Genomic DNA, 72,089 nt, shown 5'->3' with positions numbered 1-72,089 from the left:
AAAACTTTTTCTTCTTCACTCTGTGTTGATGGAATATAATGGGTTATTTTCTTCACTCTCTGTTGATAGTATATATATAAAGGGTTATTTCTTCACTGCGTGTGGATAGTGTATAATGGTTTTCTTCTTCTTCCCTCTGTGGTGTGCGTGTGTGTGTGTGTGTGTGTGTGTGTGTGTGTGTGTGTGTGTGTGTTCGCGTACGTTGTGTAGATCGCATATTTGGTTGTTTTTCTTCTTCTTCCTCCCGAGAGTGGATAGTATATTTGCGGTTTGTATGCGTTAGCGACGTTGTGTGGATAGTATATTTGGGGTTTGTATGCGTTCGCGTACGTTTGTGTGGATAGTTTATTTGGGGTTTGTATTATCTCCCTTCTGTGTTGATAGTGTATTTGGGGTTTGTATGCGTTCGCGTACGTTTGTGTGGATAGTTTATTTGGGGTTTGTATTATCTCCCTTCTGTGTTGATAGTGTATTTGGGGTTTGTATGCGTTCGCGTACGTTTGTGTGGATAGTTTATTTGGGGTTTGTATTATCTCCCTTCTGTGTTGATAGTATATTTGGGGTTTGTTTTTTCCTCTTCCCTCTGTGTGTGTGTGTGTGTGTGTGTGTGTGTGTGTGTGTTCGTGTACGTTGTGTAGATCGTATATTTGGTTGTTTTTTTCTTCCTCCCGAGTGTGGATAGTATATTTGGGGTTTGTTTTTTCCTCTTCCCTCTGTGTGTGTGTGTGTGTGTGTGTGTGTGTGTGTGTGTGTGTGTTTGTTCGCGTACGTTGTGTAGATCGTATATTTGGTTGTTTTTTTTTCTTCCTCCCGAGTGTGGATAGTATACTTTGGGGTTTGTTTTTTCCTCTTCCCTCTCTGTGTGTGTGTGTGTGTGTGTGTGTGAGTCTGCGCGCGTATGTTGTGTGTGTGTGTGTGTGTGTGTGTGTGTGTGTGTATGTGTGTGTGTGTGTGTATATAGGTCTCTGTTTGTCCCTATAAAACTCACTTTATCCCTATCAGATACACTCTACCTACCTACCTACAGTAGCGCGTATTCAGGTCAGCCACTTGCAACACTGTTGCCATTTATCCCCTAGTGTTCCGTACAGTGACGTCACTGACGCTGGAAATTTTGAGACTATAAATATCGACTTGGGGATTTCCACATTTTGTAGCTATACATATATACTAGAATTCATAAACAGGAACGTCACTCAAGCTGAGGCTATAAAAAGATAGTGGGATTTTCCAAAGGAAAAACCCACAAGTTGGAGCTATAAATAGATAGTGGGATTTCATAGGAATTTCAGCTGATTATAGATACATAGGTATTTATCCACGATCGTCACAGAAGTTGATATTGTAAGTAGTTACTAATTTTATCCATTTTAGTCTAAACCATTGTAACTTAATTTTCGGGGATGTTTATTTTCCTTTAAATTCTGGGACAATTTCGTCATTTTAACGTTACTTTTAGTCACATCCATTTTGTCGTTGAGCATTTCCTTGATTATAGCTATTTATAGCATCATTACAATTATGCAAATTTTTGAACACCCCAGCAAGATTTCAGGTCTTCGTAATGCTTTATATATAAATCCCACGCTTGTACTAGTGTATGTATGTTTCTGTCTCTGTTGTGTTTGACCCTCTACCATCATTGTCCCTAGACAGTCCCACCATGTTCAATTCCCCTTGACGCTATACAGATCCACCATGTTCAATATCCATATGTTAAATTCCCTTGAGGCTATATCCCCCAGGGGTTTCCGTAATGTTAAACTTCCCATTGTCCCTAGACAGTCCCACGATCTATTCCCCATGTTAAATTCCCATTGTCCCTAGACAGACCCAAACTCTATTCCCCATGTTCAATTCCCATTGTCCCTAGACAAGCCCAAACTCTATTCCCCATGTTCAATTCCCCTTGTCCCTAGACAGACCCAAACTCTATTCCTCATGTTAATTTCCCTTGTCGCTAGACAGACCCACACTATAGTTCCATGTTAAATTCCCCTTGTCGCTAGAGTGACCCAACAATTTTCCCCATGTTAATTTCCCTTGTCGCTAGACAGACCCATGATTTATTCCCATGTTAATTTCCCTTGTCGCTAGAGTGACCCACGATTTTTCCCCATGTTAAATTTCCATTGTCGCTAGAGTGACCCAGGGGTCTCTGTAATGCTAATTCCCATTGTCGCTAGGGTGACCCCATTTACTACTTATAGAGTTGCTGCTATATTATGTACATGTACTTCGTGTAATAATACATGTATCTGTCTACATATTGGTAATAAGTACTGAGAAAGTGGGAATTTATGACCAAGTTAACTTGCATTACAAATCATGTATGTGTGGATTTGTCTGCATAAGACCGAACGTTTTGCAAGAAAAAGATTTAATCTAAATTAGAAAAATGAGACAAATGAACGGTAAATGAAAGAGAGAAAAAAAAAACATCAGTCAAGCGTACGGTTAAAATAGCTTGCCAATAAAGGAGGTCTTGGGGGGCAGTCACGTAAAAGTATAACAAATTAAGAAATTTTCTTTGGCACACAAACAGATACTGTACCGAAATAAATATGCACGATATAAACCACCTAGGTAACACCACTTGAAACCTAAACGACCACCACGCTTCCGTTACTATTTGAAATGCTGTCTTTAAAATGTCATGAGTTACCCCAACAAGAATGCAATTATAACAATTGTTTAGAAAAGTAATAAAACAAAGTTTGTATGAGTACTGTTTAGTATCACACTCCTTGTGTGTGCCCAGAAAGAATTTCGAAGTAAGTATGTTTTGAGACGCAAGAACTCGATTTCCACGCACACCTACTTGATCTTAATGGTAAGAGTTATAGACAAAAGGTATTTCATTGATGCTAACATCCTTTTAAAGAAGATCATTCTTCAATGTTTTATTCTAGGGTGCAGTAACAAATGCAAAGCCAAAAAAATCACAGATTCCAGTATATAATACGTATAACAGTATTTGATTACTTCGAGTCAATTTCGTGTTATACAAGTCAGTGGTGAGAGCGCCATGTATTTCATGCAACCCTCATGCATTTCTATGATTGACTTGGTCTCGCATGAATTCAGTCAAAACAGATTGTTACATATCTATTAAGGTAGACAATTACTGTCCAGTCCATAAACAAATATACTTTGTTTTATTCACAATATTTATCACTTTAAATTCTTAGTAAAGCCAATTGCCGAAATCAATTTAGTACAATAACATCAGCTTCTCCGTACTCTGTCCTGGGACAACCATTGGGATACATTGAAACCTCTGCTTACTGAATCAAGTGAGCAAACACAGCAGTGCAGCTCCGCACTATTTGAATGTGTCCAATTAAAACTCAAATATTGATTATCGAAATGTGACAGCTGTTTAATAAGATATTTCATTCTAATAGTATGATATCAATGCAGACCTGAATATAAATGCTGCATAAAATTGATTTACCCTGCAATCACTGCATTTCAGTTCGATACTACATTTAAGGCATCAATCATCTAAAATAACGTTACAGTACCCATACCTGCATGTTATCCGAATCTAGTTGTTTTAGCTTCGCCAGACACCTTATTGAAAATATTTAAATTTGAAATGCCACAGACTGTCTAGTCTTCATTTAGTCACGTTAAACTGTCGTGTCTTTTGGTCACCAGGTCACTCCATATCAGAGTAGTTTTAAACAATAAAGATATAGAATTTAATTTAATAACTTTATTGCCGTTCATAAATCCAAGACCATGCGACGATATTCACTTTTATTTATAAACCGACCTTAGCCCGTAAATATCTCCGTCCAGTGAGGAAACCAAATTGAGAGCACCGAACTAATGTTTTATTCATTAAACATTCGACTGACATTTATAGCAAATTGTTCACTGTTCTCTTCATATCGATCTACGTCCTGACAATGCACGTCAAGTTGCTTTTGCTCATCTTGCTGTTGTTGTTTTATTCTTCTTCGATATTTTGAAATAAGTAATCAAATTAGAACCAGTATTTAAAAGCTTATTAAATCTCCCGTTTGCTTGCTTTGACTCACGTCGTGATAAGTTAACTTTGTCGGACAAGATGATGTCCATGTGGGCTACGATGTGACGGTAATTGCATTCTTCTAATTGGCAATTATTTTTAATAATGTGCATCATGGGAATGATGTAGTTAACAGTACGTCTAAAAAAACAATCTAAGAAATCGTTCGACATAACTAGTTGAGTAAAGACTCATAAATAATACATGATTGTACATAAAGTCTTTAATGTCCGTGGGCGTTAAGGAACACCCAAAAGCGGCCTTAATGCCTGTAAACGACTAAACGTCCGCATGCCAAAATGGGATCGTCTCAGAAGATTTAAAATACTGACTAATAGGTGTGTAATAATTTAAAAACACCGAGAAGTACTTCAAAGAACAATTAACGTTTTAAAGCTAGCTCAATATATATTGTTTAAAAACAATAACAATAAGTAATTTTTTTATTTAATCAAAATCCCAATAATATGTTCCTTTTGATATTATTCTATTATGAAATTTCGCTTTAATCAATTTCGCAATGTTAACCCGCTAGGAATCGTTACTACAAGAGCAGATAAACGTGTAACACCTTCTTAATCTGTCTTAAAAAAGTCACCAAGGTTATTTCCAATAATTAATTTTTATCAATAATTTACTAAACATCTTATGCCCTAATTCCCTTAATTGTATATCATTAATTTCCTTAAAAAGCAAATAAATTATTTTCATTTATTCTAATTTCAAAATTAAAACCAACTAAATGTCTTGAAGGGACATTATGTAAGCCATGTTGATTTTTTAACCGATGTACAAAAATAAACATAAAAATAATTATGTCTGCAGACTTGGTGAATTTGTGAGCAATAGCACCTCTATCTAAGGGAAATAAATAAATAAATAAATAAATAAATATAAGCATATAACGTTTCATTTCTGAAGTTATTTTTGTATTATTTGTTGGCTTGCTGGTCGAGCCATTGTTAGCACACATGGATTTTCACAAATAAGATTCTGAAGAACTATTACATCGCTAGAAATGACAGTAAGAATGGATGGATGGATGGACAAATATATGAAATAATGAACAAATGAAAATATGTCAACTACTTATGGTATTTACCTGTAATTCTCTCTGTCCATTCACTAAAAGGAGTTCCAGTTTGCTATAGTATCATATCTTTACTCTTCTGAAACAACGACCTTATTTGCTCAGCGGACATTTAAATATTAGCTAACACTGAGTTCTCTTTCGACTGTTCGTTCATGCCTCGTGCATGCCATCAAAATATGTACTCTTGCATGATGTGCTTCATTTTCTACAAGTGATTAGCGATTCATGTGCTTCCGAAATGATAGAAATGGGACCAAAGATTATTTATATACTTTATGCACTTCAAGTTTTAACCTACAATTAAAAATGAATGTGCTGTTTTAAACTTTTGTCTCCCATTAAGTGACGTCATACATTTTCAAATTTAAGATCACGTAAATTACATCTTTATTTTTCTATAGCTGATTTAATTGAATTTTGATGTTGATGACTAATAACCGGGATCATGCTAGTTGATGACTAATAATCAGAATCGTGCTAGTTGATGATTAATAACCAGAATCATGCTAGTTGATGACTAATAACGAGAATCGTGCTAGTTGATGATTAATAACAAGGATCATGCTAGTTGATGACTAATAATCAGAATCGTGCTAGTTGATGATTAATAACAAGGATCGTACTAGGTGATGACTAGTAACCAGAATCGTACTAGGTGATGACTAGTAACCAGGATCATATTAGTTATTTGGGACTAGGAGAGTAACTCTCAAATCTTGACAGAAAAGATTACCATAGCACTCGAAACGTTTTAGCATAGAAAGGCAACACCTGTAGCGTGTCTGAAGCATTTCGAAGATTGATGAGATTTAAAACAAGAAAAGAGAGCACCTGCAATTTAAACAGCCCACTTCACAGCGCTTCAAAACATGTATTCTAGCCAGTATAATTGGAAACAAAACTACTGTTTCATTTCCGCACCTAAAGATGCCTGCTACGTGCCGAATCCCTTTGAGTAAACATGGCCATAAAGCTATTAGAGAGTAAATCAAACTTCTAAATGGGTAATGTTTATAAATGTGAAAGGATTCAGATAACGTGACACAGGAAGCTTCTACAAAGCATTCAAATGCTTATGTTATCATCCTGGTGTCTTTTTTAGCAGTACGGCGTAACACTACTCATCATAAAATGTTAAGAAAGAAAACTAATCCCATGTGTGTGTGTGTGTGTGTGTGTGTGCGTGTGCGTGTGTGTGTAGGGGTGTGGAGAACACTTAACCTACTTCTCTCGCTATTCAAAACATCACACGTGTAGAGGCATAACTGGAGTATTGGCTATGATTGTAATGTGCACATTGACGTCCTTCCTCCGTGTTGATTCAATTGCAAATTAAACGACAATAACATAAAAGAAGACTGCAGCAATTCTGTGTAAAAAAAGTGCGTACTCTTTCATACCCACATCAGTTAATGTAAGTTCAATTTATACGCTCAGTTGTGAACAATTTGAATTTTGGTTAGTACGGTGTGCAGTATTGCTTACAAAAATCCCAAAAATCTTGCACACACACACACACACACACACACACAAACACACATACATCTGACTCACAAACGGAAAAGAAACAATAAGAAAAAACTTACAAAACGTGTCTCATATACGATGTGTGACATCTTGTGTATAGTGTTCTGACACACATTGTCCAATGTCATTAAGCTGGTTGCAAACCGGCACGTGGACGTTCAACTGAAATATTTTCTTTTCTCTATAAGTGACTTGTTTCTCTAGGATAAACAGATTTCAATAACCATAGTTGTAACAACTTTGTCGTTTTACTTGTTGAAGTATAGTAATATTTTGGAAATGACCGCTTCGGTTCATTACGTTTGGAGAGCATTGCGACCTCTTTTCGCTCATTTTGTTTCAAGTCATTGCTGGAAATCGTATATTCATACTTTGACCATCTTTCAAATCACTCTGCGCTGGTTTGTATATACCAAACAAGGTAGAGAATTTCATTGACCACTGCGACAATTTACCTCCGTGAGGGTCGCGGGCAGGATTTGTGTGCTTTAGGAAAAATTATCCAGTAGTCCCTTTGCAAATTCTGACGGCGATGAGTCCCCTGACCGTTGTGAGCCCCCGAAATTTCGTCCTAGTTGTCCTAACCTCCGGACCAATTGCTAAGCGGGGTTTAGAAAATCACAATTGTCGAGTAGATAAAATCGTGTTTTCCCGAAGTAAACGCACGGAATGTCTTGACATGAAACATGACGATTGATAAAAATGGTTTACGTCACAGTTCCCTCAGAACTCGTCGGCTCTGGTGTGTATCCGTCTGGAAACAAACGTGGACTATCTCTCCCACTGCAAAGCTCACCAGTGTCAACGCCTACTGGTAATATTTTCCCAGGGGCCTTGCATAGCGTCAACGCCGTCTGTTAATATTATCTTACGGGCCTTGAACAACGTCAATGCCTCCTGTTAATATTATCTTACGGGCCTTGAACAACGTCAGTGCCTCCTGTTAACATTGTCTTACGGGCCTTGAACAACGTCAATGCCTCCTGTTCATATTATCTTACGGGCCTTGAACAACGTCAATGCCTCCTGTTAATATTATCTTACGGGCCTTGAACAACGTCAATGCCTCCTGTTAACATTGTCTTACGGGCCTTGAACAACGTCAGTGCCTCCTGTTCATATTATCTTACGGGCCTTGAACAACGTCAATGCCTCCTGTTAATATTATCTCTTGAACAACCTTTACCATATTGTGCAGGTGCTTCAAGTGGTATCTTAATATGGTAAAACGATGCTCGAAGAACAGTGTCATTGATCTCCAACAAACACTATATTCATTACACCTATCTCATATTACAAATACTCACACCCTGACTACACTTAATAATAAAAAATCAGCTAAAAGATGTAACCTCCATCAGAGACAAAGTTCAATTAAAAGTTAACATAACACGAATATATTATATCAAATATTAATTGGAAACCACATTTTATAGCGAAGGGAGGTACAACTGTCTTTTTTCTCTCGGGAAACTAACAGACATTTCATAAATATTCCCAAATTTTTATTCGCAAAGACGTAATATGTACAACGTATCATGGAATCCTCTTTAACGTAATGAAAAAGTCAGCTACAGGGAAAAACATTCTCATATGATCGTATGAAGCGTTTTTAATCATCCACACGTATCGCGTATCATCCGATCTACATTAGGTCGCGCGGTGCCAGTCAGTGTACAGATGACGTCAAACAATGCAAGTCCGTTGTGTCTCTGTTATTTGTTTTCTTTTAAATGAGACAAATGAGGCATTCGTGTGAGGGAAGCTCTTTATGAAATTTGTAAACAAATCAGCACACGATACCAACCAAAGACAAAATCGAATAATTTCAATATTCCTTATGAAAGAGTAAAATCTTTTTCACAGAGCGTTTTACAGTTTTCTACTTTGGGTTGAAACAGGGAGCTGAAAATCATGGCATAGATTTGGCATATTGGATATGTTATTTCCGCATTGATCCAAACAATACATGGGAAAGTCTTTCTAGTACAAAACGTAAGCATACATGAATAGCACGTGAAATTTATACATATCACTATAACGCTTTCCTCCCAGCCCCCCCCCCCATCTCTCTCTCTCTCTCTTATGTAGCAAAATATGTCAAATTTTGTCTGCACCTCCTACGTGTCAAGTGTATTCATTATCCGTGTGCGAGACGGTGTGAAGTAGTTCTTGTTGTGGGATTGTACAGGATAGGCTATACATGGCGGCCAGTATTATTAGTGAAAGAAAAACCTAGAAAAAGCCCGGTACCAACCACCGACCCACGTGAAGAAAGGTTTAGGCTAAAGCTCGCTTCTTGAGCTGGAGTCATATTTTCCTTGATAAATATGTACTTACAAACAGCTCTAGAGCATTGATATTACAGGACTGCATTTACTGATATTTTATCAGGGAGAAAATAGCCAAAATGTATGTAACCAGCATTTACAAGAACCATTTATGACAAGGGAGGTAACACATAAGATTGATTCAAGGAGGACCTGCAGCATTTATGTCCCTTCTAATCTGGCTGTAAATATAATGTTTAAATATCTTTTTCTCGCCAATTTATACTACTTCAGATCTCTTTATGAAATCCTAAATTGCAAATCATATGTGGTTCAATGCTATGGTGTAATAATAATAATAATAATAATACATATGGTTTATATAAGCCTGCTTACTTTTGATGATTTTTGCTTTAATTGTTTATGGGGGCGGGGGGGTGGGGGTGGAGTAGTCTAACAAGCATACGTTTTACTGCACTTCCACTACTCAGTTAGAGCTAAGTCATTCACATAAGCGGAAAGCACGCACTGTAAGTTTTACGAAACAAAAACAAAAGCATTTTCGCGTACTGCCAGATTAGAAAGGCACTAAAATGCAAAGTCATATGTTACGGAAGAAAGTCAGAAAAAATGACGGGTTGGCATTTAACATTCTAATGAGAAGAAACAAATCACGAAACTCAAGGAAAGGAAATGGCTGTTTCAAATGAAGAATAAAAAGGACGACGTAGTAAAAAAAAAACTGCAGCAGCCAATCTCTAGAGTTGTACATGACAATGTATCAATATCCGAGGGTTTAAAAGCCAATGATTTTAATGAAAATGAATTTTAATGCCAATGATGGCTATGAATTGTAATGCCAATTAAATGTAATGCCTATGATGTCCATGATTTTAATGAAAATGAATTTTAATGCTAGTGATGCCTATGAATTGTAATGAAAATGATGCCTATGAATATTAATGCCAATGACGCCATTGGATTTTAGTGCCAATTAAATGTAATGCTATGAAGTCCATGCTTTTAATGACAATGAATTTTAATCCCTATAAAGCCCATGCTTTTAATGACAACGAATTTTAATGCCTATGATGCCCATGAATTTTAATGACAATGAAATTAACGCCTATGATTTTAATATCTATGATATGAATTAATTTTACAGTAAATGATGCACATGAATTTTAATGCTTATAATGCCAGTGGATCTTAATGCCTATGACAGCAATGAAACGAATGCCAATGATGACTACAATTGTTGCTTCAATATCAGAACGTTTGGCCTTGCTGGAGGCGCTTCATATGTCACTTCTAGAGGGGTTAAAAACATCCAACTTTAATACGTGTATCAATTCTAATACGCTTATTTTGTAAATTTCAAATTATGTGCGGTAAAAATTGAGAAAAAGGAAGCCTAATGCTACAGGTGCTTATAATAGCGAATCTGGTTCATAGTTACCTAACAAGGCAATACTAAAGTTTCATCTTTACTCTCTTCGAAAATTACACATGACTTTTATTTTAATAAGTTTATTTAAAAGATCAATTACGTAACTGTACTTGTATGACGTATCAGTAGATGAATTGCCTTGAATCGACATCAAGCTAACCTTATGCCATAACTTATGGTAGACACGATGTTTGTTGTCTGATGTGAGAAGAGCCGCGTTGCCATAACTTATGGTAGACACGATGTTTGTTGTCTGATGAGAGAGGGGCCGTGTTGCCATAACTTATGGTAGACACGATGTCTGTTGTCTGATGAGAGAGGGGCCGCGTTGCCATAACTTATGGTAGACACGATGTCTGTTGTCTGGTGAGAGAGGGGCCGCGTTGCCATAACTTATGGTAGACACGATGTCTGTTGTCTGATGAGAGAGGGGCCGCGTTGCCATAACTTATGGTAGACACGATGTTTGTTGTCTGATGAGAGAGGGGCCGCGTTGCCATAATTTATGGTAGACACGATGTTTGTTGTCTGATGAGAGAGGGGCCGGTTGCCATAACTTATGGTAGACACTGTGTTTGTTGTCTGATGAGAGAGGGGCCGCGTTGCCATAACTTATGGTAGACACTATGCTTGTTGTCTGATAAGAGGAGGCCGCGTTGCCATAACTTATGGTAGACACGATGTTTGTTGTCTGATAAGATAGGGGCCGCGTTGCCATAACTTATGGTAGACACGATGTTTGTTGTCTGATGAGAGGGGGCCGCGTTGCCATAACTTATGGTAGACACTATGCTTGTTGTCTGATGAGAGAGGGCCGCGTTGCCATAACTTATGGTAGACACGATGTTTGTTGTCTGATGAGAGAGGGGCCGCGTTGCCATAACTTATTGTAGACACGATGTTTGTTGTCTGATGAGAGAGGGCCGTGTTGCCATAATTTATGGTAGACACGATGTTTGTCGTCTGATGAGAGAGGGGCCGCGAAATACATTTTCCTTCCATAATCTGAAGATTACTTTTTAGTGCACCTAACTCTCCAGTGTCATAGACAACAGGCAAAACAGTATAGGTCTCATAACATAGAGTGCAGTGCCTTTTTCCGAGAAATCAGCCGAGACGGTAAGATTCAGACTAGCGGCACACTAAGTAGGGCTATAAAAAATACAACAAATGGCTCTCAGTCGCAGATTCCAAATACTGATAGTGAGGCCGAGTCAAACATTGCTCAGTATGATGAACTTACTAGTGGTACTTAAAAACCTGCAGAGAGGCATTTTTAAACATGGATTACAAATTATTACAATGCAGGCGTAGCATTGCATGGGTATTTAACATGTGTATTCATGCTCACTAGAGTCAATGTGAAATCTAAAGAAAAGCCGAAATTCATCAGTTTTGTTCAGAATATCTAGTTCTGATGTGTGTGTGTGATCTTAGCAGATCATTGCGATGAATCTGCAACTTTCACCAATGAGAACCATACCTCAACTGAAAGAATTAAAAAAATCTGACGCGTATATGAGCCAGTAGAGAAAGACATGCATAATTATAATATGGTAATAAAACACCTCCCTAAATTTCCTGAAATTGTAACAAGTATGTGGTCACTCATAGTTTAGTGGTTTAGTGTGTGTGTGTATATATATATATATATATATATATATATATATATATATATATACTGAAAAGTCTACAACGGAAATATCTCACTGAAGGGAACAATACAAATTTCTGCATCTCTATCCTCCAATCATAATGCAGATGAAAATGTGCATGTTCCAGCTGTATTATGATTATATGTTCTTCAACGAAGTAATAGAAGAAAAAAAGCGAAAACCTACAAGTTTTGTAAAATTCAACAAATAATTTATTTCCATAGAATAAAAAGTGAAAATTTAAAAAGAGCTTACAGTATTGTGAATTAAATCACTAATAGTCCTAAAAGGTCTAACACAAGTCCAATATATAGCGCACCAATTAAATTCCAGTGATATTCCATGTAAGTTCCAATACTGAATGTGTTGATGTACATGTAGTCTTGAACGTTCTAATATGACAATGTCCTGTATTGTGGCGATGTGTTGAGTCTTTTGATGTATACAATAATATATTCCCAAAATGTTCTTGTTTCAACTGACCTTATTCCAAATTAATGTTCCAGTCCAAGAATATTATTGACCAGCAACTTTTATTTCCAGTGAGTAATAACTGAATTAATAAATCCATCCAAATAGAAAACTTAACACAACAATAAGACTGATTCTGCATTGATATGTTAAGGCAAGAACGAATAATTTCTCAAGTAAACAACATGAGAAAAAGCTGACACAATAATAGAGCCCGGATGTAGGTCAGCCTCCTCTCTAAAACATTCAAGATTGGCAATAAGTTTAGGAACAAGTTAAAATCTGACGTTATAGACCCACACCTAAATAAACATGTCTACCTTCATTGATAATGATCTGAATATTTAATCCACACTCGTAGAGAATTATTAGCTATGTGTTATTGTGTTTAGATAATATGTTTCTGGTCAGATACAACAGTGAATTTGACTTTGGACAAGGTGGAGCATGAAATATATATATATATATATATATATATATATATATATATATATATATATATATATATATATATATATCAGGTAGTCGTGAAAGGGGCTCTCATGCATACATTTCAAAAGATTAACTTTGCTTTCATTTTATCTCTTTGATTTGAAATGACAACACAAAAAAATGAAACTGAAGTCACTGCAATCCAATAAGGCTGAAATTAGCATTTAAAGACGGCCAAAATTCAACGCATGTAGTTTTCCTTATTGAAAATTAGAGCTTGACTACGCTAATATAATCACGTGACAAATCAAAATAGAAATCTAAGGCGCAACAGTGGGTGATTATGCTTTCACATTAATTTATGTGATCATAAAAGACTACGTACTGGTATCGCAGATGGGATATAAAAAAAAAATTGTTACATAGCAACATGCCCTCCTTTAAGATCAATTTTAATTACATGCAGCTTTTAGAGCAGTGGATCACAGGGGCTCGTTACAAAGAAAATCAAGAGATGGGGGTTCTAACCTGTAACAAAGAAAATCAAGGGATGGGGGCTTCTAACCTGTAACAATATACTGTCACAGGTTTGAACACCCATCCCTTGATTTTCTTTGTAACGAGCCCCTGTGAGTGGATAAGCAAGTAGTTTGTTGTGCAATAGGATCAGAGGGGTCATCTCAAAATGTTAGGAACTGAAAGGGTACGTTGCAACATCTCTCTCTCTCTCTCTCTCTCTCTCTCTCGTAAAACAATGAAAGGATGAGCCCTCTGTCTGTTTATCTATATAATACACAAACATACTCATATCGAATTCACACACAGTGCAAGTTTAATGTTAATAACCAAAACTTTAGATGAGTCTTATCATGGATAAATATGACAGATGAATCCACAGACATAGTTGGATCCAGACATATGGATCCAGAAACATAGATGGATCCACACATAGATGGATCCAGAAACATAGATGGAACGAGACATAGATGGATCCAGACATATATGGATTCAGAAACATAGATGGACAAATTAAATCACATACATAATGACATGAGATTATAAAACACAACTATTTTTTAACAGGACGTTAGTCGTGACTCCTTTCCCTAAAATAAAAAGAATTATCAAACGGGTAAACGAAATATACTTTATACGAAGCAAGCATGGCTCACTAGTCTTAGATTGAAATAATAAAAAAAAGAAAATTTGTAATCTGCAGGTTCAGCTCGGTTTTACATGTACTAATTAGATTTAAGTAATAGCTATTATTTTATCATTTTACATTTGCTCCTGGTCAATGCTATGATTAATGTGTTCGTCATACCTCATTGCCATGAAGCACGGATACTACGCAAATTTATAACAACCAATAGTTAAAAATTAGCTGCAGTTGGTGAAATTATGTAATTATGTGTAATATTTTTTTTACATAATATATAAATAGCCTCTCCCAAGTTTGGTAAAAATATGTGTCTTCAACAAAATTAAACAAGCGCCTTACACAAACATACTTCCATGGGAATTATGTTAGTTATGAAGAATCAACACACATGTCTGGAATGATTCTGTGCCCAGCTATTTTGCACTATTTTTCCTTTGATTATCTTAATGTGTAATGCTGAATTTGTTGTTTTGAGGAAATCCTACAATGTAAGACTGCTGCCCTGATATGTATTCTGTTTGGGTCGACACAAACAACATAAATGTCAGGGAGACGTGTTTCATTGTAGGAATAGTTTTGATCATGTGTATCTTTGCATTCTACGCATCACAATTAATTAGTGACAAGAAATTTGTTTCTAGTGATGTCTCTCAGGGATCCATTCTCTGCCCATACTACCACTATTCAGGTGTAATTTATGCCAAGAATTTCGCAAGGTTTACGGATATACCAATGGTAAGACACAATGTAAAGTTCTCCAGAATACTTGTAATCTCTCAGCATGGTCCAACTTACAACTTCAAAAATTCAATAGGACCAAATGTGTAGTGTTTGAAAATGCGTAGACATTTATAATATAATTACTCATTCAATCGATTCATTCGTAGATGCTACTTCAACTTTAGCAAGAATAAGAATTGTGTATATATCAATTGTTGTAAAGGTTTTATTATATGATTCCAACATGATTAGAGCTTTAGAAATAAACTTAAAACTCAAAATGTAAAAGTTCATTCAGCATAAACGATTGGTCAGTGTCCTATTTTTGTGGTGAAGGTGTATTTATCATTAAAATCCATCACCTTAAAAAACCTAGGCACAACATGCAAAAAAATATTTAGTCACATAAGCCAGTAAAAATAAAAAATAATTGTAGGTCACCGTGATCTTTTCAGGTTAGGGTATGGTACAATCCTCAAGCTCGATGATTACAGCATGAACATGCGTTCAGAAATAAACTTAAATAATTTTAAAATGTCAGTGAAGTTTAAAATATCGATAACAGTGAAGTCCTTTTGTGATCAGGTTACACATGCATCTTCTCTTCAAGTATTATGATTCCAGGTATAACAGTATGTATACAGTATGCAACAAGAATGAGCTCAATGCAAAATTTGGCCAAATAATACAATTAACTTACATACATACAGTTAGCCCCCCCCCCTTACCTTAGGAGTATATGCGAATGAGACCCATTTCATACTGGACCTTCGAAAAAAGAATGGTTTAGCTAGTGTGATTGGTTGTACTTATGAATATGCTTTTATGTCTCCTCTAGTTTTAAGTGATGAGAGCTAAAAGTCCTTTTAGAATTATGTGGAGGTTACAAAATATTCTCTTTATATGTCATTATATCCTTTTGATTGGGCATACCCAAAATATGAAGCATCAAAGTTATGATGAAATTACAGTTATTACAACAAGTACACTGCTTATGGTGGCCGAGTGGGTTCGGCAAATGATGATATGTGAGAAAGCTTGCCGGTAGCTTCTCGTGGGTCAGTGGTTCTTTCTGGGGTTTTCCCGGGTTCTTCCTCCACCATTAATACTGGTCGCCATGTACAGTCTATCTTGTGCTGAAAAATGGCGTTAAACCATATAACAACAACAACAATGATGTTTATGGTTTATTTATTTTCTAAAGATAAAAAGAATGCACATAGATTTACCAACCTGAAAGGAGGACAAAGTCATATATCTATCATCTGAATTCATTCCAAAATAACACTTTATAACTTTGGTCATACACAGGATACTACAGTCATACTACTGTTATATTTACAGGTATGTGAATCACTCAGGAATGGTTAAAAATAAATATTATGCATAAAAAACAAATTGTACAATGAAATCACTTACAAAGGTAAGAGGAGTCCCTCAATACAATATACACTCTACTGGGCAAAATGAATTTCACGGAATTCAAGAGAAGACCATATCTTCCTGTCAACTGTTGAGCGCTGAAATGACCTCTGATACTTCGCAGTATGTCAGACTGATCATCCATTTTGGGGAAGTAGAGAAGACAGTTGTTGTGGCAACAAAAATGGATGTATGAGGGGCACCATTTTCACTTAGGACCAACTAGATATCATTAAGAAGTCTAATGGTGACAATCCCATGTTGACCTAGCCATCCATTTGGGAATAGTTGAGATAATATTTTAGAGATGTGACTTTCCCTTTGGCGGGAGTAACAATAACAAGATTTTCAGGCTGTCAGATCGGCATCACTTTTATTTAAAACCTAGAGGACATCATTCTGGTGAAAACCCTAGCCAATAAAATGGATGGCTGGGTGGGTGATGGATTACAGACAACAGATGAACAACGGACCACTGACCATTGCATAAGATCTTCTGGCTTATGACTAGATGAAGGAAAAACAGGAGCAAGTCTAAAACACAGGAATATTTATGGCGACAGAGATGCCAATTTTTCCTAGTAAAATATGTTTCTTCGAAAATACTTAACCATTCATAATACCATAGGAGAACTACCACTACCTCACAAATCAAGCCCTCCAACATACTACTTTTAGCTAAAGGGAGCTAAAAGTTGTCTGCGTACCTATTTGACAGTCAGGCAGAGTGACTTCCCCTCACATACAAGATTTGACGGGACAGTGCAAGACTATCCTAGTTGTTATAGGGCATATGACACTCTCCATATGGATTTAACAGCAGAGAGGGTGGGAGGATGTGTGCATTGGATAAGTATTTTCGAAGAAACATATTTTATCTGGAAAATTTAGTTTCTTCTTCAAATACATTACCCAATCAAATACCTTAGGAGACTAGGTAAGAGGTGGATCTCCTCTTACCCTGGAGATACCATCTCCAGTTCCCAAAGGTACTGAGACAGCTTCTAGGTAACCCGACTGGAGGACACTCCATCTGTCGGGGTGTGGCTTCAATTTCCACCTGTAAATCCAATGGGAGTCGTGAAGCTGTGTCTTAGGAAGCTACTGATCGATCTGGAAGGGAGACTTACTATAGGTCCTACCAGATCAAACTGCCCTCTCTGGGATGACAGATCTCAGAGATAAAAGCTAGAGAATGTGGACTCCGGTCTCCATCCCATAGCCAGACTAATGTAGGTTAGCGAACAGTTTCTATCCGGTCTGATGCTAGGATGGTGGCAACTGCTTGAACATCTTGAGCCGAAGTGCATACAAGTTCACTTAGCTGGGTTAATTTCCCTACATGCGGAGTGAATAACTTCCTTACTCTAAGATGTGATATTCTGTTCTGATCAATATTCCTGTCCTTTTATGAGAAGCAGAAAGAGGCGTGATCTCCCGCAACGCAAAGGCTTTGTCTCTATTAACGAATAACTTGAAAGCCCGGACTGGGTCTTGTAGGTGAACTTTATCTACGAGTGGAAGAGAGATGGTTCTCAATGATGCCAGAGGATGCCGTCATGAATAAGACTGACCCGGATTGTTGGAACTTGCATGTAAATCGGATCCGCTGATAGGGCATGCATTTCAAGAATTCTACCTGCAGATGCTAATGCCATGAGGAAGCAGGTCTTGTATGAAAACGAGCACCAAAGATGCCATTGAAAATGGTTCAGAAGGTGTCTTATCCAGCCAGGTTAATACCCAAGATGGGTTTAGTTTTGGGTCTGGGTTAACATTTTTGGCCACGTATACACAAAGTTGGTGAGAAGGTCAATTAAGTCCTGGGTTTGTTGTGTTGTTGTTGTGGGGTTTAACGCCATTTTTCAGCACACGATAGGCTATGCATGGCGGCCAGTATCAATGGTGGGGGAGAACCTGGGAAAAGCCAGGGAAGAACCACCGACCCACGAGAAGCTACTGGCAAGCTTTCTCACATACCCACATTGGCCGAATCCTAGACTCGAACCCACGCAGACAGAGGTGAGATGGCAGTGATCCGTAACGGAGAGCGCTTTAGACCACTCGGGGCCCCTCCTGGGTTTGTTCAATATCCTCTCTGCGATGATGATGAATGGTGTCGGTGATTGTGGAGCATTAGCCTTTGACCATACTTAGCGTTAACTTTCTCTCTTCGAAGAGCCAGAGGAGGAAGTTAGCTATCTGCCTGGAGAGGTAAGATATGTTCATTTGCGCACCACTGGATGAAACTGTGCCACTGACTTCATATGCTTTTTGAGTTGAGGGCCATCACACCTGAGCAATTCTCTCCATGACTGGTTGCGAAAATGTTTAATTCTGAGAGCCTCTTTGCGATGATCTAGACATGCAAGTTTGAGGCTCTGGACAAGGATGAAACAACATCATCGTTATATGAGTAGATGATGGAAAACACTAATTCCGCAGGGTTTCCGATAAATGATTGATGAGGTAGCTAATCCACAACTCCTCCAGACCGAGTGGTGTGATGAGGATGGGGCTAAAGTCTGATTCTCTTGCTTTCTGTATTACTATGGAATCAGTGATGTTGGGGGTGTTTTGGTGTATGAGTTCAGGTTGGTCCAATCCAATGATAGGGCATCCACTGCCCAAGTTGTTGGGTCAGGGATGCGAGAGACAAAGGATGGGGTTTTCAATTGTCGCAAACATGCCAACCAATGGTCGGTCCCATCGGGTACAGATCTGAGTCAGAATCAAGGATGGAGAGACCATTCGTTCTGTAGTAGTCGATTGTTCCATGATTAAGGGTCAGTCAATATATCGAGGAGTCCCAGGCTATGGTGAACCTGTATGGCTTGTTGATAACAACACCACGTCAAAAAGTCCCACACCATGATGAAAAGATTTGCGGACTGGGGTCCTCCTTGTTAAAGATATATCACCACTGTAGGATTGAGTTCCTCCTTGTTGTCTGAGATAAGTCCAACACCATGACACAAAGGTCTGGGGACTGGGGTCCTCCTTGTTGAAGATAAATCACCATTGTAGGATTGAGTTTCTCCTTGTTGTTTGAAATAAGTCCCACACCATGATACAAAGGTCTTGGGACAGAGGTCCTCCTTGCTGAAGATAAATCACCATTGTAGGATAGAGTTTCTCCTTGTTGTTTGAGATAAATCCCACACCATGATGCAGAGGTCTGGGGACAGGTCCTCCTTGTTGCTGGAGATAAATCACCACTGCAGGATTGCGATAATCCTTGTTGTTTGAGATAAGTCCCACACCATGATGCAAAGGTCTGGGGTCCTTGTTGCTGGAGATAAATCACCATGTAGGATTGAGATAATCCTTGTTCTTGAGATAAGTCACCACTGCAGAGCTGTCAGACAGAATGAGAACTCCCTTGCCATCTAAATATTCTTGCCCCCAATGAAATGCTTTCACAATGGCCATCCTCTCCAGAATTATTGACATGAAGATGTCATTATGGGGGAGAGCATGCACTGCTGGTGTCCCAAAATGATGGCAGTGGGCGGGCTCCCTAGCCTTTTGTACTTGCATCAGACATGTAAATGCATACCTGCTATGAACCAAGATAGGTTGCTCCCAATTCTATCGATGGTTCTTCAGTTGGGTGCAGAATTGGAGAAGATGGTCCTGTGGGCAAACATCAGGACTCCATTTGTGCAGGAAAAAAAACAGCAGCAATACAGTAAAAGGACCATAATGTCTGATGCCGCGTGGAGTAATCCCGTGTAGATAGAATTCCTCAAAAGAAAGGTGCTACCATGGGTCATTTCAATGCCCAATCCTGAGTGAGACAAAATATGGTGCATGTGTTTTGAATACATACTTAGGTGAACAAATCATTGAGACGATATTAGCCCGGAGTTTTCCTTGTTGATGAGAAATCCAGACTGGTAACAAGGGTAATCATAACTGATTAGAGCTAACTCGATGATGCTGCAGGATGTCGTCCAGGTAACTTGATGTTGCCGCCATCGAAATGGTCCAGACATGTGCCATTACTCGATTTGTTAGACAAGTGAAGACCCTGCGGCCGACGTTGAGCCTCAAATGGGGTGACCTGAATTGATAGATGATGTTGTATGCGGATTGCAGGAACACCCTAGGAGCCTTATGGATAGAGACCTGAAAGTATGCACCATCTCAATCCACAGTGATGGCAACGTCTCCCTCTTGGATATCGCTCAAAATGCGCAGGGGTATTTCCACTGGGAACCAAGGGGCGTGGATAAATGGATTGAGGGTGCTTAGGCCGATGACCAGATGTAGAGAGTCATTTGCCATTGGGACCAATAAAAAGGTGTGGAACGAATGATAGAACCCTTTCTGTGCCATATCCACGTGGTATGAAATTTTTGAGGCTTCAATAGGACAGTTTCAGAGGTTCATGTCCTATGAATTGCCCTTGGGTCCATTTGTTGGTTCCCCATACTATACTTGTATTGATGCTGTGGTTGTGGAAGGGAGGGAAATGTCCCCTTGATGGCACGTTAGCGCACTTCATCCATCGGGACAATAAAAAGAAAGTAGAAGATAATGGCCATGCTCTCAGCTTATGACTGACTCCCATGCATGCCCTGAGGTATTCTGAGTGAGAGAAGATAAGCTATGTTCCATCTGTTAGAGGATAGTCCTAGAGAACAAAAGTCCAACAACGAAGTCACCGTAACGATACTGCTCACTAACTGCACATTGTCAATAAAGGCGATCTGATCCATACGTATGGAGTGTGGCTATATCATTCCCAAAGTGGTGAGATCACTGTCAATGCTGTGGTTCCGAATAAAAAGTTGGTGGGAGTGCAAATGTTAGAACTGCTGATGAACTGATGATGAAGAAGGGTAGAAATTATGTAACTCTCCCAGACTGCGAACATATCTAAAGTCAGAACCTTCTGTTCATCATAAGACCAACTGATGCTGGTACTGATGCATGTTGTTCATGGAGGACTAGGATGAGGAGGATGATAAAGCTCTAGAATCGTTAAAACGTCCTCAATGGAGGTTCAGATGGCAGAATCTTCCCATGCCCTTGTATAGGTTAGAAAAAATGACTACTGGCAAAACAACATCATCCTGGTTGTGTGGAGTGAGGCTATGGTCTGTGTAATGCATAAGACTTGCCTTGAGAAGAGGGATGAAATCTGCTGCTCACCAAACCCATAGAACGCCCTAAATTAGGAACCATGACTTTATGACAGTTGCTGAGTAAAGAGGCTCTTCTCGTGGCATAGTGTAGAGAAACTGCAAAGTAACATCTATTAAGGCGTGAGGATCTACTCATGGTATCATGCCAAATGAGTATCATGAGGTGATATCAATTAGACTGCTCCCTGCACATGTCCGCAAAAGTCAGGTTCAACGTAATGGAAGCCCAGTATATCGATGTCTGGCTCTTTGTGATCCTTATTATATGGCCTAAGCTTAGGCCGGTCACAATGGAAAAAAAAAACAGTGTGAGGAGGATATCATTAGGATCATCAGTTGGGATGGGTTATGTTATATCCGACGATCCATGTAAACTGTCTGAATGTTTGTTGAACGAGAGGGAGCTTGGCTGTTTATCAGCCGTTTCCGAGCGTGTCAATGTCCAGCACTGCATGCCTGTAGGGCAAGTTGAATCTTCCTTGTTCCCATAAAGATTCCCACTGAGGAATAAATCATCATTCAGACTGGTGAAGTCTTCACTCTGAGCTGTTATGTTGTTTGCGCTTAGCCCATAGTTCTAATGGATAAAGCCGTGGCCCTACACCTGTCTTAGAATGCAATGTCCATGTAGAGCTAAATCATTAAATGGGCAACCCAGAAATTGATAAGTTTAATAAAGCAAGGAAGCATACAGTTAAAATCTAATGACAATACCACCTGTTTATAAACATGTGTGCCAACACGTGATGTTTGAATATTGTGTGGGCACATAGCTATAGCAAATGATGGCTACCTGGTAAAAATTACAGCAGACGATTTTAATTACAATGCTTACCTGTAGGTCATGTTGTTGTTGTTCAAGGGTTTAACGCCATTTTTCAACACAAGATAGGCTATACATGGCGGCCAGTATAACTGGTGGAGGAAGAACCCTGGAAAACCCAGGGAAGAACCACCGACCCACGAGAAGCTACTGGCAGGCTTTCCCATGTACTCATGCTAGCTGAGCCTTGAACTCGAACCCACTCAGACAAATGTGAGATGGCAGTGATCCAGAACAGTGAGCGCTTTAGACCACTCGGCCCCCCTGTAGGTCATGTAAAGGATGGCCTGTACAGGTAGAATCAATGAAGCATGGTGTTCCAAGTCTAAAGATACCATGGTAAAAACTCACCCTTGTATATAAAAAAGGATGGAATGATACATATATAAGGAGTTCTTCAGAGCAAAAAGACATGCACACATGTAAATAATGTAGCCAGAACCTAACTTATGAAGTCAAATAGGTTACACGTGCGAGTGACTAAGTGCTCGATAAATATGATTCAAAGTTTATGCATATAAACATTACACAAGGGTCACCTATAGAAACATGCATGTGCAAAAGATGACAGAATAAACCATGTATAGAATGCTGACCTGTACTTGTCCGACCAGAATGGAAGAAATACAGAAAAGTACCAGAGTGTCAACAATGCTCACAACAATCCTTCGCATAAAAGGGAACCAAGGCACTGTTATAGAGATGTACACAGTATGTGCAACAAAATCAATTATGAGGCAATACTTGTAGGGAAAAAGGCACAGAGACTGCCTGTAAAAGTACATAAATTACATTTGGCAACCGGATGCTACAAAAGCATTGGATATAAACACGCCAATATGTACCTGTTTGTAAAGGAATTACATATATATAGTAATTATATGAGCACTAGAGACTTGCACGTATAAATAATTATTACACGAACTGACTGTGAAGGTGCTTAGGCTCCATGTGCAAGTACCTAAATGGGTGACGATGACAAAGTATGGCAAAAATCTCCTCCAACTTGTAGTGGTATATCTTCTACTTAATTTCTGGCTTTTGTCAGGTCCCTCAATATGAAAGTGTCCTTCTTGCCATGAGCAGAAGTAATAACTTGGATATTCTTACAATGTGCCACCAAGTCTTATATGTAAGGGAAGATTACTCTGCCCAACTACCAAATAGATCAGCAGACACCTTTTTGCTCCCTTAGCTAAAAGTAGTATTTGGGAGGACTTGATCTGCGAGGTACTGGTAGTTCTCCTAAGGGATTATAACTGGGTAGCGTATTTAAAGAAGAAATGGCAAAGTCATAAAAAATGAATATATTTGTATGCTTTGAGAGAAATTAAGACTGAAATACTCTGGATTTCAAACTCCATTATTGTTTCATAGAATTGTTTCATGTTTTATTTTACACTGTGTGAATATTTAAGTTAAACATAATAGAAAAACTATGCATTTTCCATCATAATTATTCTTCCGATGAATAATATGAACCTACAAAGAAGAATAGACAGTCCAACCATACAATCAGCATGTGCAATACAGATGTTGCAGTGTAAGAATCAAAACTCCAACAGCTTTGTCTGTCAAAGCAAGCTGACATCTAAGAAGACATGAATACACCTCATAAGTTTTAAAATCTCTGTATAAAGATACTTATAATTATGTGAACTGTCATCTGTTATATGTTCACTTAATTTTCCCTTGTTTATATGTAGGAATCATAAGCTTATGCATGCAAAATTATTCACTTTTTCCATAAAAACTAGTGTTAATAGGTTTGATTTGATGTTCTAGTTCTGACATGAAAAGCAACATTTATACGAATTAAAACAAAATTTTAAAACGCTGCAAGCATTAAATGGTTAAAAAGATTTTGACTCAACAGTGACTTCACAAAAGAATCAAAGCATTAAGAATACTGGTAGCTAAGCTTGAATCATTCTGATAAAACAGTACATTAAACAGAATCAAAGGGATGAACATAAACATTACTCCTTGAATTACTACACAATGTAAAACTGAATAATGGGAGATAACCTCTATGAGACTGATAATTTCTGCACAAGATTAGGATTGTTTTGTCCTTTTTACCTAACAGATATTTTTCCAAGACAAAATGCCAAAAGAGAATGGTTCCTATTATAAATATATGAACTATTCAACAGCATACCACTGGCTTGGAGGCATCCATCCAAGTCAAAAGGCTGGATTCTACTCACTCAACAGGACATGATTTTATGAAAAATATTTTAATGTATCAAAAAAACTTAATATAATTTAAAAGATTAAGTCATCCCAGTCCTACCATTTTTTCTATGTCAATGACACAAGCATTCTGACATTGTTTTTAACAGCACTTTAAACACATTAATGGCTGCATCTTACCACTGAAAAGGAAGTTAAGTGCCTTTCCCAATGACACACCAAGGCAGCCAACCCCGGCTGGCCTGATCTGGTATTGAACTCATGATCATTGGATTATGAGTCCATTTCTCTACCGATACAGCCATCACAGCTCCCCACAGAAGTGTTTTTACACTTTATGTTGAGATGAAAAACTTAATTTGGATGGAGTGCAGTGGTAGTAGCACTGGCTATATTTAAAAACTATTTGTGAAATAAATTTGCCACATCTTTAACTCCAATACATCTAAACATATATTGTTGCCACACAGACAATATCTGATATTAACTTTTGATAAATAAAATCCATATCACTAACAAAAATCTGAAACAAAAATAATCTAATTGAAGATTGCTATTTAACACAAATTAACAAGATAAAACTACAGAAATTGCAATGCATATGACGTTGAAATGGGAAAAGGAAAAAAGCTATACAAACAGAGTAAAAAGAGAAAAACAAAGAAATGAGAAAGGATAGATAGATAGATAGATAGATAGATAGATAGATAGATAGATAGATAGATAGATACAAAGATAGGTACGGGGTAGGTAGGCAGGCAGGCAGACAGGTTTCTATGTATTTAGGTATTTATGTAGACAAGACATTTGCTATGATCTCAGCGATAACAATTTTAAAATAGGAGTTATACAGGCAATTTAGGCATGCAATAACAACCATTTTAGTAATAGGTGTCATTTTTGTGAATTTATTATACACATCTTTTGATGGTAATCATTCAGTTTATATCACTGCTCCTTGATCAATATTCCTTGCAAGATCATTATATAACATGCACATTAAAATTTTGGACAGGACCAACCAAAGCAGTGGATTCAGTATAAACTGAAGTGAATGTCATGCTATGATTGCACAATGAAAGTGCCATGTATTAGAAAAAATTTGCACTACCCCCTGCACTAGTAATGGTTGGATATAACATTTTTTTACTTAAATTTGTAATTGGCTAAAATTGTAAAAGTTCATGGTGATTCAAACATTTTTGTCTGTATGTTATGACAACTAAGGTGCATATCATTCAAGGACCATGAATGAACTGACTGTGGTAAATTTAGATTAAATTTTATAACAATAGTATTTAAGATCAATAAAGGCACCTACATGACCACAAATGTAATATGCACTTGGTGATCTTGATCATCCAATCGATTACAGAAAGGTAAATATACATTTGCAAGAATAAATAAAATTATTATCTCATACACAAAGTTAATATATACTCATCTCATACACAAAGGTAATATACTCTCATCTCATACACAAAGGTAATATACTCTCATCTCATACACAAAGGTAATATACTCTCATCTCATACACAAAGGTAATATACTCTCATCTCATACACAAAGGTAATATACTCTCATCTCATACACAAAGGTAATATACTCTCATCTCATACACAAAGGTAATATACTCTCATCTCATACACAAAGGTAATATACTCTCATCTCATACACAAAGGTAATATACTCTCATCTCATACACAAAGGTAATATACTCTCATCTCATACACAAAGGTAATATACTCTCATCTCATACACAAAGGTAATATACTCTCATCTCATACACAAAGGTAATATACTCTCATCTCATACACAAAGGTAATATACTCTCATCTCATACACAAAGGTAATATACTCTCATCTCATACACAAAGGTAATATACTCTCATCTCATACACAAAGGTAATATACTCTCATCTCATACACAAAGGTAATATACTCTCATCTCATACACAAAGTTAATATATGCCTCATACATCAGCACTAAAATTAATCAGCGTTGAAAAGATTCATATTTCGTTCAGAAAAGAAATAAAATGAGATGCATGAATATGACAACATATGGCTATAATCATGACAGTCATAAAAAATTCATGTAGCACATGGCTATATCCAAGATAGTCATAAACAAGCAAAATAGAAAAGTAACTTAAGAAACAAATTTGAATCACAGATAGTTTTCCCCTGTAAATAAAATTCAATTTTCTGACTAGTTCACTGCGAACAAAATGCAAATTAACCCTGATGAGCTGCAAGCACCAGGTGTGGGTAAAAAGACATTCACTATGAAATCAGTACTGAACATTAACAATTCTATCACTTAACATTAGCAATGCTGTTTAAAACTTTGTAGAAAATGGTGAAATTTAGCAAACTGTTATTAAATGTCAAATGCAGCTCAGATCATATGCAAAATTTGTGTAGAAAAGCTTTAAGGCAGTGTTAAGTATACTACAAAACTTAAAAAAATTCAACAACATTCTCTAGAGATTTGTGGATGATAACTGCACTAGTAGTTACCACAAACGTTTAGTAAAGCAAAATTGCCCTAAATGTCAACAGACTTAGCCTAGTGATTTAATGCCAGCCCTAAATGTCAACAGACTTAGCCCTGTTTTTGAATGATTTAACGCCAACCCTAAATCTGCAGAGATTTAGCCCAATGTCTGGATAATTTCATGTGTTTTAAACAAATACATTAGAGAGGTCCCAAGAAATAAAACCTCAAGATATGGCAAAAGATCTCTTAGATATGCAGCCTCCATTCTATGGAATGAGCTACCAAATGACTTGGTAAAGGAATACAATTTTTATTCATTCAGATCATCCAGTTTTACCTTACATGATAAAGACTGTAAATGCAATATCTTCAAATAATAACCTCCCCCTCTCCTGCCATGATGGCCACAATTAATATGCAATACTGTTTAGCTTTAGTATTTTTGTCTTATTTACCATCAAGTGCATTACCTCCGTTCATTTGACTCAGTCTTATAGGTTTAATTTGCAGCTCAGTATGATTTAAGTCCTAAACGGGTACTTGGCTTTTAATTTCAATGGATATTTAATTTATAATTTAAGTTACCTAGACTTTTAAGTTTTTAATTTGTTAGGATCCTTCAGGTTTTTAGTTACTTAAATGTTAAATTCACTTTTAATTACTGCCTTTTTAAAATGGTTTCCTTGCTTCTATTTTAAGTTATGTGCAATATGTTTTTCCCATTTTATTTATACACTATGTTGTTTGTTAATGTCACGCAAACGATGTTGGTTTAAAGATTTATTGTTTTTTGTCATATTGGTAAAAAGCACATTAATGGCATTTTAAATTATGAAAAACATAAATAAGTCCTGTGCTATCTTCCTTTGAATTTACAGTTGCTTCATAAGAAATGTGCATGTTTTGTCTTGTGTTTTTTAATAAGATGATAATGAAAGAACATGACTGCAACATGTACTAAAGGAAGTGTTCATGATCTAAGAGTAGAAGTTCTTAAATGGTGCTGATAAATGTTGTGTTGCTGTTGTTGTCAGTTCCACACCATTTCTCAGCACATGATAGGCTATATATGGCAGCTAATTTAACTGAAGGAGGAAGAACCCAAGAAAATCCTGCAAAGAACCACTGACCCACAGGAAGCTACAAGCAAGCTTTCTCATATACCCACGCTGGCTGAGCCTGTGTTGCGAACCCACGTGGACAGAGGTGAAATGGTAGTGAGTGCTGATATCTGTATCATTCCACAGTGAACATAAGGACAAAAGTGTCTCAAGAATCACAGTGATAATTGATAGTGAGGTTGTTAAATAATCCCCCACTTATAATGTCAACCTATAGGACTCACGGTACTAATTCAGTTCCCATAGTTAACCTATGCAAACACCATGATATTAAAAATTCAATAACTTAAAATTTTTGAATGCTCATGATCAAACCTATATTTATAAGCATAGATGAAACCTGGATGTCAGCTTCTGTGTAGAGGAAAGGATATGAGCCGCGGCATTTTCCGGACCTGCATATGTTTGAAACATGTGCTTTCAACTCCGCACCAAAAAGGCAGGTAGGTGCTAATTTTAGTAATGAGTGTTCCAAACTTAAGACTGTTTAATTCCATCAATAAAACAATGTATCTATCTTTTTTCACTTACAACCAGGATAAGCTCTCAAAAGATTATTTTTCCCACAACATAACTTACATTATTAACCAATCCTGGTCAGCCTAACCCATATATACTCTATTTTATGTTCACCCATTTCCAGGCTGGTTCCCATTTTTCCATACCATTAGTACCATGTGTCCTATATTCACCCTTGATTTTCTTGACAACCCTAGGAATAGTAGTTCAATACATAAGTAAGCAATGTGCATAGTCCTGCTTGTCAAAGATTACATTTGTGAATGTTACATTATATTGAAAGTTCATCTTCACCTAAAGACCAATGGTGCATAGAAATTATGAAAAAATATTAAAATAAAGCTGTCTAATAAGAATCATCTATTTTAATATCACCATTTATCACTCTTCAATTTAATGCTTAAATATATTACCAGCCTTGTCATATTATGTAATTAATGATCAAAAGGTCAAGGTGACCATCTATATGTCCAATGTATTATTACAGAAAAAGAGATTTAAATGATACAAATTACCTAAAATTCCCCCCAGAAGACATATAATTTAAAACTAAAGTAAAGTAGACATAAGTCCATTAAATAGCAAAATATGAACTTTCAAAACATTCAGTGAAAGAAATTAGGAGGAATGCAAAGTCATGAGAGGTCTTCACCATTAAACATGGTGGAAAAGAGCTCAGTGATCATATCTGAATCATTATGTTTCAAAACACAACCAGGAAATATCATATTGCATACTGCAATTACTCTATAAATGGTAAATTGTATAAATTTGATATATGCATCACTTAGATATAAACCAAAGTGCTAAACACTCCACCTAACATAATCAAATCTATACAATGTTCCCCCTACCCCATCTTGGCAACAGCTGATATACCTGAATACACATTTAATATCCTACCTAAAGTCACTCTGTGGTATACAAAAGGTATTAATTTTGCTTGCTATCCACAAATAGAACCATGTGATTGCATTTATAGTAAAGAAAATTGCACTTGCATATGTGGAGACACTGTGTATTGCTGTGGCTGTCTATAGGACTCACAGTACTAATTCAGTTTCCATAGAAAACCTATGCAAACACCATTATATTAAAAATTCAATACTTATATTTTTTGAGTGTTCATGATTAAACCTAATTTATCAGTTTAGATGAAACCTGGATGTCAGCTGCTATGTAGAGAAAAGGATATGAGCCATGGCATTTTCTGGATCTGCATGTGTTTGAAAGAGTCAGGTGCTAATTTTAGTAATGAGTGTTCCAAACTCAAGACTGTTAAAGGACTGAAATTCCATCAACAAAATAAAACAATGTCTCTATTGTTTTTTCACTTACAACTAGGAAAAGATTCTCTTTCCTGCAACATAACTTACATTATTACCCAATCCTGGTCAGCCTAACCCATATATACTATATTTAATGTTCACCCATTTCCATGCTGGTTCCCATTTTTCCATACTATTAGTACTGTGTCCTTTACTGATCTCATAAAAGAGTTACCTCCCTTGAGTGGGACTGCATGGCAAAATTTCTAAGTTTAGTGTCAGGAATGTTGGCCTCTGATCATAGGTGGTCTGTCTTGTTTGAGGTAGTCAATAAAGCTATGTATCCAAATTTTCTTGAACTATGACCCCTCCATACAAAGCACACACTCAAATGTCATAAAGATGTCAACTAGAGAATCCCATGATGTCAAATAGAGTATCCCTAGATGTCAACTAGAGTATCCCTCATTATGATGATGTTCTTGGGAGCTGCACAGTATGCCACCTTATAATTCAACTCTTTTATAATGAAGTACATAATACAGTATTTCCTCCATATCATGCTGCCCATGGTAGCCACATCATATGCCACCTTATAATTCAACTCTCTTATAATGAAGTACATAATAAAGTATTTCCTCCATATCATGCTACCCATGGTAGCCACAGTGTATACCACCTTATAATGTAACTTCTTATAATGAAGTACATAATACAGTATTTCCTCCATATCATGCTGCCCATGGTAGCCACAGTGTATACCACCTTATAATGTAACTTCTTATAATGAAGTACATAATACAGTATTTCCTCCATATCATGCTGCCCATGGTAGCCACATCATATGCCACCTTATAATGTAACTTCTTATAATGAAGTACATAATACAGTATTTCCTCCATATCATGCTACCCATGGTAGCCACAGTGTATACCACATTATAATGTAACTTCTTATAATGAAGTACATAATACAGTATTTCCTCCATATCATGTGGCCCATGGTAGCCACATTGTATGCCACCTTATAATTCAACTCTCTTATAATGAAGTACATAATACAGTATTTCCTCCATATCATGCTGCCCATGGTAGCCACAGCGTATACCACCTTATAATGTAACTTCTTATAATGAAGTACATAATACAGTATTTCCTCCATATCATGCTGCCCATGGTAGCCACAGTGTATACCACCTTATAATTCAACTGTCATATAATAAAGTATATAATATACAATTTTTCTATCATTTAATGCAACGTCATCAATAAGCATGCCAAAAACTGTGTTATAATGAAGGGACTTGTAATGAGTGACTGCTGTACCACCAATGAATATAATACTGATAACCTGAACAATTATAACTTGTGGAAAATATTTTGTCGGACAAGAGATAATGAAATAAAATATTAGATGTACAATAGTTTGGAAGGCTATAAATATTACAAGCTTTAAGTTAAGATCATAATTTACAAAGGAATCAAGACATAAAGGTGAAAATTCTGAGTAACGAAACTCAGCTCAACTATTTATTAGCTCAACGTGGATTCTATGGCTGAAGCTCATTAATTAGGATACCTGATAAAGTCATGCAAGTTTTACACATGAGTTGGTCTGCATCAATCATGGTCCACACACCAGCCAATTTAGGCAAAACAGTTGAAACAAGGACTGTTGTTTTGTCCAAACATACAGAGAACATTAAGTTGCCCTAAACTTTTCTCAGGTTGATGTTCACTTATTTGAAGTTGATGTTTTTGTTTTCAATACAAATACCAACTCTGTCACTTTCTGTTTAAAACAATTTAAATGTATTATTTTCATGCTTTCTGAAAATTCACATAGAGCTTTTCGAAGTGAGGCTTTTAGAAGTGAGTGAAATTCCATCTAAAGCCTGGTCAAGAGCAAATCATTATTCCATGTAGATTAATAAGCTGATGGATAATAATGGTTAAAAAAAATGATTTCATATTTCATCTTGTAAAGCAGACTGACAGAATGTGTACCTTAATATCTTCTGCCGAATTCTTATGGTAACATAACTTCAATGTCACCATCTTTGGAAGAAAGCAGCAAATCTCCTGATTCAAAGTTAGAAAAGTTTGAAGTTCCAAAAAAATCTTATTTTTATATTATGGATCCAAGGTAAATATTTAGAAAATTGTACATTTTCATAATTCCAAACTCATTTACTCAGTCTCATCACCATATGCTCCCACTGCCTTACAAATGGGTAAGCCAACTATTATAAATCATAAAACATTAATTCTCCATGCTAAAGAAATAAAAATGAACTGTTCAAGCTTCAAATGTGCTATAAGGGGTTATTATTTCAAAACACACAAATTTCAATCCTGTAAGAATTGTACTATGATCCAAGAACTACATCACATTATATTTGCCTCTGACATACTTATTGCACTTGCACCAAAATCCACAACCATAAAATTATAAACTGATATTTGATTATGAAATTAGAGTTTGCCAACAGTGGTGTCTTGAAAAAAAATGCTTTCATATTTGATTTTTCATGATGACTGTTCTGCATTTATATGTGACCTTGCATAAAAACCCAGTAAAAGCAAACAAGTTCTGACTTCGAGCTTAATTTATAATCTAGTAAACAAAATACAGCGAAATATATTCCATCATTTTAAGACTTTGCTTCATAATCTTTCATCTTGTGTATGAAGAAAATCCATCAAGGCCTTCAACCAATATAGCCAGATCAAAAACTCTAATGAAAACCTTGCCATTAATTTTCTATGTAATCTTGACCCCAAGGTCAAGGGGGTAAGCCATTGTTCTGCAGAATTTATTGTCATATCTACATAGCTAATTATGTCAAGTATTTAAAAAATCCATCAAGGAGTTTAAAAAAAAAAAAAAGATGGGAAAACCTAATATTAACATCTGTATGAAGGTTTTAAATTTTAGTTGTGACTAAAAAAAAAAGCCAAAGAAGCCAAAAACAATATAAATTTTGATGAAATCTAAAGCAAAATTTCTTATGATTCCATAAGGGTTGCATTCTGACACCTCCTACATTTGCAATGTGTCCACTATGACACCATGACCTGATATTACTCAGACCAAACTATAATAAACATTTTAAGAAAGATTATACCATCTTTACACTGAAATAAACGTAATAATTAAGACGGCCTTTTATCTGAACAGAGGTGTTACTGCTAAGCAATTCTTACTCTGTTCCTGAAATAAAACATGTCTATATTTTGCAGGCCTGTTTCTCCGTTGTGGTTGAATGTCAATATGTGTAATTGGCATTGGAATCTGTAGATCCACTGGAAAGCATACGGCACACCAAGCGCTGAACCATCCGCATTATCTGACGTGGCAGGGCACATGGTTGGAGCTTTGTCAAAAGAGATCCACAATGGCTGATATAGTCAGTAAGGAAGTTAAAGAAAATAAACACTTAAATAGATAGGCAAGTGGTAACTGAAAACTAACACTGATTACAGTAGATCACTTGTGCACTGATTATCCTCATGCAACTAATGAAATGTCTATTATAAGCCACACTTTACTCATACATGCCAATCCCTGCTGAGGAAAATATGTAATCCAAGTGGACAAAAAGAGTAATACGAGCAGAAAAAGAGTAATCCACATATAACATGATAAAAATTAAATGAGCATATGTAAAAAATGATTTACTTACCCCTCTAATCTTTTAACATCAATTACTACTTCAAGTCTTCATATTGGGCACTTTTAGCTTCAGAAAGCAACAGACTGTCATGTTGCATTTGAAAATACTTTGTACCAGCTAAAACTATGAATGTGTTGCACACCAACAGAGCACTAAGTACTGGGTTACTGAGCCTGGATCTCAAATCAGTTGTTTTTTACAATACTGAACAGTCTCTCACAGCATTAGAATGGTAATTCCTTTCATAACCTGACAAAGAATTGGAAATTTATATCTTCCATTTTTTTTTTCGCTGGCAAATAAGGTGCCATTGCACATCAACTCTGTCTGCATGAAGTACATTGTCAGGTAGAATGCCAACCTGATACTTCAGGAATTTATCATCAGCCTTTCCAGCAGCAAGGTGCATTAAATGACAGGGACAATCTGTTATGTACACTTTATGAATTCCAATCATCGCTGATGTACTATCAGATGAAAACCCCATACAGTTCTGACAAATTCTACCATGTTTATTTATCAAGCTAATCAAAAATGTTTTCTACAGTGTAATCTACTGTTAATTCTGGTAATGAAAGAAAAACACTGACTTTGCCCTTTTCATTGTCAAAGTATCTTACACAGACTAAGTACAACTTTTTGTCACCATAATCACTACTCCCATCTGTGGCAATACTAAACAGCCCAATTTTCATGGCTTCTGCAATTCTAATCTATCTTCAGTTAAACACCGAACAATATTATATGATTTTGCTCTTGCGCATGTATATTTTCTGCAATTATATAATTAGAAAACATCTGTTTGAACAATGGACCAGTGTAGTCTTGTGTCCACAATTGAGTTCTGCTGTTAAAATAAATTTACCTTAATATCGAAGTTAGTAAGACGAGCTAATTCAAGGTGTTTCTTTGTTTTCAAGGGTTTTTCCACGTCAAATTTACCACCGTGACCAATATTAAAATCCTTTCCACACAGCCTGCAATGGGAGTGATGCATTCCACATCAAATTTACCACTGTGACCAATATTAAAATCCTTTCCACACAGCCTGCAATGGGAGTGATGCATTCCACATCAAATTTACCACCGTGACCAATATTAAAATCCTTTCCACACAGCCTGCAATGGGAGTGATGCTTTCCACATCAAATTTACCACCATGACCAATATTAAAATCCTTTCCACAGAGCCTGCAATGGGAGTGATGCTGCCCTTGAATAGAATGCTGTACTATGTCATTAATGTATTCATCTTTGAATCTTTGGAAGAATCTATTATTTTGTCTTTTTCTAATCCACCTGTGAAATTATCTGGAAAACATTTTTGCTCTAACACACGCACTAACTAGAATATGTCTGACTTTACTTTTAGTGCCATACACATACAGACTTGTTCTGTACCAAATATTAATTAAAACAAAGAATCTGAGAGCGAAGATTAAAAATTAGAAAACCAGTCTGTTTTCTCCTAACTAAGCTATACAGCTGCTATAAATAGAATATAATGATAGTGTGAGGAAAGTAGATGCAGGTCTATTGTACATTATACATGACCTATAGAGTGGTTCTCTAACCAACATGAATCATAACAATGAATCTTAGGTCAAAGGTTTGAAAGTAGAAACCAGCATATTTCTTAGAAATAGGACAGCTGCTATAAATAAAACATATTAATTCTGTTAGGAAAGTACATGCAAGTCTACAGAAATGTGTATTCTTATGTTGTAGTTACAGAAAAGCTGTCTTTTCTAGAATATGATCTGTGGGATTAATGGGATATTAATAAAAGTGTAAAAACAAATTATTGATCTTTTTTGGGAGGAGGATATATAGAAAATGCCTAATCCATAAATGGTCATGCACAAGGCATAATTTATTGAGAGAAAAGAGCGTACTGATTACGCCAAAAGCTTAATGGTTGGCATGTATGTTTACAAGGATGACCAAAAATTATAACATGCTAAACAAGACGCCCATGCTACTCTAAGCATATGCTGAATCTAAAACGAAAAAGACAATATGATAAATCAAATTGCTAATTATTTCTTAAAATGAGACTGTTAATGATGCTTAATTTACTTTAAATAAAGGTATGCCAGTCCGGTCACTTTTGGATTCTTGTAAATACTTACATTTTGATTAGGTTAAATATACAGATCATTATATTTGGAGGTAAGTATGTTTAATTGGGTCTGGGTCTTGAACATCAAAATTTCCACTAGGAAATTCCTAAACTTGTTGACAACCTTGAATGTTTTAGATAGGAGGCTAACCTACATTCAGGCTCTGTATTTTGTCTTGGCTTTTTATATAATATTGTTTACATGAAAAATTACTCATTCTTGCCCGACCATCTTGAAGCAGAATCAGTCTTATTGTTGTGTTCAGTTTTTCATTTGGGTGGAATTTATTTTTCAAAATATTATTCACTGGAAGTACAAAGTGCTCAATAATATTCTTGGGCAGAAATATTAATCTGGAATTATAGTAAATTCAGACAAGGACAATTTTGGATTATATTATTGTGACACATCAAAAGACTGTTTGCAAACTGTCTCAATCCAGGCCACTGACACATTATCATATTTAAGACTAGAGGCACATCAATCAACATATTCAATACTAGAATTTAACTGGAATAACACTGGAATTCTGATAGAACTTGATAAACTGGGACTTGTGATAAGACTTTTAGGACCATTTGGAATTTAATTCACAATACTAAATTCTTTTGAAATTCTGACTTTGTATTCTAGAGAAATATATAATTTGTTGAATTTCACAAAACTTGTTGGTGTTCATTCTTTTCTGTTACTCAGTTTAAGACCAAAGACATCATAACAATATTGATGCAGTATATATCAAGATGCATCCCCTCACCCAGTTTCATGATTCCAGGTATGCACATACTAGGTAAAAGATATATCAATCATGCCCAGGACTTAACCTAATATAGTGAGGTATGAAATATGGGTCATGGTGACCTACATTTTAGGATGAGGGTATAATACTCATCATGATGCATCACCAAAATTTTGTGATTCTAGGCGTTACAGTACATATACAGTGTGCAAATTTTTTTATATATGAAAATGGGCTAAATGCAAAAACTGTGATAATAATGGGGATGCATACACTCATTTAATCTGATAATTCAAGCATGAACAAAGCTTAAATACACCTAAAAACAAAATTATACCAATGAAACTGAGTGTGAAATATCTGCAACAGTGACCGCCTTTGTGATGAGGATGTAGTATGCATCCCATCACCAACTTTTCTGAATCTAGGTGTATGACATATACTGAGCGTACAAGAAACCAATTTCTTTGTGAACTAAATGCAAAAGCTGCCAAAAAATGTAAAATGCATGTCACACTAATGGAGCTTTAGAAATAATTCTTCGATTTATCCTAAGTCGGTGAAGTAATGAAATATGAGTCACAGTGACCTAATTTTGTAATGAGGATGTACGCATCAAAGATGCATCCCTCCATTGTTTCAAGAATCCATTCAACCCAAAATCAATAGGTTTCTTCCTTATTCTACTAAGTCTGTTCTAGGTGGGTGATATAGAACTAACATTATTGTGCAAAATTCCATTCTTTTTCTTTCAGTTATAGTGACTCTGGCCTTTGACCTTTTGATCCCAAAATCAACAGTACCATTCTTCACCCCAAGTGCAAGCTATCCATAAAGTATATACTGCAGAGCTAATGTAAGTATGCTGAACCATCTTTATTCTTTCAGCCACAATGATCTTACCCTTTGACCTCCTAAAGCCCAAAATTATAGGATTCTTTCTTACCCCATGTGCAAGCTGTCCACAAAGTTTGTTAAATGTAGATCAAAGAAAACTCTATTGTTATTGTGCAGAACCAAGTTTTCTTCATTAAGTCATAGTGACCATGGCCTCTGAGTTGATGACCCTGAAATAGACAGTGTTTTTCCTTATCCCAAGTGCAGGCCATAAAGTTTGGGAACTGTGGACGCTGGACAACTTAGATTATTGTTTTGATACCAAATTGGTAGCAGATGTATGGACACATGGATGGAAGGTCACAACATTATGCACACTGTATTACAGCACGTACAAGAAAACTGAGCAAAACACATAAACTTAACAAACAATGTACAACTTGTGTACCAGTATGTAAAAAGGTAGCCTCCTTGGCTCCATCCCCATTAAACCCACTTCAAACTGCTACTTAGAACAAAGGAAGAAATAATTTATTATGTGTGTAGATGCTGATGTTACTAAGAGTATCACAGTAGCTCTTCTCTATAATTTAGAAGAGAGCTAAAATGCAAGACCATTCTACTGATGTGAATGCGACCATACTGAATTTTGCAAATTGTCTTTGCACCTAACACTAATCTCAAAACTTTGATCTACATGTAATGCTGAATTATTTTCATATCAAAACTTTACATGAGATACAAAAATTATAAAAGGATATAGAATAGACCACGGTGGCTTCCCATCATTGATATAAAGCACATAAGAATAGCCATCCTTGGGTTTCCCCTGGATTGTGTAGTAGTAAGGGAGGTAACTATGCACTGTAAAGTTCCTTCCCTCATAGAAACTTATAGCTACTATGTTTGAACACAGGACATGGAGGTAAACTGCTTTACAATTCTGACATTCCTTGCTGGTAAGATATGACAGCAGGCTATCAAGGAGAAGGGATGCTGTATAAAAAGAAAAAACAGTTCAATGATTACTGTTCAGCAGGCTATCAAGGACAATGAACGCTGTGTATAAAGAAGAAAAAAAAACAGTTCAATGATTACTATTCATATAGGTTTATACAGTCATGTGTATCTGCAAATGGAATTTCTCCTCATATGAACTGAACTTGTGAATACACTGAACCACAATATACCCTGTTTGACAATTTTTCAAATTGTAATTTTAGCTAATTTACTTCTTTTATTCACCAATTTATACGAACTTATCTTCAAGTACTCTCACCTGTTTTTGACAAGATGTTATCTCAAAGGAGAAAATAACTGGAGAAAATGAAGATGGAGGCTGCACTTGTATGTGGCAAAACTAAACTGATTCCTCAAATTATGATTTTTGAGTATCTTATTTATTGCTTGGATGGCAACAATAAATATTTCACTGAAAATGTCATTGGGATTAAGAAATTAAATACTGGGGATTATGTGGGCTCAATACAATGTTCGTTATACCAACTCTGAAAGCGATGTTATATGTGCTGTATCAGTTAATGGCAAGCATCACTGACATGGCAGTTTAAGGCTTGAATAGTCATGGAGATTTATGTATGAAGCAAGATCCTACAATATGATGTTGTCATTGCAGTGTTTGAGCCTTTATAGTGACTGGTCCACCAGATACAATGTTTGATCCTTTATTGTGACTGGTGTAGATAGAATGTTCGATCCTTTATAGTGACTGGTCTAGATACAATGTTTGATCCTTTATAGTTACTGGTTTATATACCAGGTTTGATCCTTTATAGTGACTGGTCCAGATACAATGTTTGAACCTTTATAGCGACTGGTTCAGATACAATGTTTGAGCCTTTATAGTGACTGGTTTATATACAATGTTTGAGCCTTTATAGTGACTGGTTTATATGCAATGTTTGAGCCTTTATAATGACTGGTTTATATATAATGTTTGAGCCTTTATATTGACTGGTCCAGATACAATGTTTGAGCTTTTATAGTGACTGGTTTATATAAAATGTTTGAGCCTTTATAACGACTGGTTTATATATAATGTTTGAGCCTTTATAGTGACTGGTCCAGATACAACGTTTGAGTCTTTATAGTGACTGGTTTATATACCATGTTTGAACCTTTATAGTGACTGGTTTATATACAATGTTTGAGCCTTTATAGTGACTGGTTTATATACACAATGTTTGAGCCTTTATAATGACTGGTTTATATACAATGTTTGAGCCTTTATAATGACTGGTTTATATACAATGTTTGAGCCTTTATAGTGACTGGTCTAGATACAATGTTTGAGCCTTTATAGTGACTGGTTTTTATACAGTGTTTGAGCCTTTATAATGACTGGTTTATATACAATGTTTGAGCCTTTATAATGACTGGTTTATATATAATGTTTGAGCCTTCATAGTGACTGGTTTATATACAATGTTTGAGCCTTTATAGTGACTGGTTTATATACAATGTTTGAGCCTTTATAGTGACTGGTTTATATACAATGTTTGAGCCTTTATAATGACTGGTTTTATATACAATGTTTGAGCCTTTATAGTGACTGGTTTATATACAATGTTTGAGCCTTTATAGTGACTGGTCTAGATACAATGTTTGAGCCTTTATAGTAGACTGGTTTATATACAATGTTTGAGCCTTTGTAGTGACTAGTTTATATAAAATGTTTGAGCCTTCATAGCGACTTGTTTATATACAATGTTTGATCCTTTATAGTGACTGCTTTATATACAATCTTTGAGCCTTTATAGTGACTGGTTTATATACAATATTTGAGTCTCTATAGTGACTGGTTTATATACAATGTTTGAGCCTTTACGTGTGTGTGTGTGTGATTTGGATTTTTAACATAGCTTTAACAATTTTTCAGTCATATTGCTACAATATCTGCAGTGTGGCAGTTTATAGTGATTTCTAACACTGGGGCATCATGCTGCAGACATGTAGCATGATGTCCCACCCAGTCACATTATTCTGACACCAGGCCAACTAGTCCTAACACTAGCCTCTTAATGCTGAGCACCAAGCGAGGCAGCAGTTAGTACCATTTTTATAAGTCTTTGGTATGTCTCGGCCTGGGATCGAACCCATGACCTCCTGCATCTGAGGTGGACGCTCTAACACTAGGCTACTGGAACGGTCTTGAGCCTTCATAGTGACTGGTCTAGATACAATGTTTGAGCCTTTATAGTGACTGGTCTAGATACAATGTTTGAGCCTTTATAGTGACTGGCTTATATACAATGTTTGAGCCTTTATAGTGATTGGTTTATATACAATGTTTGAGCCTTGATAGTGACTGGTCTAGATACAATGTTTGAGCCTTTATAGTGACCGATTTAGATACAATGTTTGTTCCTTTATAGTGACTGATCTAGATACAATGTTTGATCCTTTATAGTGACTGGTCTAGATACAAAGTTTGATCCTTTATAGTGACTGGTTTATATACAATGTTTGAGCCTTTATAGTGACTGGTTTATATACAGTCTTTAAGCCTTCATAGTGACTGATCAAGATACAATGTTTGAGCCTTTATAGTGACTGGTTTATATACAATGTTTGAGTCTTTATAGTGACTGGTCTGGACACAATTGCAACTTTTTTATTATCTGAAAGATATGTTTTGATGCCACTTCACACTTGGTATCACTAGTCCCTCGAGTGGACATATTTTACTAGGTGATAAGAATTTCCAGCAATACAAGACAAAACCATTTCTACCTTTTAACTGATGAGTACTGAAACCATCTCAGATGTTTATCAGTGATAAAACATGTTCAAATTAGCTGCTGTGATACACATATTGGATATCAGCTTGGCAAAGTTTTCATTTAAAAGAAAGTAGACACCATTAGCAGTCTTGTGGTGAAACCTCATTTCAAGATGATCATCCATTCACAGGGTGTATTGACAACAAGATTCTAAAGACAGTTATTGTGGCAGCCATATTGTATATGCAAGTGGCACCATTTTCATTGATAACCAACAAGGTATCATAAAGAATCTACTTGTGAAAACTCTATGTTCATAGAGCCGTCAACTTGGGACAAGATAACAATATCCAGGACTTGTGTTTTGAGGAATGCGATATTTCTTGTGTGCTGTTACTCCTTAAATTGCTTTCAGGAGAGCGATTCATCCCTCAACCCAATCTTCTTGTTTAAATTAAAGATTTCCTGATGTTTTGAGTGAACTTTTACATTTCTGTCCTAGATTTCACGGCAGTTGCCTTTCACAAATACTAGTATGTTGACAGATTCTGCCATTTTGATATGACATCATGTGCCATAAATGATGATGTAAATATTTTAGCGGCAGTTTAATGATGACAAATATTATTACTTCTAACAATTTTGCTTATTTGTTGACATCGTCTTATCAAACCAATGTTTATTTTTTGAACATGCAATTTTACTTCTCTAACACTGATGTGCTGATGCATAAAAAACAATATCATCTGCTATAAAGATAAAAGGCAATCCAGTTTAGCTGGTCACATTTCAACGATAGAAATGTTCCTGCTTTAGGATACAATACTGACTAGACTGACAATGAAGAAATGGTTACGTTAACTTCAATATTTACATAATGTGGAAAGAGTGAATAACTCTTCTTAACACTAACCGTAAAGCTGTTTTCAAAACAAAAGGCCTGATCTGCAAGCAAGCACCATGTTGAGAGGTAGCCATTCTCATTAACAACCAACTAGACACCATAAAAGTTGCGGTGGCAATATACTGGACATCAGATCATACCATTTTTAACTAAGGCTAACTTGACATAATAATAAGTCTTTTGGTCAAAATCCTACGTCAATATTATTCCTGTTTTGGAGTAGTTGTGACATGATTTTCAAGATGGTTACCATGGTGACCATGCTGGATGTCAGATTGTATTCAGAATTAGCTGTACATCAAAATAAGTCTTATGAAACCTCATGTTGATATGACCATCCATCCATGTTGGGGTAGTGATAAGATTTTCAAGTTCACTGCTGTGGTGGTCAAACTGGATGTCACCATGGCACCCTTTTCATTTACAACCAACTAGAGATCAAATGATGTCTTGTATTGAAAACCTACTATTCTTAGAAAACCCTATGTTGATATGAGTATGCACTCAGGAGGAGTAGTGATAAGATTTAATGTAGAAGCAATACTGGATATCTGAAAAGTACCATTTTCATTTAGGACCAACTAACCATGGGATGAATGTGCATGTAAAGTTTCATGGCAACGTTCCTGGTAGTTTAGTAAGAGTAGCTCTAACAAACTTTGGGTAGATCATAGAACAATATAACACATTGAAACACATAAATGTTTCATAAAAGTAACTTTTTATAGAAAAAAATAAAATATATTTACTGTGAATTCATTTATTTCTGTGGTATGAGTTTTAGTGGTTTTTCCCCCCTCACCAAACATTTTCAATTGTATTGAAAACAGTGGAATATATAAGGCATCTTATTATTTCCATGGAAGAATAGCTGATTGTTGCTCTTTAAACTTGTTATTTGTGGAAAGAGCAAATATCTAGAAAATTGGAGCTCAACAAATTTTAATAAAGTTGGTGCTCTCCACCAAAAAAGTTCTCCCACTGTTTCAACTTTGATTTTCCTTATGCCACAGCAACACAAGTTATTTAGTGCCAAGTTATTGGAGTAAAGTATGTTGCCCAAGAACACACCACAGCAGCTGACCCAGTCTGGTATGATGGTAGGATTTGAACCTGCAACCTTTCAATCATGAGTCTGGCATGCTAACCAATGACTCACCATCTAGTAGCAATTAAGCAAAAATCTATTTATTCAACTAGCATCATCTTACTAACAATAATCTTCCACGCATAAATACTTTATTTATTTAATACAGGTTCCCAGCAAACTCTGAATATTAAAAAACAAATTTATGAAAATATGCCACCTCCATAGAACATAAAATAAACAAAAAATAACGGTTAAAATAAATGCTGTTGCATAACTGTCATTATTTCTGGCTATATCTTAATTTTAACAAATAGATTTTCAAGAATGAAATCAACATTGAGACACATTACCAATGCCATGCTTGCGAAAGTCCACTACAACTCCTAGGCTGAGTATGTAAGCTACCTGAGTTGAGGAGGCAAAATAGGGTGCCAGCAAATTTCCATCCTACAAAGAGAAAAACAACCTTTTAGCTCCATCTTTAAAAGGAACACGAGGATCAAACAAGTCTGAGTTCAACCTTTTGACCTGACATATGCCTAATAACCACTGGTCATGAAATCGGAATCAGCAAGATGAGTTCTGTGAACATTTCTTAATATGCTATTGATTAAATGTCATTAAAATGATTGAATCTCTAGTATTTTAAAATTTCATCCATATCTGATGGCACATCAGCAGCATTATTCCAGTACTGAAAGGTCTCTAAGCCAGGAAAGCTGGTCAAGTTTTACTGTGTGGGGTTTGTTTCACTTGAAGGGACTTCAATCTATAATTGATAATAGCTTATCATAGTTATCTCCTTTGGATATTGTTCCACCGTTGGTAATTTAGAGGAAATGGTAGTAGAAAATGTAGGGGCCAGGTTGATAATGTAATAATTACCTGTAACTATTGCCTTGGTTACCTTCTAGGATGCAAAGTCCCATTGTCAGCAGTGCCTATTATAGGTAGGAAGAGGCCGTTCATATCCTTTCTTCCTCTTATGATGAAGCCAAAATAAAATAAACAGTTGACAACACAGACAAACTAATTCATAACTGCCACTGAACCATAAACAACCTTTCCTCTAGACAGGGCATGAAGCATGGTCCTTCTTCTCACAGACACTAAGGAGAGCAGGAAAAAAGTTTTAGGGGTAAGGTTTACTAAAGAAACTTCACCCAGTGGTTCAGAGAGGGCTTTTGACAATTCCTACAGCTTGCACATGACATTCCATCCAGACAATAATGAGCAAGATACTTGTCTCTGCAACTAAAAATACTTGAAAAGATTGGAAGCATTAGGGTCCAAGCCAATGGCCTGAACCATTGAGAACTTAAGAGTGTTGAACTGGGTTGCCCAATAGCCCTTCATAGTAAAAACCAAACATTCCCTGTCTTCAAATAAGAAGAGGAGAATGCCACTGCCATCAGAGAGGAACAATAAGGATTAAAGTGTTTCCTACTGCACCAACTGAAAAAGATTTTCCTCTTTACATTTTTGATCATGGATATAAACCATCTCCTGGATTGAGCAATGCAGTAGGCAACCTTGCTCAAAAAATTGTTATAGCAGATAGACTGCTTGAGATAAGCCAAGAGTAACAGTTGAAAATTGGTAGCACTTTGAGGAGAAGAGACCCCCAGTGCAGTAACATTCTTTGACGTAATGTCATGGATTGGTCTACCAACAGGCCAAGTAGATAACTGAACCATGATAACTGGGGCAAAAGAAGTGTTATCAGAACGATCTGGGCAGTGGGGTTCCTGACTTTGTGGAAAACTCATGGAATCATTCTGGAAAGAAGCATTAAGCGAACAGAAGATCCCACCTTTGTCCACAGAGGCTCTCCCCCCTCCCAGTTTGAAGAGTGACTCTGCTATGGATTGGTGCAGAGACCATACTGTCAGGATTATTTGCCTGTCCTGGAGAGACTATCCACCAAAATATTATTCTTGCCTAGAATATGTGAAACACAGAAAGTAATCCCATCAGAAGTAGCCAAGTGTAGAAGGTATTAGACCTCTGTGCAAAGAGAATGAGTATATGTACATCCTTGTTGCCTAATGTATGCTACTTTCAACATGTCAGAGAAGACCATCACACAATGAGATTTTGTATGGCTGACACACCTAAATAGGCTAAATATTCTGCCATCATTTCCAAGTTGTTCAGGTAAAGAGTAACTTCTTGTAACCACTCACCATGAAGAAGTATCCCTTTTGACTCCAAGTAAATGCCCCAGCCTGAATCAAACACATCTGTATACAGATAAGAGTGGAGTTTAGGGGTGTGAATTTAGTGGAGTTTAGGGGTGTGAATTGGGGATTCAGTCTGAAAATTGTCATGAATTGCCAACTAACTCAAGAGATGGAGAAATTCTGACCCAGAGGAATTGGAGTTGACAGGGGACCCTTGTGCAGTTCAAGTACTCTTCCTAGGGAAAGCAGGTCCAATGCCGAGTTCAAGAATGGCGGGGGGGCAGGTATAGGAGAGCCAAAGTTCCATCAAAAGAGCCCAAATTATGTCTATCCTATTCAATGGAACATGAACCGCCCAAGGTAGGTGAGGAAATACATCCCTATGCAAACAAAATCATGAGGGCTGTTCCAGTAAAACATATATCCCCCAGGGGAAAGTCACTTTCAAATTCAACCAACCCACAACAGAAGCAATTAAAAAAAATTATGATCCACCGACAGATGTGTTTTAATTGAAAAACACTGCCCGTCTACAGAAGCATATTTTTTAAACATAATTTCTGCCTATGGGTTAGTGGGCGGTAGAAGCGATTCTAATATTGGGTTGGGGACAGAATCAACTTAAATGACAGCTGGCTGGAGGTAATCAGGTAATCTACTGAATTCTTATAGATCATATAATCTACTGCATATTTTTATTTGTATTCATTCATTATAATAAATCTTTTGTCCTTTTGTTTGTTTGTCAGCCAAGTATGTCTCTGATACTGTGAAATCACAAATTTTCATGGTGGCTTATTATTTGTAGATGTCACTGATCAGTCCCTTAATACCTACTAATTTAACATCCATGAATACAGATTTTATAATAGATATATCTATTCTAATACAGAAATCATGAATTTGTATCCTTACTAAACTGTGTGTTAACTAAAGTGATCACAATGTCTTGCTATTTTTCTTTGTTCTCAGGCATGCTGCTTTTGATTAGAATAATAGTTAAATCTTGTATTGCTTTAAATGTGTTGTCAAATTCTATGATTCCTTGTTATTATTTCTTTCAATAAATGTTTTGGTAAACTTATATGATTTGTCAGAAAAAACCCATTGATGCCTGTGGAAATGATGTTGCATTATTTCTGTCTACTTTTACACAATATCATTCCTTGTAAGAACATCTTTTTCAGTTACCGATGTCTTATTTTTATGCCTTATTGCAAGACTAATATAAAGTTATAAAAAATATATAGCAAGTCAAACATTTTTATATCATAAGTTAGATTGTAAAAAATGGATGAAAGTCAAAGAATCATTTTTCCCAGAGTATTCATAAAATCAATGTCATTGCAGTTAACTGTATTGCCAACAGCATCATCATCATCACTGATGGCCTAGCGGTAACATTCTGCACTTTCAATCCAGTTGTCACAGGTTCTAGTCTTTCATATGAGAGTTATATATATGGCCTGAGTGGCTTTCATGGCAGAGTGGTATAAGATGCTCCTCTTGTGATACAGATCTGAGGGGCTTCCATGACCGTGGTACAAGATGCTTGTCATGTGATTACTTGCCTCCAATGTGTAAATGAGAATGTTGCCAGTTACTTGTGGAAGGTCAGTGGTTCTACATAAGTGGTGTTTGGTTTCTCAAAAGGACTTGGATTTTATTCAGCAGTAAAACTGGCTGCCATATATAAATTCTCTTCATCTGAAAATGGTATAAAGGCCATAATGATCTACTGAAACCCCAAGAGCTCATGTCTAAATGACTTTAGCTGTTGGAGATTAACGTCAAATCAACAGAGGCTCTATGTGCCCAAGTGTACTAACTTTAACTAAGGTGCTTGCTTTTACATCACTTGCACATATCATAGAGTGAGTTTGTGCCACAGATCAACCAATTTAGGTTGGTGGTCTTTCGGGGGTTTCTTCCTCCACCTAATACATTGTTTAAAAAAGTATATAACATTTGGGCTCACTTAAATTTTCTCCAACAATGTTCATTGTTCCAACTAGAACTGTTATAACTTATTCAAGCTATATTCACCATTATCTGGAGATATGCATCTGTAATAAATATTTGTAACAAAGTATGAGAATGCGTCAATGTTTTTCAATGATGCATTTGAATTGAGCAACAACCACAATCAACAAACCAAGAAATAATATAATTCACATCTATCAGGCAGAAATAATATATAATCATAATCTGCCAAAAGATTTTTAAATTTTTACATTTGCCAAATATTTTTCCAACCATACTGATTCAGTGGACATATCAACAGAATGGACAGAAACAGACCAGAAGGTTAAAATCGCTTTGATACAGCTTTTGAGTAGCTAAATTCATTTTGGTTTAGTTAACTGTACACCCTTATTGTCTTCCTTTTGATGAAATTTCTTACTGAAGCTGAGAAAATAATGTTGCACACATTAAAAAAGAGGCACACTTCTACTCATTATTGTTTTTATTATACTTTTCCATTCCATCCTGTTCTTATGATCTTGTCCCCTTGTCTTGTTTATGATATGTATCTAAATTTCTCACTCACTTTTCCTACTACTATACAAATAATCTTTGAATATGCACATCAGTGAGAAACGCAATGGGGAGACTAAATCCGAGATTGAAAACCTCTACATTTCTGGATGCATTCTGCTTGGATTCCATATTTCTGCACAAAACTCAAGAGTTCAGGACTCTCTGTACTAATTCAGTTCCCACTGTAAACCTGTGCAAACACCATGATATTAAAATTCATAACTTAAAATTTTGAGTGCTCTTGATCAAATTTGTATCAGTATAGACACATCTATGATGACAGCTTTTGTGAAAAGAAAACCATAACAGCTGCACCATTTTCTGGATTTATACAAATTTGAAATGTGTGCTTTCAATACAGCACCAAAGTGTCAGCTGCTGATTTCAGTAATGAGTCGTCCAAACTCGGTTCTATATAGGGACGGAAATTATGTTAATAAAACAATGTCCCTCACTTTTTTCAGTTACAAGTAGGACAAGCTCTCAAAAGATTGTTAATACTAAAATCTTACTTTCATTATCAACCAATCAGGGACAGTCAAACCCATATATACTCTATTTTATCTTCACTGAATTATAGCAAGTTTTCTCGTTCTTTCACATCTGTAGTAATGTGAGTCCTTTAACAACTCTCAATGGTTGTAAGCCTTTTTTGACCATGCTGACTAGACACACTGTAAGATAATGTTCAAGTAACAGAAACACCAGGGGATAACCAGAGACCAATAAAATTGAATAGTCAAGTTATCTCCCCTGCAGGGATGCTGCCAGGATTTCAGGATTTACTCTAAGTTTTGTGTGTGTTTGATCTCCAATGAGGAAGTGGTGGCAGGAGGAATAGCCATTGTTAAATATCTCCCAAACACTTAAATATCTGTCACTCTTTTTACTGTTCCACTCTGTTACGGCTCTAATGAAATCAAAATTCTCAAAAAGATGTCAGTTGTATAGTGATTATTATTGTGAAGTCATTGGGCATGGTCACGTGGTTGTGGTGGGGTCTTGGTTGGGATGGCATAAAGACCATAGGCGTACTCCATATTTGACAGCTAATTACGATGTTGTCAAAAGAATAAAAAATTTCTAACAATTCAGTTGCACTCGGATACTTGATTCACAGTTAATGAACAGGTTCTAAAACTTTTGTGTTTATTTTAGAGCTATGTTCCTCCATCACATTCAAGATTTGGATATACCAAAGGTGAAATCAGTACAGTTGCATCCTAAACTACTATCGTGGCTACTTCAAATGTTATTTAATGTGAGACTTTAATGCAAAAACTCGTAGTTTCAGTGATTTTTGGGTTTAAAAATAATTTCTTCTCAAACAACTAAATCTGGTGCAGATTACGTTGTTTTTTAATGATACAGTGAGAATTCTTGATGTGTATAAATTGCGCATGAAATGAACAACATCAGATCAGAAAATTACTACCATTGGGAAAATACTGATAGGAATATACAGAAATAATGATATTATTATTTAAGTAGAATATGTGGTGACAATATGAGCGCTAGTTCTACAACTTTGCAAAATACATCTTGTACATCTATTCCGTTGTTTCTAACAACACTGTAATATGGCAAAAATTTCTGCCCACTTTTTACTTTAGTCCCTTGCTAATTAATAGTTTTAGATTTTACAACACTAAGCACATTTTACCTTTTGACAATAACACATCATTACAAATATTTAGATTGCACAAAGATAGAAGTTACAATTTTATTAAAAGCACTGGTACCAGTAAGTTGTTGTAGGGTTTAACGCCATTTTTCAGCACAAGATAGGCTATACATGGCGGCCAGTTTAATTGGTGGAGGAAGAACCCTGGAAAACCCCAGGAAGAACCACCGACCCACAAGAAGCTACTGGCAGGCTTTCTCACATACCAACGTTAGCCGAGGCTGAGACTCGAACTCACGCAGACAGAGGTGAGATGGCAGTGATCCGTAACAGTGAGCGTTTTAGACCACTCGGACACTCGGGGCCCCCATTACCAGTAAGACTAAAGGAGATGGTAAAAACGAAGAATCCGGATGAACAGATTAGTATTGTAGTAAAGAATCCATATAACAGAAAGACATCAAGTATTTTTTCATCAATTTCATCATTAGTTAATGACACTGCTTACAAATTTAGTGTACTAGATAATAGACTTTTTTAGTTACCCATTTTGTAATACAAATACCAAATGATGGCTTGGAACCAAGTGCCAAAAGGTCTGCAGAAAATACCACCATGATCAAAATATACATAATTAGGAAGAACTGAACACAAACAGGACAAATTTTATCCATCTTGCTTTGAGTTTACACAGATCAGTCAGTCTCTTATGTTTAATGTCATTTAATTTTTGCACATAGAGAGCATCTACTTCATTTGATCACACATCTGCATGATATAAAATTTGTCTCTTTATTCTTTTGTTGCCATAGTGATTCTGCCAACTAGAGATCTACACACACTTAATTATATTGTATGGGGATTCTCTGATGTTCCCTATAAGCATTAATCTGTTAATTGTTTCTGAATTTAATATGATCCTCCTCCTCTGTATACAAATATTATTCTGTGTTGTGAACTCTTTTCTGTGCCTGCTGTCTGAAATGCATATGCATACCTAGCTTGAACAAGTTACTGTTCTTTATGGTTGTGCAATTTTCAACATCTCACAGGTATGGCCCCATGGGTATTCTCTCTTGGATAGTATTCTCTCTTGGATATCTCTGATTCCAAAAAGAAAGTTTTGAACCAGAGGTCTCGTTAGGATTTTAAAACTAAGAGTCCATGGCTCCCATTTTGGTAAAAATATGAGTTCCACCAGCAAAAGTTGCAGTCCCCTCTCAGAAAACTATGCAACTTATAAGAACTATTGCTTGCCATAGAGTTTAATTTAATTTTTACATTCTTTATAACACTGACATAGCTCTTGTTCGTCCATCAGAGTGAGTTTTTTCGATCCAAGAAAGGTCTTATTCAAAGCACTTAGCTAGACATCACACACTTTCTTACACTTGGCTACTGTCCCTTCCAAACTATCAGTTCTTGCAACTTTAGCACTCTCCTGAATCTCATTACAATCTTCGTCAGTTTGCTGTTGCGCCCAAAAATACTCATTCAAGTTTGAGTCTCAACATGTCATGATTCCGAGGTCACGCGCACTGCTTATTCCATTATACTCAGAAATGAACACAATAATGAAAGCTAAACTTGTTTATTTGATGTACTGTTATAAATGACCACATGTACATCTCTGGGTATTTCTGCCTCTGAATTCAAGCACTGTAAATATCAGTAATTTTTGCCACCCAGCTGCCAGTCAAAGCCTTTGATCTTGCCGCTCAGCTATTGCAGCATGTTCTTTTGATGAACTCTTATAATGGTGACGATTGGGGGGGGGGGCTTTCAGCCCCTAAATTCTGTCATTGTAAATATCAGCACAGCTAACTGATCAACACATTTTCCCACTATACAGGTGACTCGCAAGTCTTTGAATTTTACCACCCACCTAAATAAAAAAAATTGGCGTCCAAATACGTGTGATTATAAACGTTTCTGAGACCTCTGTCAGTTTTCACTATCATGAACTCTGCCAAATATTCACTTCCTTGAATCAGTGCTTTGCTGCCTGTTATGCCAGAATTTTCTCTTCCATAATGCTGTATTAGAGTTTTAAGTCCAACATTCCTATAGTCTGCTTGTTCAGACATGGGTATCTTGAATAAATATAACCGGCATATTGTCCATCCATCAGGTACATCAGACTCGCACTCAACATCAATTTTGGGCTCAAAATCACACACTGGTATTTCCAGTGACATTTTCCCAATGTCCAACAGACCGATATACATGAAATTTATTGTCATCATAGCTATCACCAGCCAGTATTTGCCAACTGAAAAGGTCATCTGAAGACAAACCGTGTTATAATTCAGCCAGTTTGGTTTCCAGTGTGGCCCTTATTCAAAACACACATTTGTAAAACTTCCATGATGAAAGTAAAGCTAAAACTACCATAAAATGCGTGTTCCAGGGCCCAATGAACTAATCAAATTTAGTTTAACAGCCATTCATGTCGAACCAAAGAATCCAGATATCTGGATGTCGCATCAAACACTGTGAGACAGCTGTGGCAGCGCGAATTACGTCGCAAAATGCACTTTTGAAGTTAAAAGTTTAATAAAAATTGCATACTGCACAAAGCAGATATTTATATCCGAGACGTTGACATAATTTGATGAACGTGTATCAGTGCTTTAAAAGTATGCGAATTCATACAAGTTACGTGCACTCGTGTGTACTGGCATCTTTTTCTGACTTAATGTTTTATTCACATTAGACCGCTAGCAGGGGGTTAGTCCTACAGGTAAGACCTGATGCTGATATTTATGTTTTGGAAACAAAATTAACATGTGCTATGTCTTACATTTAGGATTAGGAGGGGGTTAGATGCGATTTTAAATATATATTCGTTGTTTTTTTCTGACAACCCCACCAGCGATTTCTTATTTTGTTAACACAACCCACAACAGAAATGATTTTCCTAACCAACCTTCCACTGTCAGAATCAAAATAGTTTGAAACACACCTCCTACAGAAGTTTTTTCGAAGTGCCGTCCTCGGGGGGAATATATGTTTTACTGGAACAGCCCTGAGGAGGGATTAGATCTAACTTCTCTTGGTTATTATGAGTCCTGGTCAGAATATTATCAGAGATCTCAGAAACGCTTAATTACGCGTGTTTGGATGCCAATTTTTTGTCTGGGATGCAGAAAATCACTGAGGCGGGAGTCCTCCATACGCATGTAATAGGTGTGCAGCAAAATTCAGAGACTTGCCAGTCCTGCTTCAGCCACCTGCTTTGTGGGAAAATGTGTTGATCAATTAGCTGTGCTGATATTTACAATGGCAAAATTCAGTGACAGGCGCCCAGATGCAAAAATGTACTGATATTTACAGTGATTGAATTCAGAGTCAGAAAGACCCAGAGATGTACATGTAGTCATTTATAAAAGTACATCAAATAAACAACTTTAGCTTTCGTTACTGTGTTCATTTCTGAGTGTATCAGAATAAGTAGTGCACGAGAATCAAGACATGTTGAGACTTAGACAAAATATCATTCGTAAATTCGGATAAGTATTTTGGGGTTAAACATCAAACTTACGAAGATTGTAACAAGATTAAGAAGAGTGCTACAGCTGCTAGAATTGATAGTTCTGACAGAACAGTAGCTAAGTGTAAGAAAGTGTGTGATGCCTAGCTTAGTGTTTGGAATAAGTCCTTACTTGGATTGACAAAATTCAGTATCACTCTGATAGACGAACAAGAGCTATTTAAGAGGTACAATGACTGACTATACTTTTTAAAATGCCCCTCGCCATAGCCCTATTAGTTCTAGTGTTGTAGCGAAATGTATTCATCAAGACATCAGTAGCTAGGCCTAGTTTTGATATCAATTACGTTGACTAACAAATTCTTGCCCATTCACAAGCATATGTTTTGATAGCTGCTTGACCATCAAACCCTTTCCGATAAGGTAGCAACTATCAATTTCCTGCATGATATCCTTTCATAATAAAATATACAAACATGTGTTTTAAAATCAAAATCGGTGATCTATATATATATTAACTGTCTCTTGTACACTATTTCGTCATAAAATTAGTTTGAAACTGTAAGTGAACCAGTAGGCCTAACAGGAAATAATGGTGGACTTCACGAAGTCTGGGATGTACCAGTTTATTAGATTGTCTGTTTTCGTAAATGATTGGGCAAATACTTTCAGAAACATATACAGATCACTGAAAGCAAAGCCAAGGTGTTATTTTATTAAAGATTTAACTTTAAAATGCAACTTATGTAGGTCAGAAATGTATGGGACAATGCTATGTTGTGGAATTCGCAAGATGCGCTTTACGGTGTAAGATGTTTTCTGACCTGACACGTATTTGCGAAATATGGGGAAAAAAACAGCAAATCAGGTACTATTTAACCATTGCATAAAATTACTACAAGGATGCAGACAAATAAATAAACCATAAATTTGCAATCCTGTCAATGGACTGTTGTAATTAAGCTATATTAAAGTGAGTGATTACATTACGAAAACCTCTCCATCTAAAAATAGATGCACTCATGTCTGTGTTGATTCTGTAGGAAAGAAGGGACTGCAACTTTTGATGGTGGGACTCCTATTTTTACCAAAATGGGAGTCATGGACTCCTAGTTTTAAAATCCAAGCGAGACTGCTGATTACAGACCAAAAGTGGCAGAGATTTTGTATGCGGGACTTTTTTATGTCATTGTTCATTATTCACTCACTGAAATACTGACAGATGGGAATCCCCAGAATCTTTAGGTGGCCAGCAACTACTCACATCACCCTGGTAAAAACGCTGGTAGCAGAGGCCAGTAAGAATGGCTGAACTTGAAAATGCAAAACTTGTTTGAGTTTTACAGTAACAAAACTTGTTCCCGTGAGGAATACAAATTGGTATATGAAGGTATGCATCCTGAAGGCTGCCACTAGGCCACTCAGGGTCCCTGCCAGTGAAAAATTAATATGGATATATGATGACCTACTTCTGACATGAGGGAGTCATTCTCATAAAGATCAATTCATGACTGTATATGGTACATTCATGACTGTATATGATAGTATGCATCCAGTGTGAAAACATACAGATGCATTCATGTGAAAACATACAAATGCATTCATGACTGTATATGACAGTATGCATCCAGTGTGAAAATTACTGAGAAGAATAAACCAGCCACCTAAAAGAAGCAATAGCTGCCTTCAAGAATTAGTCTGGCTAGGATATACTCTGGTTGGTCTGTTTCTTGGTTTATAACAACTCTTTTAAGACATTATTAGTTATTCTCATCCCATGGAAATAGAAGATAAGTGTTTTTTTCCCAGTACACACATATGTAGCTAACCAGAGTCTGGCAGGATGGTTATTGAACCTATGACTCCTGGATTAAAAGTCTAATGCTCTACAAATGACCTACCACAACTCCCATGGATCAATTCTGGCATAAAATGTCAAGTTTATGAACTTGAGCAAGGTGGCATTTAGAGTCGGATATTTGAAGGAAGTGACTGAGGTTGCCTCTCATACAGATATGAATTACAAAATATCCATCTCTAGAATGTATAATATATAACATAATAATACCTCATTGTTAAGTTTGGCTTTTGTTTTGATCTCACAGACTACCAGACCAATGATTCTAGAATGATATGTGGCTGCCAGGGAGTAGAACTTGGGGTTGGAGGTAATCTCCTGGTACCAGGCATCAGGGTACCTGCAGAACAAAAAAAGAGGATTTAAATAAGAACGATTTCCAGTGCATGGGAATTCCAACCTGTATGTTATGATGCACATTGATTTTTGGTTGAATATCAGTCTTAATTACCCATGAATCACCTCTGGCATAATTTCCTACTGTGCATATGCATTTTTAAGAAATTTGCTGGTTGTGAAAGTTACCAACATTAGGTAGAGTACTGCTTACACCTCGTCAGTCATTAATATGACAAGAATGTGAAATCTTGTTAGCCAATAATATCACAAGAATGTAAAATCTTGTCAGCCAATAATATCACAAGAATGTAAAATCGATCCAAACTGAGCAGAGCTTACAGTTCACTGATTTCACACTTAGGAATGCATAACCAAACCAAGGTCAGAGTGTTTCAAGATTATCTTTGTGGTTCATGGCAGCTTGAGGAAAAGGGAATCAGTTATGATTTGACTAGATTAACTTTTGATCAAATATTGGCTTTTGTTTGATTGCTAACTAACTTATAATCACTTAGACAAAACTGTGGAAAATACGGTGGCCTCACAAAGCCAGCTGTCAGAGTGGACAAAAAATATTTTTGGCAATTAATTTGCTACATTCAGTGAAATGTTTACTAATCTTGTTGTTTTAATTAATGTATTATTCACCAAGAATTTACTGGACATTACTCTGAGTGATTTATTTAATGGTTTTGAATTACACAAGACTGAATACTGAGATGGAATATTTGTATTCCATGTGAAATGAAAAATCACAATGTTTATTCAGCTGAAAACTTGATGCAGAGATTTTTATTTCTAAGTTTGTAAAAAGTAAAAATGAGTGGAAATAATTAATCAACATGTTCTGTTGACATATGACTTCAGAGTACACAAAGTCACCAAATGTATCTTTCATCCTTGATAAAACTGGGTAATGCTACTCATGCTGTTTGATTTATTAGTTAAATGAGTGGTGTTAAACTGAAATGGTTATGTTATAGAAAAGAGATATATGAGTCATATATGACTATCATAGTTGTATGAGTAAAATTTTGCATTTTAAAATGGTTTAAGGAGTTAAAAAACAGAATATGTTGAGAAGTTAAATATACAATAAAGTATAAAATAACCCTTTCTCTGTTTAATACACCATATATATACAAAGAGCCATACATACATAATTAAAAAGAGTAACACTTGTACAAAAATCAGTAATGGTCATGTCTGTCTCAATGTCTGCTTGTCAGTTTCTTAAAAAATAGTCTGAGTAAATATAGTATTCCTCTAGATTTAACATGAGAACAAAATCGTAAACATCAGTTTGCATGAATAATGAACAGCCCCAGCTACACGTATATGCACATGGTTGTAAAAGAACATATGAGAACAAGAGAGAGAGAGAGAACGAGAGAGAGTGGATAATCTAGTCCAAAACAACCAAAAAAAATTCATGCTGGGCACCCATCTTCCAAATGTGAAAGCCAAGTCAGGCAACTGAACAAACATTTATAAGAACTGATAATGTCAAGAACTTTCAGGAATTTAATATTTTTCTCATCAGCAACAATTTTACTATTAAATTGTTCCTCTATACCTTTAGCACAGTGCCTGAATTATGTCTATAGTTGAGTACTAGATCATTTTTGTTGATAAGCATGCACACTAATCTGCATGTGTCTGCAACTCATGATCTAAGAAATCAGAGTCAATACCACCAGCTCCTCCCTTAAAGATGAAAGACGTGTGAATGTCCTTTGTCTGTCACCACACCCACATCTGGTAACTATCTTTTTATCTCTGGCTTGATGCACTAGATCATAGCTGCCAACCCCTTGGTATGGAAATACTGACCGCTTATGACAAAAATACTGATTTTCAGGAACAAACCACTGAATGTTAAAATTTGAATGCATTTGTAACTATTTACAACATCTACAACCATCAGCAAGGTAGGAGAGTACCTTACTTAATTATTTTATTTCAAAGATGCATGTGTTGTACTCTTGCACCTTCTGAACAGGCACCCTGTTAGATATGGGTGCCCATTCAGAAGGACCAATTGTGCAACACACTCACACTCTGTTTGTAGGAGTTTTTTCCACACCTTGGTTTTTCGATCATTTGATTTCAAAGTACCATCTCTCAGCAATGATATGAATTCTGTGCGATTTGTTTGTTATAAACTGTTTTTGTTCGTGCACCCAAGTAATCCTTTGTGATTTTACTGTTTGGAAAAAGCGTGCCAAATAAAATGCCAGCAACACTAGTAACTTAAAGAGGAAGTTTCATTTCTAAAAGAAATTTTGTAAAATGAACTTTTGATAGAATTACATCATGGTTCTATGTGGTATCTATAAATGTTTAAAGTTCACACTGTGTTTTTGACAATGAAACAGTAATCTCATGTTTATTACCTTCTTTATTAACTTCTTCATGTTGTTACATGTCCATGCCAGAGAAAACACAATTATACAGTTTGCAAAACATATACATACATATATCTCCTTTACTAGATGGCTTAATTATCCTTCCAGTTCTGTTTTCTTTTCTTTGCTGGAGAAAATTCTGAGTCTTCTGCTTTCCTTTTCAACATGGCTATTAGTTGAATAGTATGAAGATGAGATACAGTGATAGTGGCAACCACCTGTACTCATTACCAAGAAAATTAAGAGTATCCATCAATGAACAGAGGGCTGGGGGAGGTTCAACTGTTGTTGTTGTTGTTGTTGTAGGGTTTAACGCCATTTTCAGCACAAGATAGGCTATACATGGCGGCCAGTATAATTGGTGGAGGAAGAACCCTGGAAAACCACGGGAAGAACCACCAACCCACGAGAAGCTAATGGCAGGCTTTCTCACGTATCTACGTTAGCCAGGCCTGAGACTCGAACCCACGCAGACAGAGGTGAGATGGCAGTGATCCGGAACGGTGAGCACTTTAGACCACTCGGCCACTCGGGGCCCCCAGAGGTCCAACTGTAACAATGTTATACTGTTACAGCTTGGACCCCGCCAGCCCTTATTCATTGACAGATACTCTTAATTTTCTTGGTAAGGGGCCATCCATTTAGTATGTACGCAAAATTCTGGCAAAGCTTGACCCCTCACCCCACCCCCTGTACACATACATAATATTTTTACCCACCCCCATCGGTGAATGTACGCTTGATGCCCCCCCCCCAATTCTACAGAACGACCTATATTTAATCCATACAGAAACAATAAAGGATTAATAATATTAATGTGTTTAATAAAACAGATAGTCCACCGACGTTGAATGTCTGGCTGCATCAAAGAAATAAGCTGCGAAACTTTAAAAAGTTTGTCTAGTGTCCACTAAAATTTTCAAATGCCAACTGAACCCAGTCAAACCGATTATGTATCAGACAAACTATTATCGAGGTTTCACCCCCCTTTCCTATGCATATATACATTATCAGTATACCCCCCCCATACACACACTCCTCCATGCACATGTACTAAATGGATGGCCCCATACCATGTTACAGGTTAGGTTCCCAGCCCTCTATTCATTGATGGATGTTCTTGGTAGTCAGCCCATGTGGTGGCAACTGCTTTGTGCAATCCAGTATGGTGGTTCAAGAATGACATGGTAGCCTCAATTTCGAATGAACCAGTAATATTTTAGAACTCTATATCCCTATAAGCATGCAATATATTTACTCAGAATGGAACCAGGTGCTTGTTCTAAACAGAAAATTGCAAGGAGATTTTTAATTTCAATTCTTTAAATAAAATAAAAAAACTTATACCTGTGTTCAAGTCCAAAATACGGGACAAATATTGGAAAAACAGAACACTTGGCAGCTATGCTAAATGCCTGTAATCTAGTATCACGCTTTCCCATTGGCCAGTAAAAGATATAGGCACTTGCTGTAGAGCATATAACACTCATTTGTTTTGCCGAATATTAGCTAAAGGAATATGGCAAGTATAATGAATCAGTTGTTGCATACTAAATTGCTTGTAGCATAATGACTGACTAAAATTTCACGTGGAAAATGCATAAACACTTCAATTATTCATATATAACAATTGTACCATCTATCAGAAACAGTCTGGTTCATAAAATTTCAGTAACATCTGGTTAATCCCAAACTACCATGCTGGAGAAGATTGAGCAACTTTACCCTATATGAACAGCATTGATTCCAACATATCTAATCTGTCACAACATACACAGATCAGGGAAATTTTCTTCAGATAATATCTATCTTAATAACTTATTATTTCAAAGTTTGTTTCCTTTAATCAAAAATTTCTTAACTTTTCGATGTTTTGAGAATCAATCATAAAAGTTATCTTCTGAAATTTGGAAGTAATGTAGAGATTGTGAAAAAGCTCTGATGAAAATAACTGTAAGGAAACACGTTTATCAATAATTACTACTGGAAATGTTTGTAGAAAAGTAGTTTCTTCTTTTATTCTCCATAAAATAAAATAAACTTTGGATGCAATTTTCCCAATACATATTTTCATTCTAAATTATCAGGCATCCTCATGTACGATACTGGTATAGCACTTACTACATTGTCTGGAGTATATTTTTATCTATATTAATTTCAATATACCTTGATTTCTGTCATAGGAGTATGGAGTGACTGTTAAAGATAAGAGTTAATTGCTAGATCTTCTGGTAGGTGTGTTTTCTACACACAAATGATTATACCAACAGTCATGTTTGCATCCTTTTTTGTGAATAGGCACATGGTCATGGGGTACAGGGACTGATGCATGCAGGCAAGGTTGCAATAAACCATGGACAAACTCATGTTTGAATATCAATAAAGAAGGAATAAAAAATAGTATAACCTGTGTACCTATATTATTTCCTAATACATAATTTCATTTACATTATCAGAAAGAAAATAAGGGAGCTTACTCAATGGGGAACCATTCTGTGCATAACCTTTTAACTTCCTCTAAATCTTCTGGGCAAAGAAATCTGAGCTGAACTTCTCGCTGGATGCTGAAAGACTGCAGCTGACTCATGGAGTCATGTGCTATTTCTTCATCTGAAATAGAAAGGCTCTCAATAAACAGCTGGTCAAAAAATGGTTTGATGCATGTCACCAATTTCATTGGGACCCAAGTGACTGTGTGGTTCTGAGGTGCTTGCCTGTACAGATCAAACACAACCCACTTCTGTCTGCATGGATTAAAGTCTCAGCTGGACAAATGTGGGTATGCTAAGAAGAAAGCTTGCCAGTAGTTTCCCATGGATTGGTGGTTCTTCCTGGGGCCTTCCCCAGTTCTTCCTCCATTAAATATACTGGCAGCCCTGTACAGCCTACCAAGTAAACTTTTTACCAGTCAGAGTAGATTGCTGAAAAATTGCATTATAAACTCCACAAAACCCACCAACCCATTTTAAGGTGACTTATCAGTAGCTTACAACTGTCAGTAGTATAACTTGTTAGATCCCATTGTCAGATGTGTTTTAAATAAAGGCACTCGTCACTAACAATTAGTGATTAATGTGTCAAAACTCAAGCACCCCATGCCATGTTTATTATCTACTGTGTGCATGATAATTACAGAACACTGATATGTACAGTACTTACTGTTTGGCAAATGGTCAAATAAGAAATGTGTATTGTAAAAAAAGTATGATTTGTGAGTGTACATAAATAATAACTAGCAACTTCATATAATTGATGACGAAAGTCTGGCAGCATATCTATACCAAATAAGAAAACTATTCAGTTCTTGGCTATGTTTAATTTAATTTTTGTATACATTAAAACATTAAGACACACTCTCTCTTAAATCACTTAAAAATGTAGCCATTTCTATATATGTATATATATATATATATATATATATATATATATATATATATATATATATATGTCTGTGTGTCTGTCATTCATCTTTCACTATAGATTTATTTGAACCTTTCTTGCTTTTTCTCATCTACAAGTTCTATTTACTTACATTCTTTGTTTATAACTTAAGTTATTGGCATATGGTTTAACTGTGCTAAGTAAAATAAAAAGAAATTAAAATTTCTTTGTTGAAGGTGTGGGTTTAATGCCATTTTTCAGCATATGATCAGCAATACATGGCAGCCTGGATGTTGGGTAGAGAAAGAATTAAGGAACACCCTGGAAAGAACCAAAGACTCAAGGGTTGCTAATGGCAAGCTCTCTCCCATATCCATGCTAGCTGAGCCTAAGACTAGGATCCATGCGGACAGAAGCAAGATGTCAGTGAACTATAAAGGTGAGTGCCTTAGACCAATTGGCAACCTGGGACTCCCTTCTTTATTTTGTAAAACAAATATAATGTGATTTCCAGAAAATATCCCATATTTTATTTCAACTTTTATTATGATTTTATGTTGTCAGATTTGGGGCAAGCTAATATCTCTGAAGATCAAATTCAACTTTATAGCCAGCTTACTCTAGGGGAAACTGATTTTTTAAAAATTTGTAATATCCAGAATACTGAAAGGTCCCTATCCCTAAATGGTTTGTTTTAAAGTTTGTCATATTCTGTTAATTAATTTTTTTAAGATAGAGTTTTGTAAATGTTTCTTCAGCTTTTAGCAACAGCAACCATATTTGATGGCACAACAGCAGCAATATTTGATGGCACAACAGCAGCCACATTTGATGGCACAACAGCTGCATTAGTTTCAACCTGAAAGGCTTTAAAGTTTGGTCAATAACTGTCAAATGTGATCAAGATTAACAAGTGGCATTTAAGAAGTTGTTAAAGTTTTTTTTAGCAACAACAGCCATATCCCAAGCAGATTGGCATCATTTGTAGAAGTTGCATTCAAGGATTTGTATGACTATGCTGATAAATGTAGGTTTGATCATGAAATTGTTGGTATTGTGGTGTTTGTATAGGTTTACAATGGAAACTGAATTAGTACAAGTCCCTCAAGGTTCAAACAATGGCCAAATTTTATCATGGATTGGCATAATTTTACAATTTAAAGAAACTTCATGCCAGGATGTTTTCTATCTGATTTGGCCAATTTCTACTGAGCAGCTTTTGTGAAGAAATCGTTCAGTCTATGGCTCTCATTTGATGGCAGAATGGCAAAATTTTAACAAATCTGAGAGACCAGAAACCCACGAAGCTTTCAAGAAAATTTTTTTAATTTCTCTTCAGCAATTTTTCAAAAGAATGCACTTAAAGGTTTTTCTATTTATATTAATGGCAGCCATATCTGATAAAAGATCGGTATCAGCATCATTTGAATAAACTGAAAGACTTGCATACCAAAATGTTTACTGCCAAATTTGTCCAATTTGGTTCAGCTGTTTTTTTTTAAAGAAGTATAAAGGTTATTTTATTTTTAGCAACAGTGTGCATATCAGATGGTAAATTGGCATCATCTGAACAAATTTGAAAAATCTTCAAGACTGAAAGCTTTAAAAATAAAAATGGTCAAATCACATTAAGTGGTATTTTTTTTAATGATGGCCATATCTGACAGTGGATTAGCATTATTTGAACAAATCTGGAAAACCATGTCAGGATGCCTGCCAACAAATTTGGTCAAATTCTGTTGAGTGGTGTCTGAAAAGGAGTTGTCTGAAGTTTTTCAATTTTTAATAGTGGTGGCTATATCTGATGGCAGATCAGCATCTTCAGAATAAATCTGCAAGAGTTTTCTGCCAGAATGCTTTCTGCCAAATTTGGTCAAATTCACTTAAGCTGCTTCTTGAGAAATTGTAAATTAAATTGTGCTTTCATCTGGTAATATACATCATACTGTGATTTCGAGTAAATTCTTGCTTCGCACATTAGCCCAGTGTGCTAAGGGTCTCAGGCTCTGAAGTTATAACCAGTTTCATACCAACATCTGTAAACATCACTGGTGACAATCAATGATAATGTTTTAAAACTTTGTACCATGTAGCAGACAGGGCTTGTTAATGGTGATTCCCTTTGCAGGATGAGTATGCTCTGTGCGAGTAATACAATAATCTCATAGTGTATGAATAGAGAAGACATTTTCCACAACAACAGAGATTTGTATGTGTATTTACTATTATTTAATGTGTATTTACTATTATTTAATGTGTATTTACTATTATTTAATGTGCATTTACTATTAATTAACATCAATTACAAGAATTTTCATCGTTAAAGACAATATGTATGAAATGTGGAGACTGGGTGTTTTTGACACACAAGTCAAATACTACCAGTAATCACTTGTTAGAAAATGAACAGAAAATAGACGGCAAAATGGAATGTCAGTTAAAATGATTTCTATAGTTCTACAATCCTATGAACGCGCGTGTAATTATTGATCAATTTTAAAAGAGTAAATCAATTTGATTTCTATGTACAGAATGTTTCTGTATCTTGCTGATGACACTAGATGTGGCAATACAACTCTATAGGAGGTGAAATTGCTTTTACATCAAGGAAGTGGATACGCCTGACAAGAGAAAGTAAAGCAAACAAGGACTCACCAGTCATTACCCAATCAACTACACAAAAGAAATTTCATTAACTAGTTCATCCAGTTGTGCATCAAAGTCATGTAGAAAGTATGCTGGATAACACTGGCGGTAGGGTTGGTTAGGGTCCTATAATACAATTCAAAAAAGCATGTATCAGAAGTAATACCACAATAGGGCCCTTTTGGGTCCTGATAAGCATCACAGCCCCTATCACCCATTACTTGGCAAGTAAGCTAAATACTATGTAAAAGCTGTGGATGATTATCCATTTACTGTCTGTATATCTCTGTAAGGCTACTTATCTGCACTCAGAATTGTCAGTGATTTTCCATTTCTGTTGTTGTAGCAAGACTACAAATAGCATCTACAACCAAACATGCACATTTGTATTTCATTATCAACGCAGTTCTCTTGGTGATTTCATCTCACAATTGTTGCCCTGCTTCAATTATTTGTTCATGCTGGTAACAATGAGGGTCCATTATAGTTCTTCTATTAATAATACAACTGCATAATACAACTGAACAACAGGCTCACCTTGTCTAGATTTGTCACAGCCAGGTGAAATACACACACAATTCTAGCCAATTACTCTTTTTCACTGGGACAAGTGTCAAACAATTATATAAAACATCTTCTTGGGGAATACTCAGATCTCTGGCGATTGTACATTCCGGTGGCCAGGCACCCTTTTCGTTTAAAAACAGTGATTACACTTATACATTTTACATCTGAAAATCATCCTTCTCCAATAGCTTTTACATGGACAAGTGCATCCTTGCTGAATAACAGTGAAGATCTTTCTTTTCTCAATTAAGTCAATGCTGGTGAAAAATATTCACTGGTGAACAGTGCAGTTAATACCACTTTGCCACTGTAGAAACAATCAAATGTTTTTGCACCTGGTGGCGCAGTCAATGCTTCGGCATTTTTGCATAACGTGTAATGATTTTAAGCTTACTTATAGTTGATTGTATTGCAGGTGATTCCAATGGTTGATTGTCCCTTAACAGGATTATATCTGAGTGTATATAAAGGTCTGGTAACGTTCTGAAGCAGATATCTGTTGACAAGTGAAACAAAATTGCTATCAACACTAACATCCACAGCCAACTAGTCTAACACCCTCTGAGTAAATTTCACAGCCACATCACCACGGTCAGAATCAATAACTTATAATAATAAATAATAATCTAATTGTAAACACAAACGCTAAAATCGTGAAGTTCCCATGTGAATATAGATGTTGATTCCTTCAAACTGAATTTCATCACTACCAACCAACAATCCAGACATTGTATGTATAGAACCTTTTCCAACATTGCATCCAGGGGGTCAAATATTATCAATTCTCCAGAAAGAACATTTTTAGTGTGAATTTTGAACCCAACCCACCAAAAAAATGGATATGATCAATACTATCCAGACTAGTAAAGCCTTAAAATCTGAGATTTAGGTTTATCAAAACCATTTATGTAATGGAAAATAAGTTAACCACTTATCTTGATGGCAATAGCAATTGTTCCTTCCTATCCCTCATTGGTTAAAATTCCTATGTATACTGTAAATGAAGTGACTACATGTATTGGTGTGGGCACATCTACGATCTGTACATCCACGTATCATTTCATACCACCACTGCCTTTTTAAATAATTAACAACTTCAACTGGTGGCGGAAGTAAACTGTGTTAATGCAGCATGTAACCAACATGTCCTTGCTAACAAAGCATCGAATGTTATCCATGCACATCAATGTGCCAATGTCAATCTCATCCATGGTTTAAATGTGACTGCAAGACCAGGTACTCACTGAGAACAGGTCACAAGATGGATTATCAACAGAAGAATGAAGACCAAGACTGCATTTGGAGGACGATAAAAGTCCACTCGTTAAAAGTAAATTATATTGATATAAACAAACAATGGATACAAAATGCCAGACATTATCAAAAATATACTAGTCATCATGGGTATTGGAAAGGTGAAGCCAACAGAGAAACGTTAGCAAGTGCATCAAAGGTCACTCATGGAATTCCTCAAAGATGGTTGACTAATTGAGCACATCTACAAATGCAAATAAGATAAATTCCAACTTAGTATCAGCCTAAACTAATTCAAATGACTCATTGCTAAACACTTCACCAATGGAAGTATGACCAGACTTTGTATGTTTGCATGCAATAACATCAAATGTCTTGTAGAGTTGGTAAATTTCCTCAACAGTTTTTGCTTTGTTGTTTCTAGTAATAGCTTCTGACAATTGTTTTTGGCAATTGTCTTGCACCTCTTCTGCATCATTATATCACATTTAATAGATATACTGAAGATTGGTGAGTTTAGATTCCATTCTTATATTAATACGCCAAAACATGTTTAATTGATCTGATCTTGGATATCTTCATCATTACAGCTAGAATATACACTAAAATCATCAGACACTTCAGACATTATTTCAGATGCTTCAGATGTAAGCACGAGATTTAGTTAACACCAGAGACATCTTTTTTTTCTGATATAATTATTTTATCTTGTTCTGCTCATAAGCCTGGCATAGTTTATTCCATTCCATTTCTAAGTTCAATCCTATGTTAATAAATTTATTAGTGTGTACTGATTGTGTCTCTCATGCATATAACATCTTTGGAGCATCTTTGATAAATCTACATAATGCATTCAAATGAAACAATGAATGAAGTTTTATGCCATATGCTTTATAACCCAGCCATATGGTAGATTAATGCTGTTATCTCCATAAATTCCTTCAAAATATTTTGAAAGTCAATTGGATTTTCTGTTATCATATGCCATAGCAAATCTTTAATATACAAGAAGGTTTCTCCGTCCAAGCAGTGCTTTTGGAATTCACTGAAATTATTGGGATGTGACTAACTGTAACCTGATTTATGTGAAGTTTTACAGTCAAAGTAATGTGCGCATTCCATATCAGTCTCAAATATGACTCAAATGTTCAGTGTGCCATGTATTCCTTACTGATATCCACTTTACATCATCATCATAAAAATGACTTTCACTTTCTACATTTCACCAGCTCAGACTTGGTAGTCTCATACTTATTAAAGAAAAATCTTCTCTGAAAACTGGGCTTGAACCAGCAATGTTGTATTTGATAGCACAATGCTTTAGCTTTCACAGACATTGTCTGTGTACAAATAACTCTTGTATTTCAAGATTACAAGATTCTGAAAACAAAAGTGTAACTACTAAACATATTCAGCTAATATAGAAAAATAAGCCATTTTAAAATACTATTTCACAACATTATTCTGAATATCTACACATGGTACAGTGTAATGGTAAACACATTCATAAATAATTATTTTAGGTTGACAAGATATTAGCATGATCACTATAAATATTCCAGGTATTTTTTAATTAGCAAAACAGAATTTATTATATTAACAAGGTGCAGATTTGAAGCTTGTTTAATTTCACATATATTATTTACATTGCTAAATTTAATAAAAATAGCTAACGTCTCTCTGAATTTTGTAGCATGTAAAATGAGCTTTACTGATTATCTCTGCATCAAGTGATAAGTGTTCATGTAACTACATGTACATCATCATACCATGTATAATTTGAAAGTATTGCTCAATTCAGCACTTGCTGCTTATTACTGCATGTCATTGTGGATAATGATACCGCATACAGCATCAAAAACGTTGTCTGCATTTTGTTTACTTTCATGGTTTTTTAATGCTAGTCATCCATGGGTTGTACACTGTATTAGCTTGCTTGCCAAGTCATGGGGAATAGAGGCTGTGGCAATCATCAAAACCCAAAAGGGCAAAAGCCCTATTATGGCACTACTTCAGAAATTTGCAGCTCCAGCGAAATCACTGAAAACTGAAACCTCAGCATACCAGAATACCCTCAAGACCAAAACGTTTAGTCCTGAATGTTTTCTTCTGAATATAACCCTTTTCCCATAGACTAGTAATCCAAAACCACTAAGCTCAAATACTGAAACAATTTTGATCCCAAATGTCAATTTTACATTTATAACGAAAACATCTATAAAAACAAACATCACTTCAGACTTGGAAATGTATTTTAGTTGCTAAATTCATGGCAAACAATGGAAAAAATTAATGACAGCAAATAACACAATGGGCATATCTATGAGACAAATACCTGATAAATGTCCCAAGGGTACCCAAGGTTAAAACAATATTTGACAAGGCTAAGATAAGGGCTGACAATAGGCTAATCTGAAGATCATAAAAGAAATGCCAGCTTTAAGGCAAATTATTCATAAATGATTGCATGTAAGCTACTTAAGAAAGATTAGGTTTATATGCATATTATCTGACTGTGATTGATGATTTTCATTTGTATATATCACCAACAGAACATTTTTTTTCTTCAGAACTTTGTAAACCAGGCATGTGGCCTCACTTTTGATGATTTGCTGATGGTGACCAACAATACAGAATCTAACAGTCAGATTTACTTCATTGATTTTCATTAAATACACGCCTTTAAGAAGCTATGTCACGAATGCTATTTGTAGTCACTCATGTGCCACTATCCATTAAACATGATCAATGAGTATGAACCTGTGGCAAAACCTACACTGACCCACATTTCAATTGGCTGCAACGTGATGGAAGCAAAGAATGCTGAAATCAGATTACGTTGAAGTATGTTTCTTTAAATAATTGAATAAAAATATACTAATTTTGAAGAAAGTGTTTAGATAGTTTTGTTTCATTCATGATACTTATCCTTTAACTGATTCAAACATTCCTGGCTTCCACTGCATTCCAACAAATTGAAATGTAAGGTCAATGGAACCTGAAAACTCATACAAATACAATTTCGATGTCTGGACAGGTACTGTTTGATAGTGCTGTTTGCATTCAGATAGTCTTGGATTTCACTACTGACCAATAGGTAAGATCCGAGCAACCTTGAGTCTGCAGTAAATATCATTAATGTACATTGTGTTGCGTTTTAATTTTGGTGGCAAAAACAAACATTGATTTTGGTCAATTTGGTGCTGATTGTGTGTTACATTGATGCACAGTGCATTGTTAATTTCTGAAACATACTTACTGTTGAACAACAGACTCGAGGTTGTTTGGAGCTTACCTTTGGGTCAATGGTGAAATCCAAGACTATCCGAATGCAACGGCACTGCCAGTCATTACTTGTCCAGACGTCCAAATTGGCAAACAATTATTGCATTTTCTCCAATATGTCACAAACTGAATGAAGTGTGTCAAGCTGTTTTGAAAACTGAACTATTCTTGATTATGACTGCTTAAGTTGGAAATTAGAAGACGCAATTAGGATAAACTAGCAGGGTTGGAACTACTGAGGGGTGCGGAGTCGTTTCTTCTCTTGTGTTATATTGCTACAGGTTAGAACCCCCATCCCTTGACTCATGAACGGATACTCCTAATTTTCTTTGCAACGAACCCCCGTGGTCACATGTGGTTACTAGTATGCATTGTTTTAATTCTCAGTTAAGTTTCTGTTGTTGGCGGGTACAGAATGAGAGTCATTGAAGAAGCATCAAATTTTCAAACTGATTTAAAATCTGTGCAACATACACAGCAAAATCCTAACATTAGGTCAAGTATTGCCATTGCAAAAATATTTTTTCGATATTACACTATCAGAGTAACGCCCTTGAATAACCTGGAATCTGTTTATCGATTGTTTCCCACAATCATCTGATTTAAAATGGAAATTAAATGTAAGTTAATATATAATATAGAGCAAAGAACACCAAAATAGACGTATATAATATTGTGAAGTTCAGAGTCTTTATTTACTTAATCTCCAATCCCTAACTTTCTGACCCGCGATACCATAGCACTTAGTATATGTCAAGGGCAAGCAAACAAAACAAAATGTTCACAATGTGTCACAGCTTACCATGCTGTATCAGTTATGCTTATGAAATGATTTTCAATTAGCAGATTTACACGTATTAGCCGTTTTCAATTATTTAAGCATAGTGTTAGTACAAAATGTTGTTTGTTGAAAACGGATGTAACATAGGCATAACATCTGACTGGCATACGGATTACTTAATATGAGGTACTTGGGTCCCAGTCAATAACACAAAGTACGTATTCTGACTAGCATGTGGTACGGAAATAATCAACTCCGTGATCAGGGATTATTAGCCTCAAATCTTTTGCTTTGTTTGTTTGTTTCTGTTTGTTTGTTTTGTTTGTTTGTTTGATTTTGTTTGTTTTCTTTGTTTTGTTTTGTTTGTAACGTTTTTAAGCGAAATCAGACCAGAGACATGACGAGCGTGGGATAGGAGTTACAGACGAGAGTAGTCCGGGTTTCCTCTGACCCATGTCACCCCATTTTTTATATTTGGACATTTATGTTGGAGTGTAGAGTCCATTCCCTATCGAAAAGTTGAATTCGCAGACACCATTTGGTGTCCAGATGTCCAAATATCAAAAATGGGATGGCAAGGGTCGGAGGAAACTAGGACTACAGACGAGAGATACTTAATCGATCCCCCCAAAATGATACAAAATAAGTAAATTTGGACTGAATGAGAAACTACATTCGTTCTGTCCCATTATATGTACATCTCATTCAGAAGATGCTATATAATGTATATGCACAGTCGGTATTTCAGTATTTTTTATGAAATTGCATTTTGTTATTAATTAATTAAAAAATGAGGTATCTCCAAAAATCAAAATACTAACAGAGATAATAATGAGTTTTGGAACATCGTGAATTGATAAAATATTTCAACACACGGTATAAATTGCATAAACTTACAATGTGGCAAATGATTCAAGTCTTTTGATTTCTGTTTTCAACTATAAATTCGATAACACGTTTTGTTACTCACTGGTTTTCACTTCTTCTGACAACACAGAATCATAGCACTCACTTCCACTGACGAACACCAATACTTACTGACCAACACCCATGAATACTGATCAACACCCACACGATGACACCACTTATTTCTACTCACCAACAGTCACATATACTGACCAACACCACAAAGAGAATTATACATTCATGGTACGTTGACGTTGTGGATACACTGAACAGGATGTAGGGAAGAACAACTGTACAGCTAATGACTGCCACTGGCTTAAATTTTCGACCCAATACACGTTTTAAATCAATTCAGCCCAAGAGTGAACGGCAGTTTTCATTTTGAAAGTGTACTGCAAAGAGTAGTAATGTCTGTGATGTATGGACTAAGCTAGCTTGTGCCTCAACTTTGTTACAAATTGGCTGTTTACGTTTTTGTCTTCCTAACTTTGATAATCTCAGTGGAATGATACTTATACAAAGCCCTGTTTGGGGGAAATAAGGACAAAGACAGTATTGCACCATCAAAGAAAGTCAGAATTGCTCGTAAGATAAGTGTTAATCGTTTCTTCGAGTTTAAGAAAAGAAAACAGTATGCATAATGTCGATGCTTGACTGATTTATCTACAGAGCTAAACATATTGATTGGTTGGTGGGTGGGGGTGTTGCTTGTTTGTTGTTTATTTTTTATTTTTTTATTTTTTATTATTATTATTTTTTATCTCTATAAATGAACTGACGTATTAGCACTTTTTAAAAATAGTGAAGAATAAAATGTGAAAAACAGGCAATATGATCGTGCCAAAAGTTGGTGAGACTGAGACAGAGAGGGTCATTGGTGAAAGTTGTACTGCAACACCCTACTATTTTGATTTCAACTCTACAAGCAAAGCAACTTCCAAAATATTTCGAACGACAGCACAAACTTATTCCTACACTGTCAGATTCAAGGTTCTAAATCAAAATTGAAAAATTAAAGTTTGTTTTCTAAGTGGTTCCGGACATTTTTATCTTAGAAAGGCATCTCTCTCTCTCTCTCTTTCTAATCCATTGAAGGAAGCTTCAGACATTGTCCAAGCTTGTGGATTGGTGTAAGAAAGAACGTCATGTCCTGGAGCACAATGGCGATTGTACCAACCACCTCCAACGTAAAAGTCCGTTAGCCGTCGATATTCTGTATTACTTCTGCCATAATTAAGACAAGAGGATACATCATATCAAAACCGGTGGAGAAATGAAGATTGTATCTTATTCTGTCGACAGTTGGGAATAGGAAAACGCACAGATCATATATGAATTTCTTTGATTTCCTTGATGTCCTATGTGTTATCCTAACCGAAACATTGGAGAGTCGAATTGTTTAATAATATAGATCGTGAATAAGAAATGTAAACATTTTACTCAATATAACACTTTACTAACACAGAACCATACCTACAGGCCGACTGCTCGTGTAAAGAAATTTGTTTAGGATACGTTTTTGAGTTCCTCAAACTGAAACAAGAAGCAAGCGGCTCTCCATCATGCTGTCACACCCCAGAAGATAAAACCAACTCATGTACTGGTACTGATGCACTGAAGACGTTCACTCGGAACATTTATAACAGAATGAAGAAAGACCAGGGTTGATAAAGTTATGCTCAGCTGTTTGTGAGAAAACCTCGCTCAATGTACCAAGAAGCATAAAGCCAAATACGTGCAGTTTCCAAGTCTATAACTTCAGTTCAGCGACGATAATAGAAAATTCAACAAAGAAGTCAAAATCATAAATGAAATGTTGATAAACTACGAAGAAGTCAAGGGGTTTACTTAACCAACGAAGTTGCAAACATTACCATAACTGCTTAAA

At 36.0% G+C, this 72,089-nt stretch overlaps 1 protein-coding gene across 2 annotated transcripts; it reads right to left on the bottom strand.

Moving 5' to 3' along the window:
* Positions 1-15,993: 15,993 nt before the first annotated feature.
* LOC149802495 (N-alpha-acetyltransferase 60-like) lies at positions 15,994-69,703 on the bottom strand. 2 transcript variants are annotated; one of them, XM_089951736.1, is made up of 7 exons: positions 69,317-69,702; positions 63,418-63,534; positions 59,859-59,991; positions 54,845-54,974; positions 43,286-43,382; positions 37,960-38,194; positions 15,994-33,237 (listed from the first exon to the last, which is right to left on the bottom strand). In XM_089951736.1, the coding sequence occupies exons 2-7, from the start codon at positions 63,422-63,424 to the stop codon at positions 33,093-33,095; spliced, it is 747 nt and encodes a 248-aa protein (XP_089807862.1). In that variant the 5' UTR covers positions 63,425-63,534; positions 69,317-69,702; the 3' UTR covers positions 15,994-33,092. The 2 variants fall into 2 exon arrangements, with proteins under 2 accessions (XP_089807862.1, XP_089807863.1); XM_089951737.1 differs by lacking the exon at positions 63,418-63,534 and having other exon boundaries at positions 69,317-69,703.
* Positions 69,704-72,089: the final 2,386 nt, after the last annotated feature.

Source organism: Sinohyriopsis cumingii, chromosome 3 (genome assembly GCF_028554795.1).
Source record: "Sinohyriopsis cumingii isolate HCF-2022 chromosome 3, ASM2855479v2, whole genome shotgun sequence".
Taxonomy (NCBI): domain Eukaryota; kingdom Metazoa; phylum Mollusca; class Bivalvia; order Unionida; family Unionidae; genus Sinohyriopsis; species Sinohyriopsis cumingii.
The sequence above is the reverse complement of the archived record's forward strand: the minus strand, read 5'-3'. Positions and strand labels throughout refer to the sequence as shown.

Excerpts from the sequence above, each read along its gene's own strand:
- LOC149802495 (XM_089951736.1), bottom strand. Across the intron at positions 43,383-54,844 it reads AAGCCAAACTTAACAATGAG|GATGGAAATTTGCTGGCACC; the intron begins GTATTATTATGT and ends TTCTCTTTGTAG. Across the intron at positions 33,238-37,959 it reads AAGCCACCGTGGTCTATTCT|TGACTATATCAGCCATTGTG; the intron begins ATATCCTTTTAT and ends TAACTTCCTTAC.